The following is a 72,089-nucleotide window of genomic DNA, read 5'->3' as shown; positions in this document are numbered from 1 at the left end:
GTAAATGGACCACAAACATCTGTATGGATCAAATCCAACAGATTTTGACTACGCTCAGGTTTCCCCTGAAAAGGAGATTTAGTCATTTTTCCTTTTAGGCAGGATTCACAAGTAGGTAGAGAGTTAATATCAGACATATCAAACATGCCCTCTCCCACTAGCTTGTTCATCCTCCTTGAGGAAATATGACCTAGCCTAGCGTGCCAAAGGTTTGCCGGGTTTTGGCTATTGATTTTCCTTTTGTTTGTTGTTGCCGGTTTTACAACATAATTTATTGGAACGTCTTTTAGTTTTAAGTTGTATAGATCGTTTTCAAGTTGTCCATTTCCAATTAAACATTCATTCTTGTAAATATTGCAAATCCCATTCACAAAATTGCAAGAATAACCATCTCTATCAAGCATAGAAACAGAAATAATGTTTTTAATCAAATCCGGAACAAATAAAACATCTCTTAAAAGTAACTTAAAACCGTTATGCAAAATTAAATAAACATCTCCCACGGCTTTAGCTTCAACTCTGGAACCATTTCCGAGCCTCAGCTGGGTCTCACTCATTCTAAGCCTGCGACTTCTTGTCATCACCTGCAAATCATTTCAAATGTGAGATCCACATCCGGTATTCAATACCCAAGAAGTATTATTAAGTGAAACATTTATTTCAATATAGAACATACCCTTCGCAGTTCGCAACTGCTCTAGATATTCCTTGCAGTTACGCTTCCAATGACCGGGCTTCTTGCAGTAATGGCAAATATCCTTGGATTTTTCCATGTTTGAAGCCTTTGTCTTGTACTTCTTCTCGGGTTCGATTTTCTTGGGTGGGGCAGAACGTTTCTTACCCTTTGTACTTGGCCCCTTCTTAGCAGAAGAAGAGGAGCCCACCAAGAAAGCCGGTTTATCCTTCTTTAATGTGGATTCATATGTCACAAGCATATTGACCATCTCTTCAAGGGAGGCCTCTATCTTGTTCATATTGAAATTCACCACAAATCCGTCAAACGAAAAAGGAAGAGACAGAAGTAGTAAGTCCACGTTGAGTTCATGCTCCAACACCAAATCAAGGGTTACCAACTTATGTATGAGCCAAATCACTCGTACCCCATGATCACGGACCGAAGTCCCTTCACGCATGCGACACGTCATTAGCTCCTTTACAGTAGCGAACCTTTCAGCCCTCGATTGAGCCCCAAAAAGTTCCTTGAGTTGTACGTGAATGTCAGCAGCATTCACGGTGTCCTTAAATCGCCTCTGGAGTTCATCAGACATCGAGGCTTGCATAATCATTTGGTCTTGATATCATGGTCCCACCATGTATCAAGTTTGGCTAACTCTTCCGGACTTACGTCAGCTGGTGCTTCCTTCGGAGGAGATTTTTCTAACACGTAGAGCATCTTCTCCGAAGTCAAGACAAATCTTCAACTTACGGAACCATTCCGTATAGTTTGCGCCAGTCAACTTATTTTGTTCGAGGATCGAGAAAAGTGGATTACGCGAATTCATCTTATGAAATACTGAAAAGAAATAGACAAATATCAGTGATTGTTTAAGCAATTTACTAAGACATAAAATAGGCGAAATTTATTTTATGAATCTCACTCCCACTATTTTAACGATTTCACTACCCTCTAGTGAAAACGGGAAACTGTTTTCCTTAGTGAGAACATGGAGTCCAATTGACAAACTTATGATCCCGAATAATATCAGCCAACCATAATTTTCAAAAGGTAGAGCCCAATTGCTTCCAAAGCAACCTCCACGTTTTTACCTCATGTCCAATAAGGGCCCAATAATATGACGCCGATTATTGTGACATGTCAAGATGACCCATCAATATTAAGTTGTGATGGACGGTCGCCATGTGGATCCCTCAATAATATGAGCCGATCCCATGGGAGTTCCACCCAACTTACAACATGTGTCGATCCAATGTACAGCTTTCCGACGAACGGGCCCCCCCAATAATATGAGCCGGACCGTATCCGCGGGTAGCATCTCATACATTGATCGTTGATGGAAGGTAGGAACATTTAAACAAATTTAAATTTCCTTTATTTATCTTTATATCAATTTTAAATCATATTTAAAATGAGGGATTTTTAATTATGAAAATTTGTCTCATCATTTTTAAAGTTTTGTATGCTTGTTGGATTCACACAATTTTGTCTAAAACATGCATACAACTATAATATCACATATTATATAGGATGATCGATTCCATTTCTAATCGACCCGTGGTTGCCAATCACGAGTCTTAGTCCAATCCTAGGTAATATGCAGTATGCAATGCAATCCTATTACATTGAGCTTCCAATTTACATTTTTTCTGTCTTTATTGTCTGCTGGGCCCACCTCCATCTTCAAATCTTGATCTCCCACTAAATCTAATGTATTTACAATAAATAACAATGACAAGTAGGGGATACATTTTAAGGGGTGGGAACGGGCCATAAACCAAGCCCACTTTTATTACATATGACATTCATATTGGGCCATAAACCAGGCCCATTAATAAATCCAACAACAATAAAAACAAATGTAAATTCCTAACATACACCTACAAAATTGGTCATGGCAATCGATCATCCTTATCCAATAACATTTAATTCAAAATTAATTTATTGGATAACATGCAATGGCAATTTAAATTTAAAAGGATAAAATCATATTTCATACATAAAATCTTATTTTATATACAAAATCATATTTTATCTTTTTATCAAATAAAATCATATTTTATCTATAAAATCCAATTTTATACATAAAATCATATTTTACTCAATATATCCATAAGATCATATCTTATCATCAATTGTACCAAAAATAATTAATTTCAAAATTCAATTTAACGGATAAAATATTTAAATTTTCCAAAAATTAAAATTTATCCAAAAATCAATTTTAAAATTTTCGGACTCGAACAATTCGATCCGACGCCTCGTGGACCAATCAAAACAATTTTCGATCGGACCAAAAATAGAATTTTAACATATTAAAATTTAATTTAAAAATTAAAAAATTAATTTTTCCGCGGGCCGCACGGGACATTCCCGAGCTGCCCGCGCCCCATAGGGCTCGGGCCGGGCAGCGCCGTGCGCTGCCCCTGCCCTTGCCCCGGGCAGCGATCCAATCGCTGCCCGGGTTTTTGCCCGAAAAAAAAAATATTTTATTTTTAAGTATTTATTTTGTTTCAAAAACCGAGGCTTAAAAAATTTTTGTACAATCGATTAATTTAATCGCTTGATCTGAGCAACCTGGCTCTTGATACCACTGTTGTGGAACGAGGCGATCAGATCAATTAGGATTGATACCCGGTGCAGCGGAAGTTTAAAAATTTTATATGGAACGATTCCATAATGGGTATCAACCTTACGATTAAATTGTGTGTGTAAAAATTAAATAACGATTATAAATTTTTACCTTTAATATCGAATCGAGATTTTGGACACCAACAGATTACTCTGCTCTTGTTGTATATCCCTAGAACTGATGGACGAACTGTTCTTCAATCAGGTCCACAAACAGATATTTAATCCCTCTGATAGATTGCACTAGAAAATCTATCAGACGTTTCTACGAAGAGATTAACGAATTTGATCCGTTAAACCAGACTGCAAATTCAAAATTCACAGGCTGGGTTTTTCGAGCAGAGAGGGGAGAGGGGGGCGGCGGCCACTAGGTTTCAAAACCCTAGTTAATTTCAAAAATTATGCCTGTTGTGTGTAATTTCTGTACTGCAATAACTTATTTATAATGTAGGCCACTAACAGCTTAGGGCCCATTAGTCATAAGTTCAAGCCCGACAAGCAAAGCCCGCATGTTCAAAAATTAATATAAAATTCATCGCGACTCCGATTGATAAACCGATTTCACCAATGTGCACAGAAACCATTTCTGCACCTTTTAAAGTCAAGATAAATTTTTTTGAATCCGAATTCAGTGGTTTCCAAAAATGTCCATCCCTATGTTATTTTAGGAAATCTTACTCCTCTACTCATAATTAAGAAGTCCAACTTCTTTGTTCATTAAATTTAACTCTTTAAATTTAACTATCTCAACGGGGATTAAAAATCCATTACTCTGTGTGACCCTCAATGGTTCAGGGATACAGCTAGCCGTGGGCTCACAACTCCTTGTGACTCGAAACAACAATTTCCGACTTGCCCATCGAATCATGGTATGAGCGCCTAGCAACATCGCCCCATGATTCCCTAGGTATCACTGATAGTGCCTGCAAGAACCAATAGATTTTGGTTAGCGTACAGTACGGTCCCTTCATCCATATATCCCGATCGAATCAACAACCATTGGTATATCGAGAGTCGCTCGAGATTCGATAACTATGCAATACATCTTGAAGATCAAATAGTGACATCGCATGTGGTACTAAGAAACCATTTATTAAATCACATCATGTACTCTGGCAGAGATTCGTCACACTAATATCTCCTCAGATCGCATAGGATATCCACACTCGCAAGTATGTGGTAAATCCTTGACAACAAAGCATCGACTCCTATATGTGTTATAACTGTACCCAATCCCGACACCTGATGACCCCAATAGAGTCGGTAAACGAGTCAAAGCACAGTACTAGCATATAGAGTCTCAATGATGTTTCAAGTAGTAAGGACTAATGGTGTACAACCAAAACCGTGGACTATATCCACTCGATAAGTGATAACCACTTGGAAAGTCCGGATAGGGTAGTTCGATCATTCATCATATGAATATCCATTTGCATGCTTCGAACATCTCTATGTTCCTTACCAATGAAACGTGGTACTCCGCATTGCAAATGCTAGTCTCAAACTCGAGCGATCCTTATCCTTATTATCGGACGGCTCAATCGACTAGGAACAGTTTAGAATATACAGTGACTATAAGATGTGTTTCATGATAGACATCTCCATGTTCTACCACATCTTACATACACTATAGTATACTCAAGGTCTTTATCAAAACAACAATAGTATATCACAATATAACAATATGAAGAAAGATAAAGTCATTGCCATTAATAAAAGTGTAAATAATATTAAACAAAAGATTGTTTATACAAAGAGTCATCAAAGCCCTTAGCCACAAGTTGGCTCACCGGGCACCCACTCTTTCACAGGTAGTAGCTCTTCTAGTTCGAGTGGATCCAGACAGTTTAGAGGTGGACAAAAATCCGGTACTTCTGATGTCTACTGTTCCAAATGTGGAGGACATCACACCAATGAGCAGTACATAGGATTGTTTGGCAGCTGTCACATTTGCCAACAACTGGGTCATTTTGCAAGAGTATGCCTACAGCGAGCTTCAGGAAGTACTCAGGGTGCAAGTGGATCTCGAACAGTGACATAGCCAGAGAGGCAAGAATCCTCAGTGCATTCATTCCAACCTCAGCCATCATCACAGAGCTGTGATAGATAAAGTCAAGATGGGAGCCAGCAGCAGAGACCACAAGCTCGAGTGTTTGCACTGACTGAGGAGCAAGCAAAAGCTGCACCAGATGATGTTATTGCAGGTAACTGCTCTATTTATGGTTACCCAGCTTATGTGTTAGTTGATACTGGTGCATCACACACATTTATTTCTGAGCAATTTGTTGTATTACATAAATTGCCTGTTGAACCCTTAGCTACTGTAGTGTCTATTTCATCACCTTTGGGAAGAGGTATTATATCAGTGAAGTCTGTAAGAAATTGTACATTGCAGTTTGAGGGTCATGAGACTGAGCTAGACTATATTGTTCTTGGTTTATCTGACTTTGATTGTATTATCGGTATCGATATGTTGAACAAGTACAGAGCTACAGTGGACTGTTTTCAGAAGATTGTAAGACTCAAACCTGGTATTGCTGATTAGTGGAAATTTTATGGTAAGGGATCACGAGCCATAATTCCTTTAGTATCTGTTCTTTCTATGACTGATTTATTGCAGAAAGGAGCGGAAGGATTCCTTATTTATGTAGTTGATGTATTGAAAGCTAGCCCAAAATTGGCTTATTTGAAAGTGGCTAGTGAATTCGCTGATGTATTTCCTGACGAGATTCCGGGATTGCCTCTGTTCTGAGAGGTAGACTTCAGTATAGAATTGATGCCAGGTAAACAACCGATATCGAAAGCACCTTACCGTATGACACCAATTGAATTGAAAGAACTGAAAGAACAACTTGATGATCTTTTAGCCAAGGGTTACATCAGACCGAGTGTTTCTCCTTGGGGCGCTCCGGTTTTGTTTGTCAGAAAGAAGGATGGATCAATGAGATTATGTATTGACTATCGGCAATTGAATAAAGCAACGGTAAAGAATCGATATCCTTTACCTCGTATAGATGATTTATTTGATCAATTGCAGGGTTCGTCAGTATATTCGAAGATTTATTTGAGATCAGGCTATCATCAATTGAGGGTGAGAGATGAAGATATCCCTAAGACTTCTTTTCGAACGAGGTATGTTCATTATGAGTTTATATTCATGCCTTTTGGTCTAACGAATGCACCAGCAGTATTTATGGGATTGATGAATAGAGTATTTCAAAAATATCTAGATGACTTTGTGATTATCTTTATCGATGATATTTTGATTTACTCTAAGAATTTGTGTGATCATTCCAACCATCTCAGAACTCTATTGAGAACTCTACGAGAAGAAAAATTGTATGCCAAGTTGTCAAAATGTGAATTTTTGTTGCAGAAAGTTGTTTTTCTTGGTCATATTATTTCAGGAGATGGTATTTCAGTTGATCCAAGGAAATTTGAAGCAGTGATCAGTTGGCAGAGACCGACATCTGTGCCAGAAATTCAAAGTTTTATGGGCTTAGCATGTTATTACCGTCGCTTTATCAAAGATTTCTCGTATATTGCAAAGACTATTACTCAACTTACGCAGAAGAATGCACCATTTTTTTGGTCTGAAGCTTGTGAAGTCAGTTTTCTTGAGCTGAAGAAAAGATTGACTACAGCACCAGTCTTGACAATCCCTTCAGGTACTGGTGATTTTGTTGTTTATTGTGATGCTTTTCACAGAGGTTTGGGATGTGTTCTGATGCAGAGAGGACATGTTGTTGCTTATGCCTCACAACAACTGAAGCCACATGAATTCAGATATCCAATTCATGATCTTGAATTAGAAGCTATCGTCTTTGCATTGAAAATCTGGCGACATTATCTGTACGGTGAGAAGTTCGAAATATTTTCTGATCATAAGATTTTGAAGTATCTTTTTTCACAATCTGAACTGAACATGCGACAAATAAGATGGCTTGATTTATTGAAAGACTTTGATTGTAAAATCAAATATTATCCAGGAAAGTCAAATGCAGCAGCAGATGCCCTAAGTAGGAAGGTATGTGCTTTATCCTTGTCTACTATAGGTGTATCTCATTTGATTGAAGATTGCTGTATTTCTGGATTAATATTTGAGACAGATAGAAGATCGATGAGAGTTTGTGCTATCAACGCTGAGCCTGAATTGTTGATTCGAATCAAAGAAGCACAGAAATCAAACTTAAGTGTTCAGAAGTCGATTGAAATGATAAGATCTGGACATCAATCTGAATATAAGGTTAGTACTGATGATGTATTATATGTGAATAACTGAATTGTTGTTCCCGATCTTTCCTATTTGAGACAGAATATCTTGAAAGAAGCCCATTGTAGTCGATTCAGTGTACATCCTGGAGGCAGAAAAATGTACAATGATTTGAAAAATCAACACTGGTGGAAACAAATGAAGTCTGATGTGACTGAATTTGTATCAAAATGCCTAAATTGCCAACAGGTGAAGGCTGAGAGGAAGAAACCAGGTGGCTTATTGCAGAGTTTGTCTATTCCTGAATGGAAATGAAACCACATTTTCATGGATTTTGTGACGAAATTTCCACGATCATCCCGAGGATGTGATGCTATTTGGGTGATCATTGACAGGTTGACGAAATCTGCGTGTTTTATTCCATATCGAATGACTTATCGTCATGATCAGATGGCAGATTTATATGTTCGAGCAGTGGTACGATTACATGATGTGCCAAAGTCGATAGTATCTGATCGAGATTCGAGATTCACTTCGCACTTTTGGCATAGCCTACAACAAGCTCTAGGTACGCGTTTACATTTGAGTACCGCTTATCATCCTCAAACTGATGGACAATCTGAACGAACTATTCAGAATCTTGAGGATATGCTTCAAGCTGTAGTACTGGATTTTTGTACTACATGGCAAGATTCAATACCACTTGTGGAGTTTTCATACAACAACAGTTATCAAACGAGTATAGAGATGGCTCCATTCAAAGCACTGTATGGAAAGAAGTGTCGATCACCACTGTATTGAGATGACGTATCAGAGGTACCTGAATTAGGAACAGATATGATCAGACAGATGACTGAGAAGGTAAAGTGGATTCAGCAGAGAATGAGAACAGCACAACATTGACAATCCAGATACGCGAATATTCGACGATGGTCGTTATGTTTTGAACAAGGAGATAGAGTGTTCTTGAAAATTTTACCGTTCAGGGGCATAGTCCTATTTGGCAAGCAAGGAAAGTTATCTCCATGATTTATTGGTCTGTATGAGATACTCGAGAGGATAAGCAATCTTGCTTATCGACTCGCTCTTCCTACATCTTTATCTAGTATCCACGATGTATTTCATGTCTCGATGCTTCGAAAATATCAACCTGATGAATATCATATCTTGCAACCGGATGAAGATGAATTAGATGAAACTCTTAGTTACTTTGAAAAGCCTATTCAGATACTTTATAGGAAAGAAAAGCAACTCCGAACAAAGACCATTCCATTGGTGAAGATTCAATGAAGTCGGCACGGAGTTGAAGAGGCTACATGGGAAGTCGAAGAAGACATGAGGCAGAGATTTCCCTATCTATTCCACTGATGTGAGTTCTTATTTAGTTTTTTGTTATTCTTTATTCTTATGTGTATACAGACTGCATATCTAGACTGCTTATGAATTCGAGGACGAACTCATGTCTTAGTGGGGGAGAAATGTAAGGCCCGGGATTATTTAATTTAATTCGAGATTATTTAATTTTAATCCGAGTATATTTAATTTGGGAATATTTAGAGTTTCGATTTAAATTCTAATATTCTTAAATTATTTAGGATTGAAATTGAATTAAAAAGAGGACCAAGGAATAAATTGAAATTTATGAAGTTTTTAGGGACTAAATTGCAATATTACTTGAACTTATCAGATTATGATTGATTATTCATCATGTTACGTGTATTCCAAATATTGAATTCAGAAAAGTGAATAGAGGAAGCCGAGATCTTCGTTTTTCTTTTGATTTCCGATTTTCAAAACCTCGTATCTTTGGATCCGATTGTCTGATTTTGATTCCGAAAATAGTTCTAGAATCCTTGCGACAAGGACTTCGATTTGGTGTAAGTTTCAATTTATTTCGACATGTTTTGAAGATTGAAATATTGCAAAGATCAGATTTTTTATGCCTTGTGCATGTTCTTGAACGTTTATACATTCCGATATCGAAACAGGATCAAAGAGTTCATGTTATTTGTACTTAATCATGATTTCCAGCTTGTATTCAATGTCTATAGCTGCTGGTATGAAGATTATGATGATGTTTTTGCTGGTTTGATATATATATGAGATTGATTTTGATTTTGATATTATGTCGGTTACCGATTTTCAATCGCTACACCGTAGATTCATGTTTTGAGACCGTTTTGATAGCCTATTATTGAGCTGAGATGTTCTTTGAGATGTTGTTGATGTTGTAGCATTTGTATTCTTAAATTTCAGAGTAGTATTGAAGGCTAACAACTCGAGAACATTTTATTCGAACTGAAGAAGAAGCGATCAAGGTTTGAAGTCATTTGGTTGAAGATCTAATGATTATTTTGAACAGATTTTAGAATGATAGAATTGAAGGAAGATTGATATGAATGTTTTGATGTTATGTTTCAGATTTGAAGCGATCAAAACTGAGAAAACCAGAAGGTATAAGACGACATCGCAAGTCAGGGATTTGAAACTCAAGAATGAAGCTTCTTGAGTTGTCCCGCTAAAATCACATACTTGGTTATTGTTTATCGTTTTATAATTGATGTTGTCGATCCATCACAGGTAGTGGATCTTTATTTGATATGAGATGATATGTTATATGAATTGATTCTTGCCAAGGTTTGATGAACCTTATTTTCGAGTCAGATGACTACGATAGATGAATATCCATGTCAAGATCGGATACGAATCTTGATGACATTGACGTGATATGAATCAATTCTGTATATATATATATATATGCGTTTTATTACTCTATTCTCGAGATGATATTTTTAGAGTTGATATGATTTATGTTAATGCATATATATGTTGATTATACTGAGATTGTATTCTCACCGGATTTTATCCGGCTGTTGTCTTGTTGTGTATGTGTACATGATAACAGAGGGGGCAAGAGCTAGTCAAAGACAACATTGACAACTCGGGAGAGAGATTTAGCAATTGTGGACTCGGGTTTTAGTTGAAGTATGATAGTCTGATTAGCATCAAACTTGTTAGAAAGATTATGGTTTGAAGTACACTTATGAAACTTTGTGTAATTTGTAGTTTAATGTCTTTTTAATTATCCGTTTAATGTAATAAACACATGGATTTTTGCATGAGACTTGGTTTATGTATATATGCATGTTCCAAATTTGTTAAACCATGATTTGAGTTGGTTTTTGGATGATTTTGGATTGGATTCTTCAACTTGACAGCACAACAGATGTTCTGAATTTTCGAGCAGATTTCTTCCCGATCGATCGGTGTAGTCTTATGGATCGATCGGGGCATAAATAATGCTGTACAGAAACTTGGCGAAAGTTTCAAGATCGATCGGTGATGTTCGACGGATCGATCGGGGCTAAAAATTTTCAAACGCAGAACTTGGCAGAAATTCTTCCCGATCGATCGGTGAAATCTTACCGATCGATCGGATCTTCTCAACTTTAAAAAAAAATGTCTTGGTTTGAGTATTTTTTTTATGTATGATTAATTATTAATTAATCGTTAATTGCCCTAAGATGAGATTAGCAACCCGAGGTCCCCACAGAAACAACCTGCAGAAATCAGCCCACGCAACAAAACCTTGCTCCTAAAGAGTCTGAGCAGATGTGGATCTCAACCACTTACGAGCTTGGCCCTCCAATAAGAAAGTAGCAGCCTCCATCTTCTGCTCCTCCGAACAATCAAAAGCATGAAAACAGTGCTCCATCCGCTCAAGCCAATCCTTTGCAGACTCAGGAGTCTCGCCTCCCACCAATGTCTTAGGCCCAATCTGAACGAACTTATGCAGCTCGAATCGTCGTTTACCCTCTCTACGATGGTGATGTGCTTGCTGACGTCTAGGTGGATCCTCGTCACCCCAACGTCCAACACTACCCTGACTCTCGAAGTCTCTATCAGCTATCTGAAAGGATAATGGTACATTAAGAACCCAAAGAGCCAAACCTAAATCCCAATAATATTTCATGCATGCTCTGATACCAATAAATGTAGCGACCCAACTCGGATCCGCTACTAATCAAAAGCTAATTAAGCATGAATTTAACTTAAGAAAAATATAATCATATTTTTAACAGCGGAAAGGTAAAGAATCTAAATCCAAATACAGTCGGTAGATTACAACCGATAAAAATTCCCATAAATAAACACTGTATAATACAACAAAATCGAACAGTGTATAAAATCCTAACAACTAAAGGAAAATCACAGGCCCCAAATCCTGGTCTCCGCCCTATTGTGAACCTCTGACGCCGCCCAATCTGAGACCTACCCCGTCAAATAGGGTGTCCAAAAAATAAAAAACTACTGGACGTGAGCAACTAAGCTCAATACGAAAGTAATGATATATAAACAAATATGATGCAATAATGACTTAAAACCCAGAAAAACTCAGTCTGCTCAGGGGCGCCAATCGAATATGTAGTACCGGCTGGAGTGCTACTCCGCGGGGTATATCCACATACTCTCCCTATAATTGTAGCATCAGTCTTCGCCGTCGTGGCGCCTTCCAGTGATAGACAAAACAATACGAGGCTGAGCCTCCCCTCACATGACCCAACTCTAATGAGATGCAGTCTAGAATAATCATGCATGTGCTAAAATAGTAAAACAGTAAAACATGGCACATACAATGCAACATAGAAGTATATATATAATTTCGGCTATCTCAGTCAGTATTTACGTACCTCAATCTCAGTAATAAGAGCAACCTAGCAAGTCCTGCTCTCTTGTCCAAGCCTAGAATCATATAGTCGCTATATCACTTATAATGATCTAAAAGCCTTAACTAAACTATTACATATGTAATGGTCCGGGTGCGTCCCATCTTTCTTGGGGGCCCACAACCATTTTTGCTACTCATGGCCTTCTCTCCACCTGGCTAGGGGAGTTTTTGCCCTCCCCAGGGATCGAACCTTGTACCTCAAGGCTTAAGTACAAAGTTTTCTGATCCCTGGTACCATTGAGCCTCAATGGTACCAGGGTTCAGAAAACTTTGTACTTAAGCCTGGAGGTACAAGATTTGATCCCTGGGGAGGGCAAAAACTCCCCTAGCCAGGTGGGAAGAAGGCCATGAGTAGCAAAAATGGTTGCGGGCCCCCGAGAGATATGGGACGCACTCGGACCATTACAAAAAAGGGCGTCCTTTTTTGTACTGGACTGGGCCTCTCTCTGCTGGCCCAGCCATATTCTAACTTATGGGCCTTCTCCCCACCTGGAAAGGGTAGTTTCATGCCCTCCCTAGGAATCAAACATGTACCACTAGGCTTAAGTACATATTCTTGCTGATTCCTGGTACCATTGAGCTGGCCAACATAATCCCTAATATTTTTAGACATCCAAAGTTATACCTGCGTCCGTCGTCAGCCCTTTGCTCTCGAAGTTCCAACTCCTAGACACAGCTCCGCTACGACTCTCGGAATGCCTCGCCAACTCTCGGGAAGAACCGCCTAAAGGGATTAGGAAACAAGGGAAGAGAGGTGGAAGAGGTGCAAGGAAATGAGCTTTCGGACCTCATATTTATGGACCTCGATCGGAAGCTCCGATCGCCTCTTTGGAAGCTCCGATCCACCTGATCAGAAGCTCCGATCCCTTATTGGTGGCTTCTATCTCTGCATGCGTGCCACGTGCAATGGTTCTCCGACAAGTGTCTTCGACTACTGTTCGAAAGCTCTGATCACCTTGTGGAAGCTCCGAACTCCATTCCCGATGCCACCCATGACATCATCATGCTGACCTCATCATGGACAGCTGGATTGAGCAGATCGGAAGCTTCGATATTGAATCGTACATTCCAATCTCCCTAGTTCCGATCACAAAATTACCTTCCGAACTTGCACACAGATTGGATGATCCGATCCTAGTTCGGACCTTCCGATCCCACCTAATACTAGGGACCCTCTAAACAATTTTGATTGTTTTGGATCCATTTTTGAACTCTTTAGACCCATTTAAAATCCCTTAATCAAGTTTTACCCAATTTAATTACGTTACCAAGTTAATTACTCATTTTGGGTACAGGTCACTACATTCTCCCCGCTTAAGAAATTTTTTCCTCGAAATTCAAACTTGAGGAATAAAGCAGACAAACCATAAAAGAGTTCTTTATTACATGTAATCTGACAATTTCCTTTATGTAATCCTCTGCATTTTGGTTCATATTATATGTGGACTTCATTGGAAGGAAATGAGCTGATTTGGTTAAAAAGTCCACAATAACCCAAATAGAATTATACCCTCTCAAAGCCTTGGGATGACCAACAACAAAATTCATCGTTATGTGTTCCCATTTCCATTAAGGAATAGCTAATGGCTTCAACAATCTTGTTGGTCTTTGATGTTCAGTCTTTACCTGTTGGAACATCAAACATTTTTTTACAAATTGAGCTACCTCCAATTTCATTACTGGACACCAGAGATATTGTTTCAAATCCTTATATATTTTGGTGCCTCCTGGATGGATTGAATAAGGTGTAGCATGAGCATCAAGAAATACATCCCTCCTAATGTTTTCCTATTTTTGCATACACACTCTACCTCGATACATCAATATTCATTCGACATTATACTCAAAATCAGAACCTCATTTCTCAAGTTCCCTTTGTCTTATTTTATTCAACTCTTCATCTGAACTTTGATTTGCTTAAATCCTTTCTTCTAATGTAGGTTGTATCATTAAGGCAGAAAGATTTACTCGAGCACTTTTAGGCACAATCTCATTTTGTAAATTATGCAAGTCTTTTAATACCTGCTCTTGTACCCCTAAACTGGCCATAGAACTTGACTTTCGACTCAATGCATCTGCAACCACATTTGATTTCCCTGGATGGTAATTGATTATCCAATCATAATCTTTCACAAGTTCCAACCATCTCCCTTGTCTCATATTCAGCTCTTTCTATGTGAAAAAGTATTTGAGGCTATTGTGGTCTGTGTAAATCTCGCATTTTTCACCGTATAAATAATGCCTCCAAATTTTTAATGCAAACACAACATCAACCAATTCAAGATCATGTATTGGGTAATTATTTTCATACTCTTTCAGCTGTCATGAGGCATAGGCGATAACCTTTCCATTTTCCATCAAAACTACACCCATTCCATGTTTAGAAGCATCATTTTATACTAAAAATCCTCTGGTTCCTTCTGTAATTGCAAGAACAGGTGCTGACTTTAATTTCACCTTTAGTTCTTGGTAACTTTGATCACATGACTCATTCCACACAAATTTCACATCTTTCCTTGTAAAAGTGGTCAGTGGCAATGATATCTTCGAAAAACCAGCTATGAATCGACGATAATAACCATCTGAACCAAGAAAACTACGTACCTCTGAAACATTGGTTGGTCTAGGCCAATTATTAACATCTTTTGTTTTACTTGGTTCCATAGAAACTCCATTCCTTGAAATTATATGACCCAAGAATGCCACTTGTTCCTGTAGCGATCCAACTAGGATTCACTACCTAATCAGAGTTATAGCATAATTAAGCATGCAAATAAAATAAATACATTAATTTGTTGCGGAAGTCTTAAATAAAAGTTGGTCGGCAGAATACAACCGACTAAACAATTTTGATTATACAACTCAATCGAATAATTAATCCTAACGGCAAATAAAACCTACAACTAAATCTGTTGTCTTCATTGGTCGCTAGCCACTCCAAGCTACTGGGCGCACTACCTGCCCTGTCGAATGGGGTGTCCAAACATAAAGAAAATACTGGACGTGAGCGATTACGCTCAATACGAAAGCAATGATATATAAAATATATGCAGCACATAAGTGACTTTTAAACAAGGGTAAATCAGTCTACTTAGGGGCGCCATGAATATACAGCGCCGTGCTGGATAGCTAGTCCGCGGGGCACTCGTAGAATCACCCATCAACAATAGCGTCTACTCCACCGTCGTGGTCGCTCTAAGTGATAGCAAAACTAGGGGCTAAGCCTCCACAAACCTGACCCGAATCCAAAACAGGATACAAGTCTCATATGAAAACTGTCAATACCAGACTCGAGTCCAAAATGAGATATATTCTCCCTATGGAAACAGTTAATGACCCACCTCTCATGAGATGTAGTCTAGTTTAAAGACATGCATGTGCTTAAGCAGTAAAAACATGGTAAACACATAACACATACATATGCAACACATACATCATATATCACGCGGGATATCTCGGTCAGTACTTGCGTACCTCACTAAAGGCAGTCCTAGCAGTCCCACTCTAGATTCCAAGCCTATCATCAGTTCTACAATGCAAATACCCATGCATCATTATTTAAGCTCTAAAAGCCTTAACTAAGGTATTGCATACTCTTAAATATTTTTAGGAAGCAAAAGCTATTACCTTTGTCTGTCGTCATCCCATTGATGGTGACAGTCCCAAAACTTGGACATAGCTCTGTTACTAGCCCCGTAGCGCCTGGCCACTTTCGGCTTGACAATAGGATGCCTAGAAAGTCCCTAAAAAGCTAAAAGACTACAAGAAGAAGAAGAACAAGAAGAAGAAGAAGAAGAAGAAGAAGAGAAGAAGAAATGGTGCACTGAGAAATGATCTCGGCAGCCCCTTATATAGACAACGATCGGACCGTCCGATCACACGTTCGGAGCCTCCGATCCTAATCGGAGCGTCCGAACCCTCTGTCCAAACTCCCTCAACCAACCACGTGATCAAGTCCTGCGAGGCGATTGAGGATTTTAGAAATTTTGTGGGCAACAAACTTCTATTGAAATGTTTAAGTTAGCTTAATTAAATGATTTTAATTATTTAGTTTATTCATTTAAATGATCATAACTATTCCGCTTATTTATTTTAAATGACTTGAGTTTATTGGAAAATTATTTAAATGGTTTTAACTGTTTAGCTTATTTATTTAAATATTTATTGTCCAACTTATTTATTTTAAACAAATTAAGTTTATCGATTAGTTATTTTAAATCATTTTAAATTTCTACCTTATTTATTAAATACTTTTAAACGTCCAAGTCGTTTTAAAGGTTTTACTCCACTTGTGTATTTTATTTAAATGACTTTTAAACAATCATTTAGTTTATTTAAATTGTTTTAATCGCTATGTTTATTATTTAAATATTTTATTAAACATTTTGACATCAAAATAAGTAAAGTATTGATTTTAATTTCTAAGTTAGTGTTTAAATTCCTTCAAATGTTTATTTGTTTTTGTGATGCCGATGTTCATAATTTAAATTCCATGTATAATTTAGCCACGATATTTAAATTCCTAAATTCATGATGATTTAAATGCCTTAAAATTTCCTTAGAATTTAATTGCTCAAATATTTAAATTTATTTACTTGAGATACTTGAAATTTGTGACATTCGGCTCCGGCACGCGGTAAAGGTGGACACGATAGGAAAATATCTTATTCTAAATTTTTATGGTCTAAAATTCTTAAGAGATGAAGAAAATACAAGGAAAATTTTTATTTTAAATTTTCGAGTAAAGAAAATCGCGTAAGCACATTTTCGCGCATAATTCTCTAAATTTCCTAAATTAGCCTTTTTGTACCCGGACAAGTGAAATATCCTTATTGACATTTAAATTTAATGATTCTAGACTTAGAAATTTGAAATGAGGGAAATCCTACAATCTAAAGTTGTAATACCTAAACTAGCACTTTTATTAGTAGAGTAGCACTTTTGTGCATGTTCCACACTCACATACCCACACCTATACATACATACAATTAAAATACTACACGATACAATTAAACCCTAGCATTTCTAACCCACACTAGCCGCCACTCTCATTCTCCTCCCCCATTTCCCATGCCATCTCCCCCTCCTCTCAACTTAACCCATCAGCCGCCCCTTTTCTTCTTCAGACCGCCGCCGGCCGCCATTCCCAGCCAACTGTCACCGTGATGCCGCTATGGAGGACACCTTGGGAGGTGTTTCCAGCTGCTAGCCGTGAGTTGTGCGCCCAGCCGCCCCTCTATTCTTCTTTGGTTGCAAGTTTGAGGCAAGACCTTTTCATTCTAGTTTAAAACTCAAGCATAGAGTATATGATTTTTGGGTCCTTCCTCCTTAACTCGAATTTTCTAGCTTTTTCATGATAAAATGTGTGTGTATGTATCGGTTTCCAGCAGGTTCTATGGAGGAGGTGATTCTTTTTGTGTAGATGTAGTCGCTAGCTTGTATTTCAAACATGTTTGGTCGATTCCTTGCATTTTAATGGGGTTTGCATAAATTAAAAGAAAAAGTCAGATTATACATGGAGTATTCGACCCTTTCTTATGTGTGATTGATTGATTTTAAGTCTCATATGGTATTGTGCAAGACTTTTTATACCTATGTTTTGAAATTTTGCAATATGACTTGAATGTTGGGCGTTTGAAATCAAATCTTGAATAAATGGATGGAGGGGTTAAGGGCTGCCCAAGGTGGGTTTCTTGGATGAGAATGTGATCTTGGGAGTTTGTTATATGGGTGTTAGGGGCAGGTCTTATAGGATTTTGGATGGGATGTGGGATCGTAGTGTTTGAGGGTGTCAACTAGTCGTATAAGATTAAACATTTGGATAAAGCTAGCACTGGGCAAGTGACTATCTCAAGAACAAGTGTATCAAAACAGAATTTTTAGACTACGTGATTTGCCTCTAGAAACCAGGTCTGAATGGATCCTTAGTGAGGTCTGGGTAGAGTCTACCCTTAATTTTATGATTTTAAGTGATGTTAGGGTCGTTTCGGTGCAAATTGAGCTTATTTCGGATGAGAATCGAATAAGTTGGGTGCGCTTTAAGTTAGGGTGTCGTGAGCAGATATTTATATCATCTATGGGCTGTCCGGGAATTTAAATCGCTCGGGTTGTTCGGGCCGTCATTAAAGGATGACCACTGATCCTAGGAATATTTTAAGATGTGTTTGAGGTGCCGGTATGAACGAGAATCTTTTTGGATAAGAATAAGCTAAGTTATGTGTCGTACGGGCCAACCGCTCGAGTTAGATCTTTTGAGTATAAGTTTAAGTATTAAATAGAAAGCCCTTAAGCCTAGGGTGCTCACGTACACTCCATTTATCCATCAATTTAATTTCACTCTATCCTTTGAATTTCATGTCATTTAAATTATTCAACGCCATTTATTCGCGTGTGTGGCTTCAAATCTATTTAATATTCTAGTCCCGAAGCTTTAATTAAAGAATTATTGTAAAGGTGAAAATTGAAATGAGGAAAGGGTGAATGAACAAAAAGTTAAATAATGAAGTCAGTTGGTTGTGACTTAGACGTGCAATGATAGGTCGGGGGATGCCCTGGTTCACTTGCCAAAATGAGACGTGTAGATCGGGGTCGGGAGACATCTCGACTTCCCTACCAAATTAGACGTGTAGATCGGGGTTGGGAGACATCTCAACTTCCCTACCAAATCAGAGTGGCAATGTGGGGCTGAGAAGAACTCGGTTTCCATGCCGGCATAGTACTGTAGCCATTGATCGATCAAAATCATAGTCACAATCGAGGATCTGAATTCACAAGTAAAGGAAAAGGATAAATGATTCATGAATGTTACTTTTCATTGCATATTGAGATTGTTTCTACTTCGGGCATGTTATTACATTTTCTGTTCGTGTGAGTCCCATTATATGCATAATATTATTTTTATTATGCGACATCTATTTTTTAACCCTTTTTTATATAGCGTAAATCTTGTTGGGCTTTTAGGCTCACTAATATGCTTGGTGCAGGTTGTACTTTGTTGAGATCGAGAGGCATGACTCTTGAGCGGACTTCGATGCAGGCACGACACATCCCTCCGACCTATGCTATTCTTCCGCAAAAAATCATTCAAACTTAAATGTTATGAAGTATTTATTTTGTTTATTTGGAAAATGTAAATGAAATGATTTTTAAGATTTTTTTTCTTGGTCTGTAAGTATTAAATTGTAAAATTTTGATGTTTGTGATGTTGAACTACCCTTAGTTTCTCTTTCATTTATTCTGGTCTTGTTTATCTGTTTTGTGGGTTGATTTTGTTGTTTGTTGTCCATGTCAGATGGGATTCAAAATAAACAGATGGCTCATGCCGAAATTTTTGAAAAATCTGCATTTTTATTTAAGTTTATTTAAAGTAGAAGTTTGCGGTCGTTTCAGTTGGTATAAGAGCATGGTTCTGGTTTGGGTTGTGCCTACTGCCGGTTGCAAGAAACTCGAGAAGTCTCGCCTCAAAGTCTGTAAGTTTTAAAGAATTTTTTTTAAAATGTTAGTCATACTTAAATTATTACTTTAAATGTTTTGATGTCATCCATTCTAAAATATTTTCAAAATTAGGTGTTTATTTTATTTAAATGTGTGGCTTAGTGTTAATTTTGTTTAAATATTTCTTTTAGTACTTTAAAGAATACCATTCAAATGTTTATTTTTATAGCATGCGACTTTATATGAAGCGGGGTTAGTGTACTAATATTTCTTCAAGTTTTAGACAGTACGTGGAAGTTGTATGAGTTATTATGAAGTTTTAATGATTTTCATGGGATTGTAAGAGTTTGTTGAAAAATATTAAACTTGAACATTAGGAAATATTAAATGTTATGTTGTTGTAATTCATTCTCTTATGAATAGATTTTAGTTGGATACAACTAAGTGCTTAGTTGTTTAGAAATTGATCGACATATGTTTTGTCAGTTAAGTTATTGAATCGAAACTAGTGCGAGAACTTGGGATAAACTTAAGGAATCATTGTTATTTTTGTGCGAACTCCAAATTGAGGAATGTTGCAAGCTAGAATTAAAGTAAAGGATTTAGAAAATAGTTAGAGTCCTAATTGATAGCTTCCAAACCAATTTAAAATTGCATGCCTCCATATTTCTATACTACAACAGGAGGTCATAACTTTGTTATTGATGAATTGCGTCTATTAAAAAAAATCAATCAATTTTTAAATGATGTTTAAACATTTTCTTGATATTTTATTTATTTATTTAGTTATTTTCCCATATTTGCATAATTTGAAGCCGATGGGAATTTTTTTATTTTTCTTGATCTTATTTTGATGGTTGTTGCTGTTGTGTTGAGAATTTTACCAGTTATGTTATGGGTTGTTGGGAGTAAGTTCTTTTTTCAAGAAGTGGAGTCAACTGAGGATTCGGGTCGTTGGTTGTAACTGGTGACTGTGTTCTAGCGTTGTTAGGATTGATTGCATATTATGAAAAAAAAAAAAGAATTACGAGTGGTGATTTGGGAGATAAGTTAGAAGGTTGGAGAAGCATCGGTTTGGGTAGAGAATATTCTAAAAATTAAGATAAGCAAGCCGTTAGACTAAGCAAGTTGTGGTAACATTTTCTTGGAATCTTTCACTTACTGTTATGTGCTTATTAATTTGGAATATATTTTGAGACGGTAGTGTAGCCAGGACTGGACTTTAGTGTTTAGGATGCATGCTAGTGTGACAGGTAAGACTTGGGAAGTGGGTTCTTGCTATGGACAATATACAAAATTATCAATTGGTTCTTCTAGGCTGCTAACAGTAAGAAATTATTGTTGTCCAATCTTGGGGTTATTGTAGATTTTTCTAGTGGTTGGTGAACATTTAAGTTTTTTTACTTTAAGTTGCTACTACATTATTAATGGATGTAATTAGTCTAGTTGCAGTAGGTTGTCTAAAAGTTGAGGTATCAGCTATTTAAGTTTCTGTCCTTATCGAGTTTAAGGTCTGAAATTTGATTTTTGGGTATGAGTCAGAGTTTGGGACGCGTAGAGGAGTGTTGATAAGAGAATCGGCCATGAGACATTTTGGGAGAATTTTAAGACGATTTTAGAAGCGTGATCAAGTCCCGCGAGGCGATTGAGGATTTTAGAACTTTTGTGGGCAACAAACTTCTATTGAAATTTTTATTTCTAAAATGATATCTGAAATTATTTGTTTGCATGCGAAAATAATTTTGAAGAATGCACTGACTTGTGAAAAAGATTTTAAGAAAATGTTTTGGCAACAAAAATATAATTTTTGAAAGCATGGACTTTGATAGCTTTCGTGCATAAATTATTTATTTAAAACTTTTAAGCATAATCTTTCAATGATTTTTTTTTTGGCGGAGCTTTGACTACGACTACTGATGTAGAAAATTTTAAACTGCAATTCATGAAAAATTTTGAGAAAACCGTTTTATTGAAGCTATATGTTTAGTAAGGTGAGTATTTGGTCGTTAAATATTTTGAGAACTTGGCAATTTCATGGGAGCTTGAGTCCTATATTATAATTGTAAAAATTAATCGGTTATTATATATTAAGCACAGTCTTTTGCGAGAAAGCTTTTAATTTATGGTTGAGATCAACATAAATTATTTATTGATTTTACGAACTCAAATGCTTGAAGTTGTTATTAGGAATCTAAAGTTATCAATTAAGGGAAGTATACGACCTTGTAGGAATTTATGTGGAACATGATTGATCATTAACGAATGATATAAGATTAGAGAAATGTAAGTTGTGCAATAGCTTATAGGTCTAAGAATTTGTAGATTGTGGAACTTAAAAGTTGCAATTGGATGATGTTCGTAGGTTTGCAATTTAGATCAAAGGTAATTTGGTGTAGTGATAAAAATAATTTTGAATAAAATCACTCGAGAGCAAATAAGAACTAGAAATTTATAGGACAATAAAAGTTAGTCAGACCCTTGGTGATATATATATATATATATATATATATATATATATATATATATATATATTAATAAGTATGAGAGTGTGTAGAGAAAGCTAATTAGCGTCAACTCTTGTGGGTGCAAGGTAAGAAGATTTAGTGTTATTATGGTCTAAGGTCTTTGAACCTGGTTAGTAAGTTCTGAATTTCGAGTACGAAATTCCATTTAAGAGGGAAAGGAATTGTAAAACCAAAAATCCAATCAATTAAATCACATGCATTAAGTTAAATAAATATTATGATTATTATTTTTATGATTAATCGATTTAAAATTCTTTATCTGGATTATTTACTAATAAAATATTAATTATTTATTCAAATGATTTTTATTGTGCAACTTAATTGTTTTAAATATTTTAAATGTTTAAGTTAGCTTAATTAAATGATTTTAATTATTTAGTTTATTCGTTTAAATGATCATAACTATTCCGCTTATTTATTTAAAATGAATTGAGTTTATTGGACAATTATTTAAATGATTTTAACTGTTTAGCTTATATATTTAAATATTTATTGTCCAACTTATTTATTTTAAACAAATTAAGTTTATCGATTAGTTATTTAATTTATTTTAAATGTCTACCTTATTTATTAAATACTTTTAAACGTTCAAGTCGTTTTAAAGGTTTTACTTCGCTTGTGTATTTTATTTAAATTACTTTTAAACAATAATTTAATTTATTTAAATTGTTTTAATCGCTATGTTTATTATTTAAATATTTTATTAAACATTGTGACATCAAAATAACTAAATTATTGATTTTAATTTCTAAGTTAGTGTTTAAATTCCTTCAAATGTTTATTTATTTTTGTGACGCCTAAGTTTTATAATTTAAATTTCATGTATAATTTATCCTCGATATTTAAATTCCTAAATTCATGATGATTTAAATGACTTAAAATTTCCTTAGAATTTAATTGCTCAAATATTTAAATTTATTTACTTGAGATAATTGAAATTTGTGACCTTCCGCTCCGGCACGCGGTAAAGGTGGGAACGGCGGGAAAATATCTTATTCTAAATTTTTATTGCCTAAAATTCTTAAGAGATGAAGAAAATAAAAGGAAAATTTTTATTTTAAATTTTTCGAGTAAAGAAAATCGCGTAAGCGCATTTTCGCGCATAATTCTCTAAAATTTTCAAATTAGCCTTTTTGGACCCGGACAAGCGAAATTTCATTCCTGACATTTAAATTTAAAGATTCTAGACTTAGAAATTTGAAATGTTGAAATCCTACAATCTAAAGTTGTAATAGCTAAACTAGCACTTTTATTAGTAGAGTAGCACTTTTGTGCATGCTCCACACTCACATACCCACACCTATACATACATACACTTAAAATACTACAAGATACAATTAAACCCTAGCATTTCTAGCCCACACTAGCCGCCACTCTCATTCTCCTCCTCATTTCCCACGCCATCTCCCCCTCCTCTCAACTTAACCCATCGGCCGCCCCTTTTCTTCTTCAGACCGCCACCGGCCGCCATTCCCAGCAACCTGCCGTCGTGGAGGACACCTTGGGAGGTGTGTCCAGCTGCTAGCCATGAGTTGTGTGCCCAGCGGCCCCTCTATTCTTCTTTGGTTGCAAGTTTGAGGCAAGACCTTTTCATTCTAGTTTAAAACTCAACCATAGAGTATATGATTTTTGGGTCATTCCTCCTTAACTCGAATTTTCCTGCTTTTTCATGATAAAATGTGTGTGTATGTATCGGTTTCCAGCAGTTTCAATGGAGGAGGTGATTCTTTTTGTGTAGATGTAGTTTCTAGCTTGTATTTCAAACATGTTTGGTCGATTCCTTGCATTTTAATGGGGTTTGCATGAAGTAAAAGAAAAAGAAAGATTATACATGGAGTATTCGACCCTTTCTTATGTATGATTGATTGATTTTAAGTCTCATATGGTATTGTGCAAGCCTTTTTATACCTATGTTTTGAAATGTTGCAATATGACTTGAATGTCAGGCGCTTGAAATCAAATCATGATGAAATGGATGGAGGGGTTAAGGGCTGCCCAAGGTGAGTTTCTTGGATGAGAATGTGATCTTGGAAGTGTGTTATATGGGTGTTAGGGGCTGGTATTATAGGATTTTGGATGGGATGTTGGATCGTAGTGTTTGAGGGTGTCAACTAGTCGTATGAGATTAAACAATTGGATAGAGCTAGCACTGGGCAAGTGACTAGCTCAAGAACTCTTGCTGGACATTTAGGGACACTTGGAGGATGTTTAGATGGGCTTTTGAGGTGTTAGGACATGAGGATTGAGTTTGGGAAGTCTTAGCTTAAAGTATATCAAAACAGAATTTTTAGCCTACGTGATTCGCCACTAGAAACTAGGTCTGAATGGATCCTTAGTGAGGTCTGGGCAGAGTCTACCCTTAATGTTCTGATTTTAGGTGATGTTTGGGTCGTGTCGGTGCAAATTGGGCTTATTTCGGATGAGAATCAAATACGTTAGGTGCGTTTTAAGTTAGGGTGTCGTGAACAGATTTTTCTATCATCTATGGGCTGTCCGGGAATTTAAATCGCTCGGGTTGTTCTGGCCGTCATTAAAGGATGACCACTGATCCTAGGCATATTTTAAGATGTGTTTGAGGTGCCGGTATGAACGAGAAGCTATTTGGATAAGAATAAGCTAAGTTATGGGTCGTACGGGCCAACCGCTCGAGTTAGATCTTTTGAGTATAAGTTTAAGTATTAAAAAGAAAGCCCTTAAGCCTAGGGTGCTCACCTACACTCCATTCATCCATCAATTTAATTTCACACTATCCTTTGAATTTCATGCCATTTAAACTATTCAACGCCATTTATTCGCGTGTGTGGCTTCAAATCTATTTAATATTCTAGTCCCGAAGTTTTAATTAAAGAATTCTTGTAAAGGTGAAAATTGAAATGAGAAAAGGGTAAATGAACGAAAAGTTAAAAAATGAAGTGAGTTGGTTGTGACTTAGACGTGCAATGATGGATCGGGGGATGCCCTGGTTCACTTACCAAAATGAGACATGTAGATCGGGGTCTGGAGACATCTCGGCTTCCCTACCAAATTAGACGTGTAGATCGGGGTTGGGAGACATCTCAACTTCCCTACCAAATCAGAGGGGCAATGTGGGGCCGAGAAGAACTCGGTTTCCTTGCCGAAATAGTACTGTAGCCATTGATGGATCAAAACCATAGTCACAATCGAGGATCTAAATTCACAAGTTAAGGAAAAGGATAAATGATTCATGAATGTTACTTTTCATTGCATATTGAGATTGTTTCTACTTCGGGCATGTTATTACATTTTCCGTTCGTGTGAGTCCCATTGTATGCATAATATTATTTTTAGTATGCGACATCTATTTTTTATCCCTTGTTTATATAGCGTAAATCTTGCTGGGATTTTAGGCTCACTACTATGCTTGGTGCAGGTTGTACTTTGTTGAGATCGAGAGACATTAGTGTCGAGTGGACTACGATGCAGGCACGGCACATCCCTCCGACCTATGTTATTCTTCCTCAAAAGTTCATTCAAACTTAAATGTTATTAAGTATTTATTTTGTTTATTTGTCAAATGTAAATGAAATTATTTTTAAGATTTTTTTTTCTTGTTCTGGAAGGATTAAATTGTAAAATTTTGATGTTTGTGATGTGGAACTTTTTCCATTAGTTTCTCTTTCATTTATTCTAGTGAGACCTCGGTTCTAAACAACTAATCTTGGATTAAACAACAATTAAGCATACAAGATCCAAGACTAAAAGTAAAAGAATTTTTTTTTAAAGGGGGTGCGCTCGGTCTGCTAAAAACTACAGACCGGGCGCCTCCAAAATCACACTCGGTCTGCTAAAAACTACAGACCGGGCGCCTCCAAAATCACAGCCCTACTGTTCTGTTCAACAGGGGTTGCACTCGGTCTGCTAAAAACAACAGATCGAGAGCGCCCAAAACAGCAGACTTGCTGTCATACTCGGAAGGGGGGGGCGCTCGGTCTGCTAAAAATTGCAGACCGTTTGCACCCTGCACCAGAACAACAAAATAGAAACAACTTCCCAACTCAATCAAAAGGCCATTCAATACATTCAAATCATAATCATGCATTACAATCACCATTTTTCCAAATAATACATGAGATTCTAGAGTCTATCAGTTGCTCAGAAAGATAAATTATTCAACAACAACATTCAACCAGAAAGCTCGCATAATCAATACAACATAACAACGAAGTTCGATATCTAAACATGTTCCAACATAACTATGTAGACATGTTGACACGACTTCCAAACCGAGTCCCACTACTAACTCTCCCTCTTGATGCTAACTAGGTCTTCGCTGACTTGATCCTGCCCCTCCTGTTGCAAAGTACACAAACAAAACAAAGCAACAGCCGGATAACTCTGGTGAGAATGATAATCCCAGTAAAAGCAACATAACAAACAATACATGTAATATAACAACAACATGCTTTCAAGACAACATAATCAAATCCAAACGAATGATATGCATGTATTTAAAAATAGGGATATCAACTATGATAAACAAGGGGTTGTTGCTCTGCTTTTGGGATCCCGAGGATGAGATCACTTAACAACTCACCGACTCTCCCAATCGAGGTGGTGTCACGTATCCCAATCCCCTAGACTTTGGTGTAACTATAAGGAGTATGCTGACACTAGGTGAACCTCTACACCCAGGCCACTCAGAGTATAGCCCCCAAAACATCTAAACAAAAAGGGCTGATCTACCCGCTGAAATAAAAGGTTTGGCTCAAGATGAATGCATAAGAAACATAAAGCATTAAGCCACATAATAAAAACTCAATCAACCACAAAATACAAGTTCCACATGCTAGAACAAGTATTGATGCAAGTATGTGATTTTAATGGAAACTCGAGAACCAATTGTCCCGAGTATGCTATCCCGCTAACGATGACTGCTTTTACCTTTTCAATGCAAGTAGCTCCAACTCTGGATAATCTAAAACAAAAGGTTATATCAGAAACTAAACAAACTAACAACGACAACTGCTCAAGGTAATCTCTTTACCGTTCTTCGTCCAATTCCTCGACGATCAAATGCTGCTAACACAGGGCTGACAAACTCCAAACAAATCTCTACGGAGGCAAAGAAGATCAACAAATGACGATCAACTCACAAGCCAAGGTTCAACAACACAAAATGGTTCAAAATCTCCAAAACTCAAACCGGTGGCATAACGGCTATAACTGAACAAACCGGAAATGCAGACATCAGTAAAGCTTTTCAAATAACTCAATTAAATGCTAAGACAACCATAAAGGCTCAAACCCAACAAATCTCAAAACTAGATTTTCAAATATGGCTTCCAAAAATCAAAACAATTCCGAACGACGCTCTAATTCAAAACCGACTGAGAATAAACGATCAGAACTCTGTCAAAAACAAAATACTTGAAACTCAATCGATTCTAAAAACATCCAAAAATTAGAATGAATCTGATCGTAGAAAAACTTACGATATGACGGAGCTCTCGCTGCTGTGATCGCTAAAATGCCTTCAGAAATAAATTCCAACGGACGGATCGACCGGAAACTCAAATCTGAAAACTTGAAAAAGCTAAGGGGCATTTCAAAGGAGGAGGAACGGCCAAGGGGGAGGGAGGAAGACTATTCCCAAGTCAAACAAGGCAAGATAATATATAAAACTTCAATTTTGCACTTTAGTCCCTGAAATTTCAAAAATTTTCAAAATAGACCCTGATCAAAATCAAGTCGGCTCTTGAACTCTGGAAACTCTGATTATCTCAAATAAGATCAATTAAAATAAAATCGGGGCGTCACAATTCTCCCCCTGTAAGAAATGATTTCGTTCTCGAAATCAATAAGAATCACATCTCATAAGATAGAATAAAGAACTAAAGACAGTAAGAAGAACTCACGTCATCCGAATAACTCCGAAAATCGCTGTCTCTTGTCAGATTTTGTCTCCCAAGTCGATTCCTTGACTCCATGATGGGTCCACTGCACTTTCACCAATTGAATCAACTTGGTTATGAGTTTCTTCTCTTCCCGATCAAGGATCTGAATCGATCGCTCAAAATAGCTCAGAGTCTTGTCTAACTCGGCTTCGTCAGGCTGAATAATATGAGAAGGATCTGGATGATACTTCCGCAGCATAGAGACGTGAAAAACGTCGTGAATACCAGATAAAGACGGAGGAAGTGCAAGTATGTAGGCAAGATCGCCTAACTTCTCCAGAATCTCGTACGACCCGATGAATCTCGGAGACAAGTTCCCTCTCTTACCAAATTTGACAGTGCCTCTGAAAGGAAAAATCTTAAGGAATACTCGGTCTCCCTGCTCTAAACTCAGAGGTCTACGTCTGAAATTCGCATACTTTGCCTGTCTATCCTGAGCTGACTTCATTCTCAACTGAATGATCTTTACTTGCTCTGCCATATCTCGAAGCATATCCCAAATCTGGTAACTCGGACAAATCATCCAAAAACAATGGAGATCGGCACTTCTTGTCGTACAATGCCTCAAAAGGCGCCATACCGATACACTCTTGGAAGCTGTTGTTGTAAGAAAACTCAACAAGAGGCAAAAAATCTTGCCAACTAGTGTCAAAGTCTATCACTACTACTCGCAGAATATCCTCTAACGTCTGGATAGTCCGCTCTGACTGTCCATCGGTCTGAGGATGATAAGCTGTACTCAGATGCAAATGAGTACCAAGTGCCTCCTGCAGGCTGAGCCAAAAGTGTGAAGTGAATCTAGGGTCTCGGTCTGAAATGATCGACTTCGGAACTCCATGCAATCTCACGAAATTGCTAACATACAACTCAGCCATCTGATCATGAGGATACGCCATCCTGTACGGAATAAAGCAAGCAGACATCGTAAATCGGTCGATCACTACCGAAATGGCATCGCATTCTCGAACAGATCGCGGTAGCTTTGTGACAAAATCCATAGAAATGTGATCCCATCTCAATTTCGTAACAGATAATGTGTGGACCCGGGTTGCTAATCTTATCTTAGGGCAATTTATTGTAATTAACAATTAAACAAGTACTTAAAAGAAATAAAGAAACAAGAGCTAAAAAAAATTCTTTTTTTAAAGAAGGGTCTCGCTCGATCGGTAAAACTTGGCCGATCGAGCGAGCTCAAATACTCAAAAGCTCTGTTTCCAAAATCGAGGCCTCGCTCGATTGGTAACATTCTACCGATCGAGCGAGAACAAAACTCGCTCCCTCTGCCAAGCCAATTAATGGCCTCGCTCGATCGGTAAACTTTAACCGATCGAGCGAGCTCGAAATGCAGAGAATTCTGCTGTCATACTTCTGCTGTCAAAGCATGGAAAATCAAACATAAACATTTATACATGCTACCAAATAAGATGCATGCTATCTCATAATATCTTACAAGCTTCTAAACATAAGATACATAAACTACCATGTATTCAAACCACAATATACAAAGTTCTTGTATTATTTCTCGCATGGTTTAACAACTCAAAATACACGTCTTGCTACTAAAACCCGTGTCCTCACTTACTATGCTTCTATCTTGAGCTATCCTTGTCTTTTCTGACTAGCTCCTGCCCCACCTATTGCCATGCACACATACAAAACAAAGCAATAGCCGGATAACTCCGGTGAGAATAAAATCCCAGTATAAACAACATAACATGCAATAAAGATAGCATCTCATCTAATGCTATAAAATACATGCAATGCATGTTTGAAGAATAGGCTATCAAAACTGCTATCAAAGGCTTGGTTCTTTGGGATCCCGAGGAATAAAATAACTATCAAACCACCGACACTCCCAATCAAGGTAGAATCAAGTACTTTAATCCTCTGACTTTGGTGCAATTATAGAGAGTCTTCTAGCTCTGAAAGAGAAGGCTGCAATCCATGCCACTCAACTACAATCCGCCAAACGTCATATGCACTCTAGGCTTTAAACCCTCTGTGGTTATTAGGCTGGAGTTCAAGATGAATGCAACATATACTGTATGCATTAAAGGCTATAAAACATCTTGGTCAACTAATAACATAAGCAAGCAAAGCAAGTAAAACATCTAATCACATAAAACATATAAACAATTAAGTATGTGATTAACAAGGGAATACTCGAAACGATAGTTATTTCGAGTGTTCTATCCCATCTGGATTAGCTGTCATTTATACCTTTCAATAACACGTCTGAAAGTACTTCAAGTCTGAAAAGACATCAATGATAAAGCATATCAAACGGTTTCTCAAGTTCTCAACTCAAACTCAAATACAATGCTAGCAAACCTTGCTTCAACTTCTTCTCGTTGCGAATCGGCACTCTCGATTCGTAAATCTTCAATTGAAAGCTGAGAAATAACATGTCAAAGAGCTAACAAGATCAGATGCAACTCAAACCATGCTTCTTTGAATCAAGAATATCAAAGTCTTGACATTTTGCGAATCGACGGCGTAACGGCTACAAACCGGCAATCCAAACAATATCCAAAACAAGATATCAATCCCAACAACTCATTATATCAACTCAATCCCATCAAAAACATCATATTCAGATAAGGTAGGGTTCGAATTTAGCTTGCTAAAATCATATAAAATCCGAACGATAGTCTTTTTCCAAACCGTCTGCGAATACACGATCGGTACAGCTGATATACGCATATATCGTAAAATCATAATTTTCCATCTTTCACATAAAAATAAAATCTGAGAAAATTGAATGAAACTTGTACCAAATCGAAGGTCTCGGAGCGATGATCGTAGATATATATTTCTTTCGAATTTCTGACTACCGGATCGCGAGTTATCAAAGCTTTTGCGGAATGAAAACAATGAAAATGGCATTTGGAACCTTTCAGCTATGTTTCTCTGCCTTTCTTTTCTTTTCATCTGATGATACACGTGAAAAGGAGATAAATATAAGCATATTTGCAGTTTAGTCCCTGAACTTTTTGCTATTTGCAATTCAGTCCCCGGAAAAGCGATTTAATTCAATTTCAATCCTTTTCAATTTAAGAATATTATAATTTAATTCTAAACTCTAAATATTCCCAAATTAAATATTCTCGGATTAAAATTAAATAATCCCGGGCCTTACAGATAGACTGTGCAATAGACCACCCGGTTGTTTCCTTTCTGCTTTTTCTTGCTGACAGTTCAAATATCGAGATACAAACCTTGCAACATCGCTCTTCATTCTCTTCCACCAGAACTGGTTCTTAAGATGGTTATACATCTTCCGACCTCCAGGATGAACACTGAACCGACTACAATGAGCCTCTCGGAGAATACGCTGTCTCAACTCAAAAATATCAGGCACAACAATACGGTTATTCACAAAAAAAACATCATTTCTAACCTGGAATTCAGACTGATGCCCCGATCTGACTTTCTCTACTGAAACCTGAATGCTCGGATCAGACTTTTGTGCTTCTTTGATCGCAATAAACAACTTCATCTCGGCTTGAATAGCAAATACTCTGATAGTCTTCCTATCTGTTTCAAACTCTAAACCAAAAGTGCAACAATCATCGATCAACTGAGAAACACCGATAGTAGAAAGAGCTAAGGAACAAAGCTTTTGGCTCAAGGCATCTGCAACTGCATTCAACTTTCCCGGATAATACTTGATTTCGCAGTCGAAATCTTTCAATAGATCTAACCATCTTCTCTGTCTCATATTCAGCTCTGCCTATGAAAACAAGTACTTAAGACTCTTATGATCAGAAAAGATCTCGAAATACTCACCATAATGATAGTGACGCCAGATCTTCAGAGCAAAAACTTTCGCAGCTAGTTCAAGAACATGAACCGGATAACGAGTCTTGTGCGGCTTCAGCTGCCTCGATGCATACGCTATCACATACTTATGCTGCATATGAACACAACCCAATCCTTGGTTAGAAGCATCACAATAGACTGTGAAACCTCCAGTACCTTTCGGAATAGAAAGAATCGGAGCACTGGTCAGTCTCCTCTTCAAATCAACAAAGCTAGCCTCACAATCTGCAGTCCAGAAAAAAGGCGCATTCTTCTGAGTCAGCTGGGTAATCGTCTTGGCAATTGACGAGAATCCCTCGATGAAACGACGATAATAAATAGCTAAACCCATAAAGCTTCGGATCTCAGGCACTGATGTCGGTCTAGGCCAATTCATGACTGCTTCGATCTTTCTGGGATCGACAGAAATCCCATCTCCTGAAATGATATGACCGAGAAAGACAACTCGATCCAACCAGAACTCACACTTAGATAGCTTGGAAAAAAACTGCTCAACTCGCAAAATCTGCAAGGCGGTCCTCAAATGTTCTGCATGGTCAGTATTTTTCTTCAAGTAGATAAGAATATCATCGATGAAGATAATGAAAAACTCATCTAAATAGCGCTGAAAGATAGTGTTCATCAAACACATAAAAACCGCTGGAGCGTTAGTCAAACCGAACGGCATGACTATAAACTCGAAATGACCATATCTCGTTTTGAATGCGGTCTTAGGAACATCTTCCTCACGCACTCTCAGCTGATGATAACCTGACCTCAAATCAATCTTCGAATAGACAAAAGAACCCTGCAGCTTATCAAAAAGGTCATCTATATGGGGTAAAGGATACATGTTCTTCACTGTAGCTTTATTCAGTTGACGGTATTCGATACAGAGCCGCATAGAACCATCCTTCTTCCGAACAAACAGAACAGGAGCACCGCAAGGAGATACACTAGGTTTGATGTATCCCTTGGCAATCAAATCCTCAAGCTGATCCTTCAACTCTCTCAATTCAACTGGTGCCATACGATACGGAGCTTTGGAAATAGGTTGAGTACCTGACACTAAATCGATGCTGAATTCGATCTCTCGAATAGGCGTTAATCCAGGAACATCTTCCAGAAACATATCAGCAAAATCTCTAACCACTGGTATATCAACCAATTCAGGGCTAGATTTCAGTACATGAACTGCATAAACCAAAAATCCCTCTACACCTCTCTGTAACAAACGAGTCATAGATAACACTGAAATCAAAGGAATTCTAGATCGAGAACCCTTACCAAAGAATTTCCACTCGTCTGCCATTTAAGGTCTGAATCTGACAACCTTCAGCAAACAATCGATGGTTGCCCTGTACTTGGTTAAAGCATCTATACCAACAATACATTCAAAATCTGACAGCCCAAGTACAATACAGTCGAACTCTAACAAATTTCCATCAAAACAGAGTTCAAAGTTCCTGACTAATCTGATTGAAACAATTCCTCCATCCAAAGGTGAAGTAACAACTACGACAGTAGGTAACAACTCAGTAGGCAAATCATGCAACAACACAAATTTCTCAGAGATAAAGGAATGAGAAGCACCTGTAACTATCAAACATGAGCAGAATATGTTGTAACCCAGAACTCATTTTAAGATAATATTATGTTAAACATGATTAAGGGTTGGTAATTAATCAATTTTGGAGTGTTATTGGACTTCGGAAGAGAATTTAGCCTTTTGACTTTGGGCCGGATCGGAAGCTCCGAACTCAGATCGGAAGCTCCGATCCCAGCCACTTCGGAAGCTCAACGGAAGCATGAGATCGGAAGCTCCGATCCAGGAACGGAAGTTCCGATCTCCAGCTGTCAGCTTAGCCCAATGACTCAGCCGCGAGTTTTGACAAGTGTTGATCGGGGGTGAGATCGGAAGCTCCGATCGTCGGATCGGAAGTTCCGATCCTGGCGTGTCCTGCATGCACGCAATGAGCTGGATCGGAAGCTCCGATCCTGAAATCGGAAGTTCCAATCATGGCCGGGAATTTTGCCTATAAATAAGGCTCGTTCGATTTCATTTTGAAATACGAATTCCCGAGTTTCCTTCTACAGTTATATAGTGTGAGATATACACTTGAGGGCCCTATCGGTTATAATAGAGGTTCTGGAATAACCAAGGTGTGGTTATAGTCATCCGGGACTAGCGACTTCAAAGGGCTAACTACAGACGAAGGTATGGTCCGGGAATATATTTAAGTTTTGGGAGTACTTATTAGCTTAGTTAAGGCTTATAGAATTTATGTAGTGATACAGTGAAATTTTGAATATAGGCTTGGAACCTAGGATCCTATTATACTTGAACTATCCTAGAGGTACGTACACATTTACTGAGATTGCCAGCGAGTATACATGTTTATATGTTGCATTTATTTGGCATTATTATATGGCATGATATATGATTTACCGCTTTCTATATTCATATGTCATGTGCATATACACGTTGAGCCTATACCTTGTTATACCTGACTATAGAGCCGCTCAGCTCTATACTCGATAGTCTGTCATTGAGAGTACCGCGACGGCAGGGGCATTTATGTCTGTCTACTCTGGTGTACTAGACGAGTGTGGTTGCACCCAAAGGTTGATCCGTGCGGTGGCAGCACTCATGTGGCGCCGGTTCTGAGCATGATTTTTGGATGACCCGTTACCAGTCATCATGTTGCATGCATCATATATTTACGTGTACTCATGTTTATGTACTAGGCGTTAGAGCTCACGTCCTAGTTGTTATCGTGGACACCCTATTCCATGGGGAAGATCGCAGGATGGACGGAGCTGGTAGTTCAAGGCAGGACTAGGGAGCAGGAGCCTTGAGGATTTTATTATACAGCAGGATTCGATATAGCTGTATAATGTTTACTGTTTAAGATTTCGATTTGGTTGTATCACTACAAATTTAAGCCTGGATTATGTTACTAAGCTGATATGTAAATTATGATTTGTTTCCGCATGTCTTACTCTGTTAAGTTATTTTGCTGTATTAAGTTTAATGCATGCTATTAGTTGCCAGTTAGTAGGTGATACCATGCAGTTGCTTACTTTGAGGCAAGGATCAATGACTATTGATCAATATCAGCAACGATTTCTTGATCTGCTACCTTTCAGTCCTTATATTAATGAGAGTGATGCATCGAAGTATGATATCTTTCTACAAGGTTTGAACCAAGATATCTACTCACAGGTTGTCGTCTGTGATGACCTGGTATCTTTTGAGACTTTGGTGAACCGTTTCCGTCTTGTGGAGACTAGCAACAGACGGGCACAGTTGATGATGCCAGGACAGCCTAGTGGATCTTTTGAGCCTCGAGCTCAATCTGTTGTGCAATCTGGACCTACGTCTTCTTCTACTCCTACTACTTCATCTGGATCTCATGGTTCACGAGGTATGTTCCGTTTTGGGAAGAAGAAGAAGAAGGAGGAGTTTTGTAGTCATTGTGGAGGGAAGCATCCTGCAGCTTCATGTCGGAGAGCTATTGGTTGTTGTTATATTTGCAGTAAGCAGGGACATCTGCGGAGAGATTGTCCTCAGCGCATTGGTTCTGCTAGTGGATCGGGATCACAGGTTGGATCTCAGGCTTCTACTTTTCCACGTCAGCAGCCAGCACCACAGAGTTCTTCTGGTTATCGTTCCCAGACTCAAGGGCAGGTGTTTGCTCTGTCTCAGGAGCAGGCTATAGAGGGAAGCGATCGCATGTTGGCAGGTACCTTTCTGTTATGTGGTATTCCTGCACTTGTATTAATTGATACTGGAGCATCGCATTCCTTTATTTCTAGTCACTTTGTTAAGAGACATAGATTACCTTATGTATCATTAGATATGGATTTAGTTGTATCTACTCCGTTGGAGCAAGAGATAGTAACTAAGCGTCTAGTGATGGGTTGCCTTCTGGATTTTGAGGGTAATGTGTTAATAGCTAATTTAATGATATTAGCAATGGAAGATTTTGACTGTATCTTGGGAATAGATATGCTGACTTTGTATCACGCTACTGTGGAATGTTATCAGCGTCTGGTACAGTTTCATCCGAATGAGGGTGATAGCTGGTATTTTTATGGTGAGGGTGCGCGACCTCCGATGCAACTTGTTTTGGCTCTGAACTCATGTCATGTCTTGGAGTTAGGTGGGGAGGGCTACCTCATCTATGCAGTTGATATATCAACGAGTAGTACGGGTATTGATCAGTTACCAGTTGTCAGCGAGTTTCCTGATGTATTCCCTGATGAGATTCCTGGTTTTCCTCCGGTGCGAGAGGTTGAATTTGGTATTGATCTAGTACCAGGAACTACACCTATATCCCGAGCACCTTATCTTCTGGCACCGTCAGAGATGAGGGAATTGAAACAGCAGTTACAGGATCTGCTTGATAAGAGATATATTCGTCCGAGTGTTTCTCCGTGGGGAGCACCTGTTTTGTTTGTCAAGAAGAAGGATGGATCAATGCGATTATGTATTGATTACAGGCAGTTGAATCGTGTCACCATCAAGAATAAGTATCCTTTGCCGCGGATTGATTATCTGTTCGATCAATTACAGGGTACTTCTGTTTACTCGAAGATAGATCTGAGATTTGGTTAACATCAGATGCGGGTACGAGACTCAGATATATCTACGACTTCTTTCAGGACCAGATACGGGCATTATGAATTTCTGGTAATGCCATTCGGTTTGACGAATGCACCGGCAGTCTTCATGAATCTGATGAATCAGATATTTCGAGAGTATCTGGATAAATTTGTCATCGTCTTCATTGATGATATTCTTGTCTATTCTCATGACAAGGATGAGCATGCACATCATCTAAGGATTGTTTTACAGACGTTACGAGATAAGCAGCTGCATGCGAAATCGATCAAGTGTGAATTCTGGCTTGATCGGGTAGTGATTCTAGGTCATGTGATTTCTAATGAAGGGATGTCTGTTGATCCTAGTAAGATAGAGGCAGTGCTGAACTGGTCTCGTCCGACGACGGTTGCTGAGATTCGTAGCTTCTTGGGTCTAGCTGGATATTACCGTCGGTTCATCAAGAATTTTGCACAGTTGGCAAGGCCTTTGACACAGCTTACACGGAAAGATGTTGCCTTCATATGGTCCTCGGATTGTGAGGAGTCATTTCATGAGCTGCGTAGACGTCTTACTACTGCACCTGTGCTAGCTCTACCTTTTGGATCAGGAGGTTATGTTGTCTATACTGATGCCTCTGGTCAGGGGTTAGGATGTGTTTTGACACAGCATGGACATGTTATTGCCTATGCTTCTCGACAGTTGAAGACGCATGAGAGTAATTATCCAGTACATGATCTCGAGTTAGCCGCCATTGTATTTGCGCTCAAGATTTGGAGACATTATCTTTTTGGTGAGAAATTTGAGATATTCACGGATCACAAGAGTCTGAAATATTTATTCACTTAGGCGGAGTTGAATATGTGACAAAGACGCTGGATGGATCTTCTGAAGGATTATGATTGTGAAATCAAATATCATCCAGGTTCTGTTAATCTTACTGCTGATGCCTTGAGTCGACAGGTGAGACTTTCTGCACTTCAGACTAGTGAAGTATCTCATATGATTCAAGAGTGCTGTTCATTGAGTTTTACGCTCAAGCATAAGAAAGGGAGAAATGGGATTCGATTGTATACTATTCTATCTGAGCCAGCATTGTATTCTCGGATCAGAGATGCTCAGATATCTGATGTTAAGACTCAGCGTTTGGCACGTTTAGCCAATGGAGTTAATACATCTGGATTCCATTTTCAGGCAGATGGTTTATTGTGCTTATCTAATCGAGTGGTTGTACCTAATGATGCGGAGTTCAGGAATAATATTCTTTCTCAAGCTCACAGGAGTCGATTATCTGTTCATCCTGGTAGCATGAAAATGTATAAGGACTTGCGAACTAGATTCTTGTGGAAAGGGATGAAGCGAAGTGTGTATCAATTTGTTTGGAGATGTTTGGTTTGTCAACAGGTCAAGGCTGAACATCGACGACCAGGTGAATTACTGCAGAATATTGAGATTCCCGAATGGAAGTGGGAGCACGTAACTATGGATTTTGTTACCCACTTGCCTATGACATCACGTCAGTGTGATGCTATCTGGGTTGTCGTTGATCGTTTGACGAAATCAGCACACTTTATTCCTTACAACCGGGAGTATTCTTATGATCGCATGGCACGCTTATATATCCAGGAGATAGTGCGATTGCATGGAATTCAAGTGATCATAGTCAGTGATAGAGACCCGCTATTTACCTCACGTTTTTGGGGTAGTTTTCAGGAGGCATTGGGTACCACTCTGAGTTTGAGCACTGCATATCATCCGGAGACTGACGGGCAGTCAGAATGGACGATTCGTACGCTGGAGGATATGCTACGTTCTTCTATCATGGATTTTGGCTTATCTTGGCAGGATCAGTTACCTTTGATCGAATTTGCCTACAATAACATTTATCATCGTAGTATCGATATGGCACCTTTCGAGGCATTGTACGGTCGACGGTGTCGTACTCCGTTATTCTGGGATGAAGTCGGGGAACGACAAGTCAAGGGTCCTGAGTTGGTGCAGCAAATTGTAGACAATGTAGATTTGATCAAGCATAGGATCAAAGTTGCTCAAGATAGACAAGCCAGTTATGCTAATATTCATCGCAGGCCACTTTAGTTTGAGTCTGGTGAATATGTGTTTCTTCGAGTATCACCTTTCAGGAAGGTGATGAGGTTCGGCGTGAAAGGCAAGTTGTCTCCTCGTTTTATTGGGCCTTTCCAGATACTGGAAAAGATTGGAGATGTTGCATATCTTTTGGCTTTACCGCCAAATCTTTCCAGTATACATAATGTTTTTCATGTGTCGTTACTTCGACAGTATATAGCTGATGAATCTCATGTGATTCAGTCTACTGATATTCAGCTAGAGCCAGATCTGTCTTTTGTTGAACGACCAATCCGTATCCTAGATAGGAAGGAAAAAGTTCTTCGGAACAAGACTATACCACTTGTGATGGTACAGTGGTAGCGCCGAGGCGTTGAGGAAGCAACTTAGGAAACTGAGAATCGTATGCAAGCAGAATATCCTGAGTTGTTTGCTTTGTACTTTTGATTTACCATGTAATATGTAATTACAGTTTTAATAAAACATGGTTTGATGTTTCATATTGTTATCTTAATTTGTCTTTAGATGTTATTTCGCGGACGAAATATCTAAATGTGGGGAGAATGTAGTAACCCGAAACACATTTTAAGATAATAATATGTTAAACATTATTAAGGGTTGGTAATTAATCAATTTCGAAGTGTTATTGGACTTCGGAATAGAATTTGGGCTTTTGACTTTGGGCCGGATCGGAAGCTCTGAACTCAGATCGGAACCTATGATCCCAGCCACTTCGGAAGCTCAGCGGAAGCACGAGATCGGAAGCTCCGATCCAGGAACGGAAGTTCCGATCTCCGGCTGCCAGCTTTGCCCGATGACTCAGCCGCGAGTTTTGACAAGTGTTGATCGTGGGTGAGATCGGAAGCTCCGATCGTCGGATCAAAAGTTCCGATCTTGGCGTGTCCTGCATGCATGCAATGAGCTGGATCGGAAGCTCCGATCCTGAAATCGTAAGTTCCGATCCTGGCCGGGAATTTTGCCTATAAATAAGGCTCGTTCGATTTCATTTTGAAATACGAATTCCCGAGTTTCCTTCTACAGTTATATAGTGTGAGATATACACTTGAGGGCCCTATCGGTTATAATAGAGGTTCTGGAATAACTAAGGTGTGGTTATAGTCATCCGGGACTAGCGACTTCAAAGGGCTAACTACGGGCGAAGGTATGGTCCGGGAATCTATTTAAGTTTTGGGAGTACATATTAGCTTAGTTAAGGCTTATAGAATTTATGTAGTGATACGGTGAACTTTTGAATATAGGCTTGGAATCTAGGATCCTATTATACTTGAACTAGCCTAGAGGTACGTACAGATTGACTGAGATTGCCAGCGAGTATACATATTTATATGTAGCATTTATTTGGCATTATTATATGGAATGATATATGATTTACCGCTTTCTATATTCATATGTCATGTGCATATACACATTGAGCCTATACCTTGTTATACCTGACTATAGAGCCGCTCAGCTCTATACTCGATAGTCTGTCACTGAGAGTACCGCGACGGCGGGGGCATTTATGTCTGTCTACTCTGGTGTACTAGGCGAGTGTGGTTGCACCCAGAGGTTGATCCGTGCGGTGGCAGCACTCATGTGGCTCCGGTTCTGAGCATGATTTTCGGATGACCCGTTACCATTCATCATGTTGCATGCATCATATATTTACGTGTACTCATGTTTATGTACTGGGCATTAGCGCTCACGTCCTAGTTGTTATCGTGGACACCCTATTCCATGGGGCAGGTCGCAGGATGGACGGAGCTGGTAGTTCAAGGCAGGACTAGGGAGCAGGAGCCTTGAGGATTTTATTATATAGAAGGATTCGATATAGCTGTATAATGTTTACTGTTTAAGATTTTGATTTGGTTGTATCACTACAAATGTAAGCCTGGATTATGTTACTAAGCTGATATGTAAATTATGATTTTGTTTCCGCATGTCTTACTCTGTTAAGTTATTTTGCTGTATTAAGTTTAATGCATGCTATTAGCTGCCAGTTAATAGGTGATACCATGCAGGGTCACTACAGAATAACCGAAAATCAAACAGTTACCTGCTATAACATCTCAGGTGCTGCCTGAGCCTGATCCTCTGTCAAAGAAAAAACTCGTGCCTGCTGTCTCGGAGGCTGGTTTGCACTAGGGTTACCTCCTTGTCTGTTCTGCTGCTGAGGCTGGAAGGAGTGAACTGCAGAAGACTGTCTCTCAGGCTGCGCTGTATGTCTAGATGAACTCCCACTCTGAGCTCGATCTCTACTACGCTGAGGGCACACTTTAGAAAAGTGTCCCGTTTGCTGACAGGTATTGCAGTTCCCAAAGACCCCTACACACTGATCCGATGAGTGTCTACCTCCACACTTTTTGTAGAACAAGGATGAAGATCTAGAACTCTGTCCTGAACTGAATTGCTTGGAACTAATAGAACTAGAAGAATTGTTCCCCTGCCTCTTGAACTGTTTCCCTCTTGCTTTGCACTGATCCTTTCTGTTTCCCCCACTGCTTCCACCTTTATACCTATACTGTTGGTTCTGATATTGTCGTGACTGATTCTGATGCTGAGACGGTTGGTTCTGAAACTGTCTCGGCTGCTGAGGTACCATCTGATTTCCTTTTTGTCTCCACAAACCCTCTTCAGCTCCCTTTGCATGATTCATGGCATTCTCAAAGTTATCAGGCCTGCAGTGTTTACCAATGTGTAGATGTCGGGATTCAAGCCGTTCATGAATTGATCGGCTTTGGCTTCTTCATTTTCAGCGATATGCGGTGCAAAATGTAACAGACTATCGAATTTGGCAACATACTCTTCAATGTTCAAGTTACCTTGCCTCAGATTGGCAAACTCGGCTCCCTTGTCCTTAAGGTACGAAACAGGGAAAAATCGTTTATAAAACTCAGTTTTGAAAAGAGACCAAGTAACAACTGTATCTCGATTCTCCATGGATCTCTTCGTCGTGATCCACCAGTTCTAAGCAACAAGACGAAGCTGATGAATGACTAACCTAGTTCGGCGGTCGTCAGAGTAATCAAGGGAATCGAACAACTGATCAATGTCGTCCAACCATCTTTCACAGTCAACCGGATTCTGTGTACCTAGCAACAAAGGCGTATTAAACGACTGAAACCTCTTCAGCAAGGTTTCCATAGGCATCGTTGTAGCATCCATCTGAACAGTTTCAGTACTAGCTTGCTCATTCGGTGGAGTAACTAGCGGTGGATTTCTGTTAATAACTCGATGAGGACCCATCTGATAATCAAAGGTTTGGACACAAGATATCTCAATCGCTAAAATCGGTGCCCTTACAACCGCTCAGAATGCCGGATAGCAGTCGATAACAGAAACAATTATATCTCAAGTAGATCATGCTTTATAAATTAAATCACATAAGCATGTAATTCAATTAATTCTCAAATAATAAAGCATGCTCGCATGTAATTAAATAAACAGTTAAATAACTCAATCACATGCGAGGAGCCAATACACGCAAACTCGATCTACCCCGCTCACTCTAGTTCAACAAAGAACTTATCGCACTTGTAAGGCCCGAAAATATTAAGTTTAATTATGGGATTAAGATTTAAATTCTGATTATGAGAAAATATGAATTGAAGAGTTTACGAAAATTAGACATTTAATTTCCGAGCCTAAAATATTTAATTTGAGAATTTACGGATTTTGAGAATTAAATTTCGGGATTCTTAAATTAAAAGATTAAAATATTCAAATTGAATATTTTTGGGATTTAACATTTTAAATGTTTAATTATATATGAAAAGAATTTAATTTGAGGATGAAATCCGAGAAAGGATCCATTTGCAAATATTGAGAAGTTCAGGGGCTAAAATGCAATAAGGTCCGAAATGATTTAATTTGAATCCAAGAATACTTAATTTGAGTATTTTTAGAGTTTAGAATTCAATTCTAATATTTTTTAAATTATTTAGGATTGAAATTTAATTAAATGATTGGCCGAAGACCAAGTCGCAAGTATGCAACCAAGTCAAGGACCTAAGTGCAATTCTTCCTTGCAAGTGGATTACTCGTGTGAGCCTTATATTTATACTTGCACAATTCAGATTCATTCAGATTGTTTCAGCATAAAATCGAGAGAATGGAAGAGAAAAGCTTCTGAGGCAAATTCCATTCTTTTAAATTCCGATTAAATTCGATCCGTCCGATAGAATTTCCGTTTGATCGTATATTTGCAATCCCGGCTTCGAGTGCTACACTTTGACGTAAGTTTGGCAAAATTCTACGATGTTTTATTTTTGAAGATATTGTGAGAATTAAGATTTGATTGTATAAACGTGTTCTAGATTATACGACGATAGCATATCTAAGACTGATCGAGAAAAGATCGTCGTTTGAACATGTTTTCGATTTTTGAAAAGATTTATTGAAATTTTGGAAATTTTGGCTTGTTTGGGACGTGAATATGTTCTGAAATTGGTGATGTGAATGGGTTTAGATCATTGTCAAGATGATGTTGGTACTTTTAGAATTTCAGGTTTCGGTCCGTTACGCCGCCGGTCCGGGATTTTGTATTGTTTAAAGTTTGAATGGTTATAGCTAATATTCAAATGGTTATTGTTGAATAGAACAAGAGATTGGGGTAGAATGTGAATATAAATATGATGTTGTTCGGGTCGATAGATTTATCGGATTCGAATCGTGCGACGTCGGTTTGAATTCCGATTGTATTATTCAGATTTGAACGGATTGAGCCTTAAAGAAACATCGATTCAGATTGGACATTACTGTTTAGCTATGTTTAACTTCATTTCAGATGTGAATTAAAGGTTACCGAGTTCAAAGCGACGAGTTCGAGTCGCTTGATGAGTTGATCAAATTGAAGCAAGAATAGCTTGGACTTGATGCTTGAATGAATAAGATGGAAAAGAGCAAGATTGAGATAAGTAGAATTTTAAGGATTTGGACAGCTGGTAGTTGATCAAGAATCACCAGAGTTCAGAAGTTTGAATCGAGATTGAAAGGTATGAACATACATGAGATATGTTGGGAAGAATAACTCGAAATCGTATTGAGTATCGAGTTTCCTAAAATCACATACTTAAGTGTTTATATGCTTTCATATGAATTGTTGTTTGTTATTGCTTGGCTTGATTAAGTAATTTAAGTGTTCAAGATGTTTTACAGTATTTCTGCATACAGATTATGTTGCATTCATCTTGAACCCTACCTTGATAAGTACAGAGGGCTGAATGACCTAGATTGCAGATGATGTTTGGAGAACTGTAGTTGAGTGGCATGAAATGTAGATTTACTTCCAGAGTCAAATGACTCATGGCACGGAATATGGATCTACTTTCAGAGCTAGATGACTCACTATAGTTGCACCAAAGTCAGGGGAATTGAGATATTTAACACCACCTCGATTGGGAGAGTCGGTGGTCGGTTAAAGATTTTATTTCCCCGGGATCCCAGAGCCATGATTTATTGATATCAGATTTGATAGCCTATTCCTTGAAACATGCATTGCATTTATGCATTAACCTAGAGATTTCTATAGTTTAGAATATGCAGTTATAAATTCTAGCATGTTGTTATATATCATTCTAGATATGAATGTGTTAATATGTTTATTGATTTAGATGAATAGTTATACTTCAAGAATTTAAGAATGAAGTATAATTCTATGATTACATGTTGTTACATGTTGGAATGATTTAGAATTCTTATAGCATATAGATTTAATATGCTTATATGGTGTATATGCATGTCTTTCATACTGAGATTTATTCTCACCGGATTTATCCGTGAAACGCCTACTACTAATAAATGCGGAAATTTTTTTATTTTTTTTTATAATACTACTATACATACATGCCCATACATATATGTATATAAAAATAACATACTTTTTCTTAAATAACCTGAAAAAAATATTAAATAAATAAATCCTTAAAAATGTTTCATGCATCAATTTAAAATAATAAACAATGCTGTTGAAAAATCTCATATGCGGAAACAATAATAAAATAAAACATGTTTCAAAACTCAACATAATAAACTAAATAGCTGCGACGGTCACGGGGTCCATTGCTCCGTGAGCTCATAAGTCCTCACCACCGGTAGGAGCTACATAAATGTCATCATGCTCATCTGCACCATATAAGCGTAGTGAGCCTAGGGGCTCAACATGTCTAATCTTTTATAACAAGGTTAAAAATAATGCATCACATAATTACTAATACATATACATGTACATGAGCATGCATGGAAATATTTTCATCACATAATAAAACTGCTGAATCATAAACTAAATCATAACCATAATCATAAACATGTTATTTTTTCATCATATATAACATAATTGAGCAATGCTTTTGAAACCTGAAGATGGTCCTATCCATAAGTGTGACGCTCATGTGTCGACTGATCAGTCTCCTGAACCAACGTACGATGGCGGTGATAAATCACCTCCTATGGTAGTAAACTACCAAATCATATGGTGGATAACCACCCCTATGGTAGTAAAACTACCGAATCATATGGTGGAAAACCACCCCTATGTCACACATACTTCAATTTCCACCAAAATTTTTTATTGCTCATCATTTACATAAGAAATTTCATGAATGCATGCACTGAAAATATGTCCGTAATATATATTTAATTAATTTTTCATAATATACTTAAAATAGACTTCATGCATAAAAATAATTAAATATATATTCCGGACTTATTTATTTTTCATGGGTTGGTCCAAACTGCTGGTCACTCATCTTGGCCCATCAAACTTAAATAAAACCCAACAATCATATTTTTAGCCCAAATAACTTAATTAAACTTAACTGGGCCCAAATAAAATATTTAAGCCCATTAACTTAATTAAACACAATAAAATTCTAGACTGGCCCAAAATCCACTGACTGGCCCAAAAATATTCATGGGCTCCCAAGCCCATAAAAATTATTAGGCTGACTTAAATAAATTATTTAAGGCCCAAATAAAATTATTTGGAGGCCCAAATAATTTTCTAAGTAATTATTAAAGCCCAAAATACACTTAAACTATTAAATACTTAAAAATTAAAATACTCAAGCTCGGCCCACCTAACCCCGACCCGAAACACCTGACCCGACACTACTACTACCCAGACCCGACCCAGGCCCCCAGGACCCAACCCAACCCACACCCATAGCCCAACCCGATCCCCCCCTTTCCCTTTTCCCCTCGGCCGCGAGCAGCAGCTCTTCCAGGGCTGCTGCCGCCTTGCTCCGGCCATGGCCGGCCGGAGCGCCGCTGGCAGGACCTTCCCAGGGTCCTGCCGGTCCTAACCTAGAATCTGGTCGGCTGGTTCATGGTCATGCATGGGCCAGCCGACCCCTCTTCCTAACAGCCCTAAACCGAGCCAACAACACAACCAACCTTTCTCCTGATCGGCCTAGCCCTTAACCGACTCTAACCCAGCCACGGTTCGGTCCTAAAGGACCTAACAAACCCTTGAACCAACCTTCAACAGCTCTGGACCGATCCATGTCAGAAAAAGGCGTGAGTCATGGCAAGAAACACAAACACATGCATCAAAATATTCATACAATGCATAAATTCGAAAAGTTCATGCTAACAATCTGAAATAAACCATCATGTTGAGTAGTAGCTTATATGGTGTTCAAACTAAATAATAGACATGCCTTAGACGAAGATGAAAGAAGAAACGAGACAATAATCGCGTGTACGGTGCTCCGAGACGAACGGATCTTTTTGTTTTCTTGAAAACCTTGAAAACTTTGGCTATGGTGTGAAGTTTTCTGCTGAAGCGTGAGAATGGAGGTGAGGGATATGATGGAGGCGGCTACTCAATTGAAACGTAGGGTTGGAGGGATTTTTTTTTTTTTGGGGATTATTTTGGGTAGATTAGGTTAATAATAGATATAATTTAGTTAGGTAGATAATATAACATAAACATAAGATTTTAAAATATTCAAAATACCCACTAATCTGATATAAAAGTATAAATCCCGAAATACTAATTTAGGGTATTTTTAAAAATTAATAAAAGTCAATAAAGTGGCTAATTTTGGCTAAAAATCAACCCTTAAATAAACATATAATAAAATACTAAAATTTTCTTGACAAAATATCTTAAATTAATATTTTAAGGCTCATAAAACTCATAAAATATTTTTGGATAAGAATTTTGGTATCTCGTCTGTCCACGGTCCCGTCTACGCGATCAAAACCAATAATTCCTTAAAAATCTAAAAATTCTAAAATAGCGGGTTTAATGCTAAAATAAATTAAATCATGCATATAATTCACATAATAACACATAAATGTCATTTAACAAAAATATAAATTTTAAATAATTATTTTCCTTAATTATGCATGCAAATTTACATATTAAAATTTTCGGGTGTTACAATTCTCCCCCCCTTAAATTGAATTTCGTCCTCGAAATTAAAGTGCTTACTCGAATAACTCCGGTAGCGAGTCCTCATGTCTGCCTCGGTCTCCCAAATGGCTTCCTCCTCGGAATTATTCTGCCACTGGACTTTGACCATCGGTATGACCCGCGTCCTCAATCTCCGCTCATCTCTGGCTAAGATACGAACAGGCCTCTCCTCAAATGCAAGATCTGGTGCTAACTGCAAAGGCTCGTAATCCAACACATGCATCGGATTAGAGATGTATCTCCGAAGCATGGATACATGGAAAACGTTGTGCACTGCTGCAAGCCCTGGCGGTAGTGCTAAACGGTATGCCAAAGTGCCAACTCTCTCCAAGATCTCAAATGGCCCAATATATCTCGGATTCAAATTGCTTCTGCGACCAAATCTCATCACTCCTTTCATAGGTGATACTTTCAAAAACACATGACCACCTACTACAAACCCAAGATCTCGTCGTCGAGTATCAACATAACTCTTCTGACGACTCTGAGCTGTCCTCATACGATCCCGTATCTGTGTCACAATATCGGCAGTCTGCTGTACAATCTCGGGACCAAGTAAAATCCTCTCGCCAACCTCATCCCAATGCACTGGCGATCTACATCTCCTCCCGTAGAGAGCTGCATAAGGAGCCATACCTATAGACGACTGAAAACTGTTGTTATAGGTAAACTCCACTAATGGCAGTCTAGTCTCCCAAGAGCCCTGAAAATCAATGACACAAGCTCTCAGTAGATCCTCAAGAATCTGGATCACCCTCTCCGACTGACCATCTGTCTGGGGATGGAACGCTGTACTGAAAAATAGCCGAGTCCCCAAAGCTGTGTGCAAACTCTTCCAGAATGCAGACGTAAATCTCGGATCTCTGTCCGATACTATCGACTCTAGTATGCCATGCAGTCTAACAATCTCCTTGATGTAAAGCTCTGCATACTGCGTCAATGAGTAAGTAATCCTCACCGGCAAGAAATGAGCTGACTTGGTGAGTCTATCCACGATCACCCAAATAGCTGTACATCCTCTAGTACTCCTCGGAAGGCCAACTACAAAGTCCATCGTGATGTTCTCCCACTTCCACTCCGGAATGGGTAGAGGCTTAAGTAACCCTGCAGGACGCTGATGCTCTGCCTTGACCTGCTGACAAGTCAAGCACTCTGATACAAATCGGCCAATATCTCTCTTCATGCCGGGCCACCAATACAATGACTGCAAATCTCTATACATCTTCGTACTTTCGGGGTGAATGGAATACGGAGATGTATAAGCCTCTGTCAAGATCTCAATCCTCAACTGATCAACGTTCGGTACTCACATACGACCACGGTACTAAACGATACCATCAACAACTGTATAGAGAAGCCCGCCCTAGGCTTCATCTCTCTGCCTCAATCGCTGCAACTCCTCATCTGCAGGCTGTCCAACTCTGATACGATTCCGAAGATTCGGCTGTACCACTAACACTGCCAAAATCGGTGCCTGACCGCTCGAGTACAACTCCAGCTCGAATCTCTGAATCTCCTCCTGAAGTGGCAACTGAACTGTCACACAAGATACCACTGAAGTCTTCCGACTCAACGCATCAGCCACTACATTAGCCTTACCGAATGGTAGCTAATGTCACAGTCATAATCCTTAACTAATTCCAACCATCGGCGCTGTCTTATGTTCAAATCCTTCTGTGTGAAGAAGTACTTGAGACTCTTGTGGTCTGTGAAAATCTTGCACTTCTCACCATACAGATAGTGCCTCCAGATTTTCAAAGCAAAAACAACTGCTGCTAGCTCCAAGTCATGCGTCGGATAGTTCTGCTCATGAATCTTCAACTGTCTCGACGCATAGGCAATGACTCGGTCACTCTGCATCAATACGGCGCCCAACCCAAGCTTAGACGCGTCCGTGTAAACCACTAACTCCTCGTGTGGAACAGGCATCGCCAACACTGGCGCAGATGTGAGTGCTTCTTTAAGTCGATTAAAGCTCCTCTGACAGTCTGAACTCCATATAAACTTAGCATTTTTCTTGGTCAAGGAAGTCAAGGGTACTGCAATAGAAGAAAAACCCTTGATGAACTTCCGGTAGTAGCCTGCTAAACCCAAGAAACTGCGAATCTCCGAAGCATTCTTCGGAATTCCCCAATCCTGCACTGCCTGCACTTTCGTCTGATCCACCGCTATCCCATCTTTTGAAACTATATGGCCAAGAAATGCCACCTGCTCTAGCCAAAACTCGCACTTACTGAATTTCGCATACAGTCGATGCTCCCTCAAAGTCTGCAATGCTGTCTGCAAGTGCTGTCTATGCTCCTCAATGCTCCTCGAGTAGATCAAGATATTATCAATAAAGACTATGATAAACTGATCTAAGTACGGCTGAAATACGTGGTTCATGAGATCCATGAAGACCGCTGGAGCATTTGTCAATCCAAACGGCATTACTAAGAACTCGTAATGCCCATAGCATGTTCGAAAAGCAGTCTTGGACACATCTGCATCTCTGATCCTCAACTAATGATAGCCAGATCGCAGATCGATCTTAGAGAAAACCGAAGCTCCCTGCAACTGATCGGACAGATCCTCAATCCTCGGCAGTGGATACTTGTTCTTCACAGTGACCCTGTTGAGCTCTCGGTAATCGATACAAAATCTCATGCTACCATCCTTATCCTTTTTCTTCACAAACAACACTGGAGCTCCCCAAGGAGAAAAGATAGGACGAATAAAGCCCTTCTCCAACAACTCTTGAATCTGCTCCTTCAACTCTTTCATCTCAGTAGGAGCAAGTCGATACGGTGCCTTAGAGATAGGCACAGTACCTGGTATCAGATCAATACTAAACTCCACCTCTCTAGCTGGTGGGAATCCCAAAACGTCCTCCAGAAAGACATCTGAAAAGTCACAAACCACCTCTATATCTAACAATGATCTGCTAGGTGGTTCTGATGAAGTGACTACACTGGCGAGAAACCCCTGGCAACCACATCTCAATAACTTCCTCGCACGTGTATAAGAGATAACAAGCGAGATCTCACTGCTCGGAGATGCATAGAAAACAAACTGGTCGCCTACCACTGGTTTCACTGCCACCGTCCTCTGTCGAAAATCAATCACTGCTCCGTTGACTGACAACCAATCCATACCCAAAATCAGATCGAATCCAGTCAACGGTAAAACCACAAAATCTGCTCTGATAGTATTGATAGTAGTATTTTGTTTGCATTTTTAGTGTCGTTTTGATTAGTGTTTTGCATGCAATTTATGTCATTATTTATGTTTTAGTCTAGTTTTATTTTATGTCGTGCATTTAGCTTCCTAATGTTTTATTGTTTTATTGTGTAGGAATTGATATTTTGTTGGTTAAAGAAATTGGAACGCGTCCATGCGTCGAAGGAAATAGGAGAAGTCAAAATTTTCATCAACAAGTGATGCGCTCGATCCGGGAAAGTGTAGGATCGAGCGCGGTCAAAGATTTTCAAGACAGTAGGATTCTCAAGTGTTGTGCGCTCGATCGGGTGGAAGTTCCGGATCGAGCGAGCTCAAGGAATTTTCGAGGCAGAAGGTTGCCCAGTTTGGCGCGCTCGATCCTAGCATTTTCCCAGATCGAGCGCGCAGGTCCGCTGCGGGAAGGATTTGTAATTTTGGAAACTTCTTTTAATTTTTGCTCTAGACTTTTATTAGACTTATAAGTCGGTTTTAAGGAGATTAACAGATTATTCTACATGCTTAGAATGGGAAGAACTCTCTGTGGACGGATAGGTTTTCATCTTTCTTTTCTTATTTTTATTTTCTCTCATGAATTTTTGTAGAGAATTCATGAGTATTGTTGGCTAAACTTTAATACTTGGTTGACGTAGACGAAGCCCTTGATTTTACTTATTCATGAGATTTTGATTTTCAATATTTGATTTTTATCAAGTATCAAGAATTATTCTGAATTGATTGATATGCTTGTGTATGAGATTTTTAGATTGGCCATCTTAGGATTTCATTATACAGTCGAATGCTAAATTAAAATTCAAATCCGTAATTGTTTGAAACCTCTGATTTGCGAAGCAACTATGATTAATATTTTCTGCTGTTGAATTTGTTAAATCATAGGAATAATAATTGACTAGGCTAAATTCATCCGCTTGTGTATGGGTTGTCTAGCTTTATCAGTTTTACTAGTTTGAATGCTACCGTGGATTTAAATCTGATCGCTGGTATTGGGTTAGTTTATGGGGTAAGGGTTAACTTAGACTACTGTTGTCTAGTTAACTAAAATTAAGGTGAAACAGGAATTAAATTTCCAATGGTGAATATTTGATAAGATTAATTATTTTTAGATGATCAATGATTGAATGAATAATATCAAGGGTGTAGTCGACCAATACCAAGTCTTATTTCTTATTGATTTCCTCAGTTAATTTTTAATCTTGCGTGATAGTGATAATTTAATTATTTAATTGCTAAGATTTTTAGTAGTTAATCTCAACTCCAAAACCCCTTTTTATTTTAAAAAACACTTTTAAATTTACCTTTACTCGTGGGAACGATCCCTACTCACGCTACTGCATTATTTGTTTATCTAATTGAGTCGGTTAATTTGGGCGTACGTGAAAAGCGCTACCAAATTTTGGCGCCGTTTCCGGGGAACGGTGTTTAAATTTTTTTTGTGTTCTTATTTTTCTTTTATTTATTTTTATTATTTTATTCTATTCTTTCTCCAGTGCTTCTCGGGTTTGTTCATGCTTTCAGGTGACTCTGCTGAAAAAGATTTTCTCTACGATTCGGAAATAGAAAGGACCTTGCATACGCGGAGGAGAGAACTTCGTAGAAAACAACAAGAGGAAGCTGCTCGAGCTGCATTCCCAGAAGAAGAGATGGCTGATAACGCCAATCTGAGTTTGAGACAATTGGGCACTCCTGATCGAAATCAACAGCCCTTATGCATTAATTTTCCAACTCTAGAAAAATAATGCTAATTTTGAATTGAAATCTGGACTGATACACTTACTGCCTGCTTTTCATGGTCTTGCAGGTGAAGATCCGCACAAGAATCTGATGGAATTCCACGTGGTGTGTTCAAGCATGAAACCGCATGGAGTTACAGAGGAGCAGATTCAGCTCAGAGCCTTTCCTTTCTCTGTAAAAAGTTCTGCTAAGGATTGGTTGTACTACCGACCTTCTGGATCCCTCACCACCTGGACTGAGATGAATAGGATATTTTTAGAGAAGTACTTTCCAGCTTCTAGAGCAGCAAACATCCGGAAAGAAATTTATGGGTGCAAACAGCAGATGGGAGAGTCACTGCACGAGTATTGGGAGCGCTTCAAGAAACTTTGCGCCAGCTGTCCGCAACATTAGATAAGTGAAAATTTACTAATTCAATACTGTTATGAAGGGTTGTTGTCTCATGACAGGAGTATGCTGGATGCGGCCAGTGGTGGGGTTTTCGTGGATAAAACTCCAGTGCAAGCAAGAAATCTAATAGAGAATATGGCTGCCAATTCTCAGCAATTTGGCACCACCAGAAGTGATCATGCGCCCAGAAAAAGTAACGAGGTAAACGTTCTTCCCTTGAACAACAACTGAGCGAACTGACGTCTCTTGTGCGCATATGGCTGTAGGGAATGGACAAATTGCTAAGGTACGTGGAATTTGTATTCAAGTGGGACATGCAACTGACATGTGTCCCACTCTTCAAGAGGGATATGCAGAACAAGTCAATGCAGCTGGAGGATTTCCAGGACCACCTCAACAGAAGTATGATCCTTACTCCAACACGTACGATCCAGGTTGGAGGGATCATCCTAACCTCAGATACGGAAATCCACAAGCGAATCCACCTGGACCTCAAGCACCACAGCACAATCAATCTTATAGGCAACCGTACCCTCCACCACAGCGCCCTCAGATTCCTACGCCAGGGGAGTCTCTTGTAAACATAGTTCAGAATCTTGCCACTAATACTTTGGCTTTTCAACAGGACACCCGGACGAGCATCCAAAACTTAAATACCCAAATGGGGCAGCTCGCTGCAGCAATTAGCAAGTTGGAAGCAAAAAATTCCAACCGTTTGCCTTCACAAACAGTGGTGAATCCGAAGGAGAACATGAGTGCTATTACTTTGAGGAGTGGAAAGAAGCTGCAGATTCAAGATGGATTGGTCAATGAACCGGCAGAGATTGAAGGGGACAAAGAAGCTAAGGTGGAGGAGAATGAGCCCATTCCTAAAGAAGCACCGAGAGATAAGTTCCCTCCTTTTTCTGAGTATAAACCTGTAGCTTATTTTCCCTTAGCTTTAAAGTACTCTAGGAAAAATAAGGGGATTCAGGAGCTCTATGAAACTTTTCGTAGATGCGAGGTAAACATTCCACTGTTAGATGCTATTAAGCAAGTACCTCGCTATGCTAAATTTTTGAAAGAATTATGTACTGCGAAAAGAGAACAAAAATTGAAGGGTTGTAAGAAAGTTGAATTGGGAGAACAGGTCTCTGCTGTTATTCAAAGAAAGGTACCTGCAAAATGCAAGGACCCAGGTATGTTCTCGATTCCATGTAAAATAGGAGATGTTCAGCTTGATACAGCCATGCTAGATTTAGGAGCGTCGATTAATGTCATGCCATACTCTATTTATGCTTCCTTAAATCTTGGGTCTTTGAATGAAACTGATATTGTTATCCAAATGGCTGATCAATCTACTATTTTCCCGAGGGGTTTATTAGAAGATGTCCTAGTGCAAGTTGGCAAATTGGTCTTCCCGGCTGATTTTTATATTCTTGACATGAAAAACAATGAAGTGAATAGCCCTATTTTATTAGGAAGACCATTCTTGAAAACTTCTAAGTCTGTAATAGATGTTGATAACAGTACTCTCACTATGGAATTCGATGGGAAAATTACCAAATTTAATATTTTTGATGCCCTGAAAAATCCTGTTTGTGAAAGTGTTGTTAATATACTTGCAACGCCTGCTGAAATTTCTACTGCTGAAAATTTTATCTCTGATATGCAGGCACCAAAGACTGCGACAAAACATCCTCCTGACCGAGCGAAAAGAATCGCCAAGAAGTTGAAGCATAAAAAGCATGGAACATTAACTGGAAAAATTATGAAGTGGGTAAAGGTGGACAAAGGAACCAGATTTAAACCACCCTGAGGAACTGCAACATTCAGTCGAGCCAACGACCATAAACAAAGGCGCTGACTGGGAGGCAACCCAGCAATTAGTTTTTTTTTTTTTTGTTTTTGCTTCGTTCTAATTTTTTTTGTTTGTTGAATTTTTGTTTTTACTTTTGGTTTCGGAAAATACTTGGAAAATTAAAAAATATAACTTCTGAAGTAGCAGGCGCGCTCGATCCTAAGATCCTGACTTTTTTTAGGATCGAGCGCACCGAAATCGTAAGTCCACTGCCCGCACATTTTAACAGGCGCGCTCGATCCGGGAAAGTTGTAGGATCGAGCGTGCGGAATTTCTAAACTCACTGCCCGCACATTTTAACAAGCGCGCTCGATCCAGGAAAGTTATAGGATCGAGCGCGCCCCTTACTTTGCTTTATTTCTGAGCGTTTTCTCCCTCTTTTCCCCCACTCCCCCTTTCAAATTCCCCTCGGCCCTTAGAAACAATTTTCTCCAAATTTTCAAATTTTCCAAATTTTTCACAATTGGTTATCTATCTATTACAGGATCGCTTGGAATCTTCATTTTTGTTCTCCTCTCTACTACTCCAAGGCCATATTTTGCTAGAAAAGCCGGAATTGTTGGTGCCCACAAGGTGTTCGACGAATTGCCTCATCCACCAATTCTTGCGAATTTTTGAGTGATCATGGGTCCAAAGCGTACTACTGAGAGAGGCGAATCTTCTCGCCAAGGCACACGAGCTACAACCGCATCCTTCAACCTTGCCAGCCATTTTGTCAATCAAGCGGCCCGGGATCCCTACGACCACGCTAAGAACCATCGCTCCCCTATTACTGAGAGGGGTTTTGATCTCGATGTGACTGTAAACGAAGTAGCGGCTCAAGTCTTGGCACGTGGGTGGGGAACGTTCTGTAAGCAACCCGCTCCAGCCATTGTCCCTCTTGTTAGGGAATTATATGCTAATGCTGCGGAGCGGACGGATGGCAAGGCCTTTGTCCGGGGCACTTTGATTTCCTACACAGCTTCTGAGTTGAACGCCATGCTAGAGACACCAGATGTCGATGACAGCATTTTCCAAAGTGCTACCCTTTACCCGGATGCCTACGAGATCCTTGCTCAGCTGTGCTTCACCGGGGCTGCCTGGTCAGATCCGATTACTTACAAATGCTTCAAAGAGAAATATCTTTTTGTGAATCCGGCCACCTGGTACGCATTCCTTTGCCGCCGTCTAATGCCAATCTCACACAAGAGTGACGTTCATATTGATCGTGTTGTGTTGCTATACGCTCTCGATGTCGGACTTCCGGTCAATGTGGGTCGAGTTATTCATTCTCAGATACGGCAAGCGGTCACTTCTATGACATTCGGTCTATTCTTTCCCATGATCATTACACAGTTATGACTGCGAGCGGGTGTGCAAGCTAGAGTAGATGAGGAATGGTTGCAGCCAATGCGACCCATTGATCAAGCAGCGGTTGATGCCAAACGAGCTTACAGGCGGAGCATCTTAGTGGTGGATGACCAATTTGTGGCGGTACATGATTCGGTGCATCCTATTCCACCTCCACGCCGCACTACTGCAGTTACTGTTCAAGAGATGGCCGCTTTCACTCAGCACCAGAACATGTTCAATGCGGCCACAGCTGCAAATTTTCAGGTGATAGATTACATTACTCGTGGCATCTCCGAGAGACTAGGGATTGATCCCACCACGCTCCCACCAGCTGTTCCTTTCCCTCCACCTTTTGAGTTTCCATGGGTCGACCCAGTGCCACCGCCAGAGCATGATGAGGACGGGGCGGACGCCAATCCATAAACCTGGGGAGTTTTCTTTTTATCTTTTCATTGCATTGCAATGCATTCATTTTTTTTTTGTGTTGTTAGTTGTTTAGTTTAGTTCTCGAGCATTGAGGGCAATGCTTCGTTTAAGTGGGGGGGGGGGGTGCATTCAGTGTTTTGTTGTTTGTTTTGCATTGTGTTTGTTGCGTACTTGCATATAGTTCGTAAATTGTTTCATGAGTGTTTTGTGTGCATGAGTTGGGGATGAAATTGTTAGCCTATGATGAGATAGTTGAAAAATGGATTTTTGAAAAAATTTAACTCTTCATTGGATATGAGAAACCGTAGGTTGTTTGTTGAATATTCTTAAGCACGCATGTTTAACCAGTGAAGTGTAGCGATGTATTGGATATCGTGGATGTCTGTTGGACCATTGCACGACAATAGGTGCTTGTGAAACTTGTAGTGTTTGAATCTTGATGATTTTTTTGATATGACATAAATGATCTTGGGCGCACCTAGAAAAAAATAAATAAATTTTACAACTCCATCCGGGCCTGAAAAGGATTGAAATCCTAATCCTAAAAAAATCAAATTCAAGGCTAAGTATGCGGATAAAATGGGGTTGATTCTCCATCCGGGCTATAGACGAGGGGATTGAAATTCTAATCCTATCTTAGTTGTAGCTAATTTTGCGGGTAATTATTGGGGCTAAAGCAATACCGGGTGTAAAATTCGGAGGTGCGTAATCATTCTCAAGAAAGTTGTGTTGTGTTGAAGGATTGTTGGGAGGAGAGTTCTTGATGGTGTAGCTTGCACCGAATTGTTATAGGTCGGCAAACAGTCTTGAAACTTTGTCTTTTGAAGTTGCATGTAACTGGGGTAACATGGCACACACACACGTTCGCATTCGACTGAAGGTGTATCATTGATGATTGAGAGTCGCTATGAAATAATTTTTTTTAGATGAAAGTGGTTTTCTCTGAGGCTATGATTTGCGTGATTCATCCTTACTTATGTTTTTGTTCTGTTTCATTTTGTTTTTGCATAACTTGCTCGAGGGCGAGCAAGGTTTAAGTGTGGGGGTATTTAATAGTAGTGTTTTGTTTGCATTTTTAGTGTCGTTTTGATTAGTGTTTTGCATGCATTTTGTGTCATTATTTATGTTTTTGTCTAGTTTTATTTTATGTCGTGCATTTAGCTTCCTAATGTTTTATTGGTTTATTGTGTAGGAATTGATATTTTGTTGGTTTAAGAAATTGGAACGCGTCCATGCGTCGAAGGAAATAGGAGAAGTCAAAATTTTCATCAACAAGTGATGAGCTCGATCCGGGAAAGTGTAGGATCGAGCGCGGTCAAAGATTTTCAAGATAGTAGGATTCTCAAGTGTTGTGCGCTCGATCGGGTGGAAGTCCCGGATCGAGCGAGCTCAAGGAATTTTCGAGGCAGAAGGTTGCCCAGTTTGGCGCTCGATCCTAGCATTTTCCCGGATCGAGCGCGCAAGTCCGTTGCGGGAAGGATTTGTAATTTTGGAAACTTCTTTTAATTTTTGCTCTAGACTTTTATTAGACATATAAGTCGGTTTTAGGGAGATTATCAAATTATTCTACATGCTTAGAACGGGAAGAACTCTTTGTGGACGGCTAGGTTTTTATCTTTCTTTTCTTATTTTTATTTTCTCTCATGAATTTTTGTAGAGAATTCATGAGTATTGTTGGCTAAACTTTAATACTTGGTTGACGTAGACGAAGACCTTGATTTTACTTATTCATGAAATTTTGATTTTCAATGTTTGATTTTTATTAAGTATCAAGAATTATTCTGAATTGATTGATATGCTTGTGTATGAGATTTTTAGATTGTCCATCTTAGGATTTCATTATACAGTCGAATGCTAAATTAGAATTCAAATCCGTAATTGTTTGAAACCTCTGATTTGCGAAGCAACTATGATTAATATTTTCTGCTGTTGAATTTGTTAAATCGTAGGAATAATAATTGACTAGGCTAAATTCATCCGCTTGTGTATGGGTTGTCTAGCTTTATCAGTTTTACTAGTTTGAATGCTACCGTGGATTTAAATCTGATCGCTGGTATTGGGTTAGTTTATGGGGTAAGGGTTAACTTAGACTGCTGTTGTCTAGTTAACTAAAATTAAGGTGAAACAGGAATTAAATTTCCAATGGTGAATATTTGATAAGATTAATTATTTTTAGATGATCAATGATTGAATGAATAATATCAAGGGTGTAGTCGACCGATACCAAGTCTTATTTCTTATTGATCTCCTCAGTTAATTTTTAATCTTGCGTGATAGTGATAATTTAATTATTTAATTGCTAAAATTTTTAGTAGTTAATATCAACTCCAAAACCCCCTTTTATTTTAAAGAACACTTTTAAATTTATCTTTCCTCGTGGGAACGATCCCTACTCACGCTACTGCATCATTTGTTTATCTGATTGAGTCGGGTAATTTGGGCGTACGCGATAAGCGCTACCAAGTATGTCCCTGTAACTCCATCTCCAAATCTCTGCAGACGCTAGTGGTAGTAAGAATCTGACCAGACGGCATAGTGACATCGTAACTTGTAACAGCAACCTCAGGCTTGATGCCTACCCGCCTGATAAACTCTAGGGAGATGAACGAATGCGTGGCTCCTGAATCTAGCAACGCAAACGTGGAATTTTCCACTAGAATTCTCCCTGCACGCAAAAAATCCCAACAATCGCATACTAAACTTACTTTTCTCCAAATACAAGTTACAAAATATTTCTCTTAATTAAACACGAATAAAATAAACATCCTACTCTAACCAAACAAACAGATAATTCATGCAATTTAAAATCATGAAGTAAATTCCCAAAAATTTCTTAAAAGAAGAAGTTTAGGAAATACCGGTGATTAAGGAGGTATCTGGGTCTGCCTCCTCAGCCTGCATGACGAACACCCGCCCAGTGGGGTTCTTCCTCTTCGGGCAGTTATATGAAACATGCCCTGGCTCCTTGCAAACATAGCATACATTGGACCCCACTAGACACTTCACGGTGTGCGGCTTCTGACACTGCGGACAGATCGGAACTCCTCCAGTATTAGGGGCCACGCCCCTCTGCTGCTGCTGTGGCTGACGCCCCTGAGGCCTCTGCTGCTGTCCCTGCTGATTCGGGCCCTTAGACGGACCTGTATACGGCTTCTTCGCAGGAGGCTGCGAAGTCGCCCTCTGATACCCTGGCTGAAACTCCCTCTTACTCTGCTGCTCTCGCTGCATCTCTCGCCTCCCTTCCTCAGAACGTAATGCTCTGCTAACTGCCGCCTCATAAGTAGTGACATCCAACATGCGAACGTCATGCTTGATGTCAGCCCGCAAACTATCCACAAATTGCCTCTACTTATCCGGCGCACTGTCAGCAATAAGAGGCACGAAACGACACCCTCTCTCGAATTGGGTGATGTAATCCACCACAGACTTGTCTCCCTGGCGGAGACTCATAAACTCCTGGATCATGCGACTGTGCACATCCTCAGTGAAATACTTGGCATAGAACATGCGTCTGAACTCTATCCAAGTCAATGTAGGTAGATTCACACCTCGAACCGCACCTTCCCACCAAGAGGCTGCATCACCTCTCATCATATACACTTCACACTTCACCCTGTCAGCATCAGTGATCCCCATGTAGTCAAATATGGACTCTAGTGATCGAATCCACCCCTCAGCAATGAGTGGATCAGTGGTTCCGACAAACTCCTTAGGTCCATTCTTCTGGAACCGCTCGGCAACATCCTCATCATGTGTGAGCCTAGGACGTGCCGCTTGCTGCTCCAACAGAGCAGTAATCCCAGCCATCATGTTAGCATTGGTCTGCTCCAATGCTGAGAGAGGGTACTGCGGAGCTTGAGGTGGAGGTCCCCCTCGCCTATTCATCTGTCTCGAAGGCATTCTGCACCACCACATATTTTCTTTACGCAAATCGCAATGCATAACTAAGGGTTTCAAAAGTCTTACTGAACATGAAATACTTAAACTTAATACATAAGCTCCTTCTAAATCTTATTAAAGCATTTAAAACTTACAGACCGATAGTGAGATTTCTGAGCTTCACGTGACAGTAGACACCCTCCAAGGACCGCGCTTTGATACCAATTGAAACGCCTACTACTAATAAATGCGGAATTATTTTTTTATATAATACTACTATACATACATGCCCATACATATATGTATATAAAAATAACATATTTTTTCTTAAATAACCTGAAAAAAATATTAAATAAATAAATCCTTAAAAATGTTTCATGCATCAATTTAAAATAATTAACAATGCTGTTGAAAAATCTCATATGCGGAAACAATAATAAAATAAAACATGTTTCAAAACTCAACATAATAAACTAAATAGCTGCGACGGTCAAGGGGTCCACTGCTCCGTGAGCTCAAAAGTCCTCACCACCGGTAGGAGCTACATAAACGTCATCATGCTCACCGGCACCATATAAGCGTAGTGAACCTAGGAGCTCAACATGTCTAATCCTTTATAACAAGATTAAAAATAATGCATCACATAATTACTAATACATATACATGTTCATGAGCATGCATGGAAATATTTTCATCACATAATAAAACTACTGAATCATAAACTGAATCATAACCATAATCATAAACATATTATTTCTTCATCATATATAACATAATTGAGCAATGCTTTTGAAACCTGAAGAGGGTCCTATCTGTAAGTGTGACGCTCATGTGTCGACTGATCAGTCTCCTGAACCAACGTACGATGGCGGTGATAAATCACCTCCTATGGTAGTAAACTACCGAATCATATGGTGGATAACCACCCCTATGGTAGTAAAACTACCGAATCATATGGTGGAAAACCACCCTATGTCACACATACTTTAATTTCCACCAAAATATTTTATTGCTCATCATTTACATAATTATATACATAAGAAATTTCATGAATGCATGCATTGAAAATATGTCCGTAATATATATTTAATTAATTTTTCATAATATACTTAAAATAGACTTCATGCATAAAAATAATTAAATATATATTCCGGACTTATTTATTTTTCATGGGTTGGTCCAGACAGCTGGTCACTCATCTAAGCCCATTAAACTTAAATAAAACCCAATAATCATATTTTTAGCCCAAATAACTTAATTAAACTTAACTGAGCCCAAATAAAATATTTAAGCTCATTAACTTAATTAAACACAATAAATATTCATGGGCTCCCAAGCCCATAAAAATTATTAGGCTAACTTAAATAAATTATTTAAGGCTCAAATAAAATTATTTGGAGGCCCAAATAATTTTATAACTAATTATTAAATCCCAAAATACACTTAAACTATTAAATACTTAAAAATTAAAATACTATTAAAACACTTAAAAATTTTCTAACCCGGACCCGGACCACCTGACCCAACCCTGCTACTACCCAGACCCCCAGGACCCAACCCAACCCCCACCCATAGCCCAACCCGATCCCCCCCTTTCCCTTTTCCCCTCGGCCGCGAGCAGTAGCCCTTCCTGGGCTGCTGTCGCCTTGCTCCGGCCATGGCCGGTTGGAGCGCCGCCGGAAGGACCTTCCCAGGGTCTTGCCGGTCCTAACCTAGCATCTGGTCGTCTGGTTCATGGTCATGCATGGGCCAGCCGACCCCTCTTCCTAACAGCCCTAAACCGAGCCAACAACACAACCAACCCTTCTCCTGATCGGCCTAGCCCTTAACCGACTCTAACCTAGCCACGGTTCGGTCCTAAAGGACCTAACAGACCCTTGAACCAACCTTCAACAGCCCTGGACCGATCCATGTCAGAAAAAGGCGTGAGTCATGGCAAGAAACACAAACACATGCATCAAAATATTCATACAATGCATAAATTCGAAAAGTTCATGCTAACAATCTGAAATAAACCATCATGGTGAGTAGTAGCTTATATGGTGTTCAAACGAAAGAATAGACATGCCTTAGACGAAGATGAAAGAAGAAATGAGACAATAATCGCGTGTACGGCTCTCCGGGACGAACGGATCTTCTTGTTTTCTTGAAAACCTTGAAAACTATGGCTATGGTGTGAAGTTTTCTGCTGAAGCGTGAGAATGGAGGTGAGGGATATGATGGAGGCGGCTACTCACAAGAAACGTAGGGTTGGAGGGATTTTTTTTTTTTTTTTTGGGGATTATTTTGGGTGGATTAGGTTAATAATAGATATAATTTAGTTAGTTAGATAATATAACATAAACATAAGATTTTTAAATATTCAAAATACCCACTAATCTGATATAAAAGTATAAATCCCGAAATACTAATTTAGGGTATTTTTAAAAATTAATAAAAGTCAATAAAATGGCTAATTTTGGCTAAAAATCAACCCTTAAATAAACATATAATAAAATACTAAAATTTTCTTGACAAAAATATCTTAAAATAATATTTTAAGGCTCATAAAACTCATAAAATATTTTTGGCTAAGAATTTTGGTATCTCGTCCGTCCATGGTCCCGTCTACGCGATCAAAACCAAAAATTCCTTAAAAATCTAAAAATTCTAAAATAGCGGGTTAAATGATAAAATAAATTAAATCATGCATATAATTCACATAATAACACATAAATGTCATTTAACCCAAATATAAATTTTAAATATTTATTTTCCTTAATTATGCATGCAAATTTACGTATTAAAATTTTTGGGTGTTATAATCTGGCTGTTGCTTTGTTTGTATGTGTGCATTGCATCAGGTTTGGGGCATGAGCGAGTCAGAAGTGGCTTGGATAGCTCGAGATTGAGAATGATTAACAAGTGGTGACTTCGGGCTAAGAATAGATTGCTGTCAAATGCATGTTAGAAGGTGTTGGTTTAGTTTGAGCTTAGAAAACTTAGAATTGAGTTTATTGTATTGCACCTTAGAAACATGTATGCGACTATTGTTATTTCTAGATATGCATGTGTTTATGCTTGGGACATGTTGAGATTATGTATGCAATTTTTCAGATTTGAAATAGCCCTAGTAACTTTGATCTTTGTTGTAGTCTTTGGTAATTTTTGTAAATTTCTGCACCGACCCTTCCTGGTAGAATGAGCATTACTTTTTACTGAAAACTCCGATTAGGGTGCGGTTGGTGGCATTGGAAAGCTAAGACAAAGATATACAAATGTTATGTTTGTTATTTTTCTAGATTCTGTCGGAAACCCATGCGCGGGCGCACCTGAAGTGGGGCGCGGGCGCGCATGGGGTTCTGGAAAAAAAAAATTGGTTCTTTTTGCGACGTGATTTTGCGTCGCCAAATGTATAGTTTTGCATCAATGTTCTGGTTAATTTTATTAAGATTGAATTATTGTTGTCTCATTAATGATGATTATTATTAATTGCCCCTTAAGATGAGATTAGCACCCGAGGTCCCCACAACAGGTGGTATCAGTGTGTAAAGTCTTGGACTAAGATAGAAGTTGAGCGGGGTAGATTAAGTCGCATGCATATATAGTATTGCATGAGTATGCTTTACTTGCTTTACCGAATTTTATGCGACGATGATTGTTTGATTGAACACTGCTTGCTTTACTGAGATGAGAATTACATGCTTATATGCTGATATGTATGCATGATTTATTGAATTCATCAGAATAAGTGAATTCGTTGCAAGAATGTATTATTTGAAAAGCATGAGCATTTGCAAGTATGTGTTCTATTCAGAAGCATGAGATTATATGTATGTTATACTGAAATTGTATTTTATAATCTCTGCCATATATATATTGCTTCTGTTATTTCATAAGACAGATTGTACAGGTAGAATGAAAACCTCATACAGAACAGAACCGCAGACAGAACAGAACAGAGTTGAGGTAAGTTTTTGAGCCGATCGATATGATGATTGCTCTGAGGAGTATGTTTGTTGAACAACTCCAAAGCTAGTACTCGCCAACTCAGAAAGATACAAAATATGCTATGTTAGAAAGGGGTTGAATTGAAAAGCTGAATCAGTTGTTCAAGTGAAGAATATTCAGATGAACATAGAATCGGCTTGATTGATATCAACTCCAGGACTTAGCAAGAATTTGGTGAAGTTGCCAGAAGAAGTATTTACATGTTTGGAAGGTAAGTAAAAAGAATTGTTTCTTTCCGTATATGATAAAAAAAGATAGAAAAGCGGACTTTGCAGAATATAAGCATAACAACTTTAATGAGTTGATTTCAAGCCAGTAATAGAATAACGAAATCACGAACCGGTAGTACGAGGTAGAGTTGAATTTTTATTCACGCCTCTGTAATTGCGAAAAACTATGATCATCACCTCCACTACAACTTCCATAGTAGTATAGATATAAATCAAGAGATAGTGATAATAGCAGCAAAGATAGATTCAGCCTAAACTCCAGCAGATGAATAAATAGAAGCATAGCTCCCCTAGCTGAAACAGATCAAGAGAACATGTGAATGGCAGAAAATTTCATAGGCAATAAGCAAGTACAGAAAATGAGGCTCAAGTTGCACCAGATAATGAGATTGCAGGTAATTGAGTAATTGACTGAATCTGCTTATATCTTGATTGCATAGCATACATTCATAGATCAATGATGTGTTATGCTACAATCTTTATCTGTTGAGCCTTTATTAATTGTATGTACAATACAGATTTGAGGAAATAAGATTGAATGTGATAATATACGACTTGGGTATTAAGCTAGCATGAATTATAGATATCAATGCAATAACTGAATACCAGTTAACAGTTGATTGAATCCGTACACTGATTAAGCAATAGTTAAGATGTGAGTTTCAGAAATTAGATTTTTGTTATTCGGTACTGGGTATACCAAGAGGAAAACGTTGGAAGAATTTTAGTCGATGTACGGAATTAGTATAGAACTAACCTAGAATTGACAGATATGTCAGTGGTTAGAATATACAGAAATATTCAGAAGACATATTCCGACTTCTCTACGAAATGAAAAGAGTTCTATAGAAAGTGATGTCTAGTATGAAAGTCTGATGACAACTCGTATAGAAGAGCATTACTTGAACTGAAGAACTCCAAAAACAGCTAGAAGATTGAGTAGAAAAGAGTTATTTAGTACCGAAATGATGATTAATTCTATGACAATAAGTTAAGTCGAAAAGATTATATTCGAATATTGTGAGTTGAGAATTAATAGATGAACTCATATCAATATAGAATAAGAAAAATCAGTTACAGTTGAGCTTTCTCTTCAATTTTGCTGAAGCTATTACATTATAGAAATCATGATTCTTGAATTTCTTGATATCGATTCTGAGGTTGTGTTATTTGATCTCGATCGATTTTGATGGACTCTTATTCTTTTGCTAGAGTCTTCTTTGCTTCACTTGCTGTCATTCAGAATACTTGATTTTGACTAACATTTCCTTGAGCGAGTTCCTTTGATTTGAAATTTGAGAATTATTGATTATTTGATGTGTCTATTCAGTGTATCTTGAAGTATTTGGCCCGTAACTGATAGAAATTCAAATTCATACTATCAGCAAAATTTATGGGTTTTAGATAATTGCTTGATTGACTTAGTACAGATATGTACTTGTTGTAATTTTTGTACTTGAGTTTCTAGACAGATACTCAAACAATCAGAATTGTTGCAATCCAAGCTAAAATTGATTGGTTTAGAAAGATTAAAGCAACATGGATATTAGATCAAGCAGTTAGAAATTTGATTGAGAATTCTAGATTAAGATATGAGACAAGAAAGCAGATCAGAACAGAACAGAGGAATTTTGCGATGAATAATCGTCTGAGTATGCCAGATGTTCTAGAACTGGAACATCTGATTCTGAAAGAGGCATATGACAACAGATTTTCTATACACTCAGTTGTTTGAAATGGTATAAATTAATTGGAAAGCAGTATTGGTGAAAGAAAATGGAAGCAGACATGATAGAATTGAAATTTCCAATACTAAATCTCCAGTAAAAGAAGCAGAAAAGAAGGAACCGAGTGGTTTCTGTAACAGCTTAACTACTTAAGAGTTGTAAGAAGATCAACATTTCGAAAGATTCTGGTTCGAACCTATTAAATCGTCGTGATTTTGCGATTTAGATTAAGCTAGATTTCGACAGATTCGAGAATATACTTTATTAGATGCGATACAGATATGATTAGATAGCTGATCAAAAATGAGTAATTCTCTGAGATTGCAAGAATTACTTAAATCTATTGTCGAGATAGAGACTTTAGATTTATTTGTTAGTTTGGGGAACTGATTGTCAGATGTTTTGAGTGTTTGGTGGTATAAGAATTCATTATACCATTCTCTGATTAATGGATTATCAGATGTGATTATCCATATTCCGAGAATATGCTCAGAACTATGGTACTAGATTCAGTACTAGTTGATTGACTTTCTGCCACGTGATTATTATAATTCATGTAATAGTTATCTGATGGATATAGAGACAGTGTTTTGTATATCAGATGATAAGAAAAACAGAATTGTCGGTTTATTGAGCAATATACATAAGTAACAGATAACAGATCAGATATGATTCAAGAAAAGACAAACAGAGAATGAGTAGAGTTATCCGAACAGAACAAGAACAGAGTAGAATCAACAGAGTTAGCCGAAGAAGAATAGATATAGATATTGAAGCTTGAACAGAATGTTCAGCAAGAAACATCAATTCAGAATAGCCGATACAGAGTTGATTTAGAGATAGAGTATCTCAGAAGTAAACTGACTCAGTGATTACAGAAATGAGTATAGATATGATTGCAGAAAGAATCAGATAGAAGAATAAGGAAAGATATCAGACAGATATCTAGTGCTCATAGATTGAAGTAAGTATTACTTTAGTCAGCTATACAGCTTACGAGATTCAGTAATAAGATCGAATGCGATTTCGAGGACGAAATCATTCCTTAGAGGGGAGGAATTATAAGGCCCGGATATATTAAGTTTAATTATGGGATTAAGATTTAAATTCCGATTATGAGAAAATATGAATTGAAGAGTTTATGAAAATTAGAGATTTAATTTTCGAGCCTAAAATATTTAATTTGAGAATTTACGGATTTTGAGAATTAAATTACGGGATTCTTAAATTAAAAGATTAAAATATTCAAATTGAATATTTTTGGTATTTAACATTTTAAATGTTGAATTAGATATGAAAAGAATTTAATTTGAGGATAAAATCCGAGAAAGGACCCATTTGCAAATATTGAGAAGTTCAGGGGCTAAAATGCAATAAGATCCGAAATGATTTAATTTTAATCCAAGAATATTTAATTTGAGTATTTTTAGAGTTTAGAATTAAATTTTAATATTCTTAAATTATTTGGGATTAAAATTGAATTAAATGATTGGCCGAAGACCAAGTCGCAAGTATGCAACCAAGTCAAGGACCTAAGTGCAATTCTTCCTTGCAAGTGGATCACACGTGTGAGCCTTATATTTATACTTGCACAATTCAGATTCATTCAGATTGTTTCAGCATAAAATCGAGAGAATGGAAGAGAAAAGCTTCTGAGGCAAATTCCATTCTTTTAAATTCCGATTAAATTCGATCCGTCCGGTAGAATTTTCGTTTGATCGTATATTTGCAATCCCGGCTTCGAGTGCTACATTTTGACGTAAGTTTGGCTAAATTCTACGATGTTTTATTTTTGAAGATATTGTGAGAATTAAGATTTGATTGTATAAACGTGTTCTAGATTATACGACGATAGCATATCTAAGACGGATCGAGAAAAATCGTCGTTTGAACATGTTTTCGATTTTTGAAAAGATTTATTGAAATCATGGAAATTTTGGCTTCTTTGGGACGTGAATATGTTCTGAAATTGGTGATGTGAATGGGTTTAGATCATTGTCAAGATGATGTTGGTACTTTTAGAATTTCAGGTTTCGGTCCGTTACGCCGCCGGTCCGGGATTTTGTATTGTTTAAAGTTTGAATGGTTATAGCTAATATTCAAATGGTTGTTGTTGAATAGAACAAGAAATTGGGGTAGAATGTGAATATAGATATGATGTTGTTCGGCTCGATAGATTTATCGGATTCGAATCGTTGCGACGTCGGTTTGAATTCCGATTGTATTATTCAGATTTGAACGGATTGAGCCTTAAAGAAACATCGATTCAGATTGGACATTGCTGTTTAGCTATGTTTAACTTCATTTCAGATGTGAATTAAAGGTTACCGAGTTCAAAGCGACGAGTTCGAGTCGCTTGATGAGTTGATCAAATTGAAGGAAGAATAGCTTGGACTTGATGCTTGAATGAAAAAGATGGAAATGAGCAAGATTGAGATAAGTAGAATTTTAAGGATTTGGACAGCTGGTAGTTGATCAAGAATCACCAGAGTTCAGATGTTTGAATCGAGATTGAAAGGTATGAAAATACATTAGATATGTTGGGAAGAATAACTCGAAATCGTATTGAGTATTGAGTTTCCTAAAATCACATACTTAAGTGTTTATATGCTTTCATATGAATTGTTGTTTGTTATTGCTTGGCTTGATTAAGTAATTTAAGTGTTCAAGATGTTTTACAGTATTACTGCATACAGATTATGTTGCATTCATCTTGAACCCTACCTTGATAAGCACAGAGGGCTGAATGACCTAGATTGCAGATGACGTTTGGAGAACTGTAGTAGAGTGGCATGAAATGTAGATTTACTTCCAGAGTCAGATGACTCATGGCACGGAATATGGATTTACTTTCAGAGCTAGATGACTCACTATAGTTGCACCAAAGTCAAGGGAATTAAGATATTTAACACCACCTGGATTGGGAGAGTCGGTGGTCGGTTAAAGATTTTATTTCCCTGAGATCCCAGAGCTATGATTTATTGATATCAGATTTGATAGCCTATTCCTTGAAACATGCATTGCATTTATGCATTAACCTAGAGATTTCTATAGTTTAGAATATGCAGTTACAAATGCTAGCATGTTGTTATATATCATTCTAGATATGAATGTGTTGATATGTCTTCAAGAATTTAAGAATGAAGTATGTTTCTATGATTACATGTTGTTACATGTTGGAATGATTTAGAATTCTTATAGCATATAGATTTAATATGCTTATATGGTGTATATGCATGTCTTTCATACTGAGATTTATTCTCACCGGAGTTATCCGGCTGTGCTTTGTTTGTATGTGTGCATTGCATCAGGTTTGGGGCATGAGCGAGTCAGAAGTGGCTTGGATAGCTCGAGATTGAGAAAGATTAACAAGTGGTGACTTCGGGCTAAGAATAGATTGCTGTCAAATGCATGTTAGAAGGTGTTGGTTTAGTTTGAGCTTAGAAAACTTAGAATTGAGTTTATTGTATTGCACCTTAGAAACATGTATGCGATTATTGTTATGTCTAGATATGCATGTGTTTATGCTTGGGACATGTTGAGATTATGTATGCAATTTTTCAGATTTGAAATAGCCCTAGTAACTTTGATCTTTGTTGTAGTCTTTAGTAATTTTTGTAAATTTCTGCACCGACCCTTCCTGGTAGAATGAGCATAACTTTTTACTGAAAACTCCGATTAGGGTGCGGTCAGTGGCATTGGAAACTAAGACAAAGATCTACAAATTTTATGTTTTTCATTTTTCCAGATTTGTCCGAAACCCATGCTCGGGCGCGCCTGAAGTGGGGCACGGGCGCGCATAGGGTTCTGAAAAAATAAAAAAATTGGTTCTTTTTGCGACGTGATTTTGCGTCGCCAAATGTATAGTTTTGCGTCGCCAAATGTTCTGGTTAATTTTATTAAGATTGAATTATTGTTGTCTCATTAATGATGATTATTATTAATTGCCCCTTAAGATGAGATTAGCACCCGAAGTCCCCACAGCACTGATACCACTTAATGTGAGACCTAGGTTCTAAACAACTAATCTCGGATTAAACAAAAATTAAGCATACAAGATCCAAGACTAAAAGTAAAAGGAAATTTTTTTTTTAAAAGGGGGTGCGCTCCGTCTGCTAAATACTGCAGACCGAGCGCCTCCAAAATCATAGCCCTATTGTTATGCTCAACAGGGGTTGCGCTCGGTCTGCTAAAAACAGCAGATCGAGCGAGCCCAAAACAGCAGACTTGCTGTCATGCTCGAAAGGGGGGGGCGCTCGGTCTGCTAAAAATTGCAGACCGTTTGCACCCTGCACCAGAACAACAAAATAGAAACAACTAGCCAACTCAATCCAAAAGCCATCCAATACATTCAAATCATAATCATGCATTACAATCACCATTTTTCCAAATAATACATGAGATTCTAGAGTCTATCAGATGCTCAGAAAGATAAAACATGCAACAACAATATTAAACCAGAAAGCTCGCATAATCAATTCAACATAACAACAAAGTTCGATATCTAAACATGTTCCAACATAACTATTTAGACATGCTGACACGACTTCTAAACCGAGTCCCACTACTAACTCTCCCTCTTGATGCTAACCAGGTCTTCGCTGATTTGATCCTGCCCCTTCGGTTGCCAAGTACACAAACAAAAAAAGCAACAGCCGGATAACTCCGGTGAGAATGATATTCCCAGTAAAAGCAACATAACAAGCAATACATGTAATATAACAACAACATGCTTTCAAGACAACATAATCAAATCCAAATGATTGATATGCTTGTCTTTAAAAATAGGGATATCAACTCTGATAAACAAGGGGTTGTTACTCTGCTTTTGGGATCCCAAGGATGAGATCACGTAACAATTCACCGACTCTCCCAATCGAGGTGGTGTCACGTATCCCAATCCCCTAGACTTTGGTGTGACTATAAGGAGTATGCTGACACTAGGTGAACCTCTACACCCAGGCCACTCATAGTATATCCCCCAAAACGTCTAAACAAAAAGGGCTGTTCTGCCCGCTGAAATCAAAGGTTTGGCTCAAGATGAATGCATAAGAAACATAAAGCATTAAGCCACATAATAAAAACTCAATCAACCACAAAATACAAGTTCCACATGCTAGAACAAGTATTGATGCAAGTATGTGATTTTAAGGGAAACACGAGAACCAAATGTTCCGAGTATGCTATCCCGCTAACGATGACTGCTTTTATCTTTTCAACGCAAGTAGCTCCAACTCTGGATAAGCTACAACAAAAGTTTATATCAGAAACTAAACAACTAACAACAATAACTGCTCAAGGTAATCTCTTTACCGTTCTTCGTCCAATTCCTCGATGATCAAATGCTGCTAACACAGGGTTGGACAAACTCCAAACAAATCTCTACGGAGGCAAAGAAGATCAACAAACGACGATCAACTCACAAGCCAAGGTTCAACAACACAAAATGATTCAAAATCTCCAAAACTCAAACCGGCGGCATAATGGCTATAACTGAAAAAACCGGTAACGCAAACAACAGTATAGCTTTGCAAATAACTCAATTCAATGCTAAGACAACCATAAAGGCTCAAACCCAACAAATCTCAAAACTAGATTTTCGAAAATGGCTTTCAAAAATCAAAATAATTCCGAACGACGCTCTAATTCAAAACCGACTGAGAATAAACGATCAGAACTCTGTCAAGAAAAACATACTTGAAACTCAATCAATTCAAACAACATCCAAAAATTAGAATGAATCTGATCGTAGAAAAACTTACGATATAACGGAGCTCTTGCTGCTGTGATCGCTAAACTGCCTTCAATAATAAATTCCAACAGACGGATCGACCGGAAACTCAAATCTGAAAGCTTGAAAAAGCTAAGGGGCATTCCAATGGAGGAGGAACGACCAAGGGGGAGGGATGAAGACTATTCCCAAGTCAAACAAGGCAAGATAATATATAAAACTCCAATTTTGCACTTTAGTCCCTGAAATTTCCAAAATTTGCAAAATAGACCCTGATCAAAATCAAGTCGGTTCTTGAACTCGGAAAACTCTGATTATCTCAAATAAGCTCAATTAAGATAAAATCAGGGCGTTAAAATTTTGGTCTATTTTATCTGTGTTGTCGGTTGCTTTTGTTGTTTGCTGTCCATGTCAGATGGGTTTCAAAATAAACAGACTGGTCATGCCGAAATTTTTGAAAAATCTGCATTTTTATTTAAGTTTATTTAAAGTAGAAGTTTGCTGTCGTTTCAAATACTCCATGCTTCAAGTAACTTGCTACACATCACATACCCAATTATTGT

The sequence above is a fragment of the Henckelia pumila genome, chromosome 1, assembly GCF_033568475.1.
Source record: "Henckelia pumila isolate YLH828 chromosome 1, ASM3356847v2, whole genome shotgun sequence".
NCBI lineage: Eukaryota > Viridiplantae > Streptophyta > Magnoliopsida > Lamiales > Gesneriaceae > Henckelia > Henckelia pumila.
The sequence above is the reverse complement of the archived record's forward strand: the minus strand, read 5'-3'. Positions refer to the sequence as shown.